The following is a 65,640-nucleotide window of genomic DNA, read 5'->3' on the forward strand; positions in this document are numbered from 1 at the left end:
TCTCTGCTGAATGGGACTTACTTCCAAGGAATCATACTAGCAGAATCCTGTCTGTGGGACAGACATTGCCAGATTTTATAGGTGATATAGCACTATTGTGCTGTACGCAACCCCTCTTTTAATTCCTGCTTGCACCTGATCAGTAAAGGAGTCCTTCTCTGCAAGGGTCATGGTTTGGAACCAATCTATTTCACAGAAACACCGTAACTCTTCAACATTTTCTTCACACAAAAAACAGACCCAGAAGAAGCTGCCCCTGGAATGTCCTAGTGCGAGGAAGGAATTAAGGAGCCACGTAGGATGTGCATGAAACAATCTTTCATCTGACCATCCACTTCCCCCCGTCAAATACTTGCACCCAGTTCAGTGAATGTAGTAGATTGGCCCTGCCTCCCGATAGATCATCCCCGGGGATGAAATCAGGAATCCCTGAAACCTCCACCCCACCCCCATCTCTCACTGGTTGCTAGGTGTTCAAATACTCTAGAACTCCCAGGTTCTATGACACTTCTCGGCAATTCTGACACCTCTCATGTGCCAGGCCCAGCCCTACCACCCCAGCGGAAGAAGGTCAATCTCTGCAGTTCCTGTGGGGAGCCTGATGTGGGCACTAGCCCCACATGGAATGGGCATCCCCAAAGGGAGAGAGAGATGAGCCAGCCTGCGCTGGCTTTACTATTTTGCCTAGGAGCGCTGGCTCTGGAAGGTATGTGGAGGAGGCCCTGAACTGGGAAAGGGATGGGAGTGGGAGGGCAGTGCATCTTGGAGATGTTTTATGTGGGGTAAGAGTTACGACTCCCCCATGCTTCTCTTCTGGGTCTAATTTTTGTTCTTTCCTTCCAGCTAGCGCTAGTGAACAATCAACTTTCTTCAAACCTCTCAGTGAGTAAAAAGCTCCCCTTCTTCTTTCCCTGCCTAATTCCCTTTCGAAAACAAAAGTCCAGTGGAACCAGATACTTATTTCAATATGAGCTTTCATGAATCACCGTTCTGACTTGTCTCAGGCACCCCAAGTCCTGGTCCTGAAAAGGCTTTGGCTCCCTCTGGAGGCAAGAACAGGAACCACTTTTTCTAGCACTCCCCCTTCTAGAATTTGCATGCAAAAGCTATGCTCATAACCTTGAAAACTGGAAACATGTTTTGTGGTGTAGGGACGGTAAAAAAAAACCCCAGACATTCTCAGGGGTATTCAGGGTACTTTTTTATCTAGTGTGTATGGGTGGGGGGCAAAGCTGTGGATATGCTGCCATATTTTATTTTCAAGAGACAAACTCAGCTATCCCTCTAGAATGTATAGCCAGATTCTTGCACGGTGGCAGTCACCTATATTTCATGAATTTCTCTGAACCTATTAGCCTTCAGAACATCCTACAGCAAGGAGTTCCACAGGGCGATTGGTATCTCTATGTCTCCTACAACTCTGTCCCAGGCCAGTATATGCATTCCTCTAGCATCCTTACTTTGGTCTGCATATGTGTAGGGTTACCAAGATCTTCCAGAATTACAACTGATCCCCAGACTACAAAGACTGGTTCCTCTGAAGAAAATGACAGCTTTGGAGGGCGGACTGTATGGCATCACACTCTGCTGAGGCTCTTCCCCCCCCCCCCCGCCCGCCACAAATACCTCCCTCCCCAGGCTTCGCCCCCAAATTTCCAGGAATTTGCCAAGCCTGATCTGGCAACCATAAATCAGAGTGTGCACTTCCATGGTAGTTTGAAGAATTAGGCAGAGGGTCTGAGGAAATTCCACCTTGCTAAGTCATAAGAGCTGAGTAGCTTATTTAAACACACTCATCCCTTGTGTTTTGTTTTTCTGCTTCCCACCCCTATGATCCACACAGTCCTTCTGATGGCCCACAACATGTCTCCTCGTGCAGAAAAGCCCAATCTCTGCCATCATCAGTTAAGGGATCTCAGACCATAGGGATGGGAAAATATAAAAACCAGTCTGAGACCCTGATGAGCTAAATGGACCTCTGTTCTAAGGCAACTTCCTCCGTTCTTTCATTTGTCTTTGGTGTGATTTTTTTGTCCAGTTTGGCAGGCTGGCTTCCCGCAATGAACTTGGGATATCTTCTAATACCTGCCTTGTTCCCCATTTTTCCTCATAGTCTTAACCAGAAAGTTTATTTTTCTGTTAGAATTATCCTACACTCTTGCTGAGATTCCTCTGAGCCAGATAGCCCAGGTGAGCCTGATCTCATCAGATCTCAGAAGCTAAGCAGGGTTGGCCTTGATTAGTAATTGGATGGGAGACTTCCAATAAAGACCAGGGTTGCAGAGACAGGCAATGGCAAACCACCTCTGTTAGTCTCTTGCTCTGAAAACCCCATCAGTGGTTGCTGTAAATTGGCTGTGTGACTTGAGGGCACTCTCTATCACCTAGCTGAAATGCCCAGAAGAGTCTTCAGGGCTATTTCCAGGTATGTTGTCTGCTGAAAACTGTATGCCACCCCCATACCTTGTCTGTCCTGAACATTTCACTCTTGTCTCTCATGGAATATGAACTCTTTGCCCACTTACCATCCCTCTTTCAGTTCTGAGTGGCAAATTGCACCAAACTGAGAGCCAGTTCAGTGTAGTGGTTAAGAGCGCGGGACTCTAATCTGGAGAGCTGGGTTTGATTCCCCACTCCTCCCCTTGAAGCCAGCTGGGTGACCTTGGGCTAGTCACAGTTCTCTGGAGCTCTCTCCGCCCCACCCACCTCACAGGGTGTTTTGTTGTGGGGATAATAATGACATACTTTGTAAACCGCTCTGAGTGGGTGTTAAGTCATCCTGAAGGGCAGTATATACATCAAATGTTATTACTATTATTATATTGTTTCATTTCTTTTCTTGTGAAAGAGAAAGGGAGGGCAGGACAGAAGGGGCACAGCCAGCAGTGTACAGGCTTTTCTAAATCTCAGAGGTTAAAAGGGGCCTGGGACATTGCCAGCTTTTAAGCCTCCAAGTCAAAATGAAAATTAAAAATGAGGCTACACAATGCACGTATAAACGTCAGAAAACCTATAAAATGCCAAAAAAATGACAAATGTCTAAACCTGAGGTTCCCTTCGCACTTGAGACCCAGACCAAATGGCCCTCCCCACAGCTGGCTCTGTGCGTATGTTATTGGAGGAGGGTAAATGTTCTCTCACTATCTCTTCTAGCATGCAGCCAGGATCCCTCACAACGGCACAAATGTGGTGGTGAAGCAGAAAGATTCTACCCTAACCAGTGCCTGCAGAAAAGATGCTGTTATCTTAATCACACTTGCTACCACCACATCATTGATGGTGAGATGAGAGCCTCTCTAGGCAAATTGGTTTACAGTACAACTAATGCACACTAGTTACTTGTGAAATATCTGGTCATCTTCCTTCAACAGAAGCGCTTGTGTTTCAGGGACATCCTGGTCTGTCAGGACTTGTATCTATGGGATATAGTATAGAAAACAGCCAAAAGACAGGCTGTCACCTGGGAAGTCAGTGGTTGTCATTGTCATGTCAGCCACCAACTAATTACATAGCCTTAGGCGAGCCACAGTTCTTTGTACAATATGGGTTTAGTACTGTGAACCTACCCTGTAGGGCTGTTGTGAGGATTACTGTGATAACTCTGACCTAGAAAACTGCAAAGGGCTTTGAATGCTGAAAGCACTGCACAAATTATTATCTGTAACAGTCCTACACTAAAGGTTACATTGGATTTACAACCATTCGGCTGTCCTGGCTCCCCCAAAGGATCCTGAGAATTGGGGGGTATTGTTAATTCCCTGTCACTGTCTTCTGTCAGTGGGCAAGGACTTTTTTGTTCTGTTTGGTGTTTCCTCACTGATTCTTCTTCCCGTTCATGCATTTGTTGAATTTTTAAAAAAATATATATGAACTTTAACATTTATTTTAATGTTTTGACGATTCACTTTCTTGAGGGCCTTGAACTAGAATCCACACTCAGTGGCACAGTGCTAAGCCGGTGGAGTGAGAGCATCTTTCTGGTGCGATTTATGACATCATCGCACCATGATGCTGCTCTCGTGGCGCGATGACGTCATAAAATGTGCCAGAAAGACGCTCTCACTCCGCCTGCTTAGCGCTGTGCCGGGTAAGTGTGGATTCAGCCGAAAAGGTTGGCATAAAATGTTTTAAATAAATAATAAAGTGACCCCCCCCCTCCAGCTCCACTCACAAAACAGATGTTTCTTAAGAAGAGGGAGTTACTGTTCAACCAGTTTAAATGTGTGTTGTAGATACAAACAATAGGCAGTTGCAGAGAAAACATAACTTTTTCTCCTGTTTAGTAGGGTTGTTGCAGTTTGGGATGGGATCTGGAATGAGGCTACTCAAGTGTCATGGGCACCTATTGGATACTGCCTGTGCCATCCATCATCCATGATAAGGAACACAGATGTTCCCTGAGCGCTGCCTGATCCAGATTGTGTCCCTGATACCTAGTGCTAAGGGGAGATACTCGCTCAATGGAAATGCAACTCAAGTACCAATGGGGAAGACTTCTCTCAGTTTCACTTCCTCCCCCTCCCCCAAGTTAGCTTCTTCAGCAAACGGCATTATTTAATGCTGCAAGTAGGGTTGCCAGCCTCCAGGTAGTGGCTGGAGATCTCCCGGAATTACAACTGGTCTCCAGGCCGCAGAGATCAGTTCACCTGGAGAAAATGGCTACTTTGGGGGAGGTGGACTCTATGGAATTATGCCATGCTAAGGTCCTTTCCTTCCCCAAACCCCACCTTTTCCACGTTTCTCCCCCCAGATCTCCAGGAATTTACCAACTTGGAGCTGGCAACCCTAGTTGCAAGGGATAAATAAGTGGTTTGAAAGCCTAGCTACAAGCCCTTCCATAGCTGCTGGCCTGTATCATTTCAATTATAGATGGGGGATTATCTTCTTGAACTTTCCCCCCATTCAAGGTCTTTCTGTACAATGAAAACCAGAACCTGTCACTCTAACATACTAACAGTGAAATCCTACACAGAGTCACTCCAGTCTAAGCCCACTGATTTCAATAGGCTTAGACTGGAGTCTAAGAGCTGAGCTCTCTACTATTTGGAAGAGCTTTGATGTCTATGGCTTTTGCTGGACTGTACCATGTTATACTTCAAGTGGGGGAGATTGGCTGGTTGACTCTACTTAGGATTTCACTGTAATTTCTTTTGTAAAAGGAACAGTGCTATGGTCGGGGCCAGTCAATCAGGCAATTTCCCCCACTTGAAGTCATAATGTGGTACAGTCCAGCAAGAGCTATATACACATCAAAACTCTCCCAAACAGCAGAGCTCAGCTCTTTCAGTGAGGAGAGTTGTGGTGGATTCTCTACTGAGGCAATTCTGACAGGCTTGCTTGGAGATTAGCTTGGTTTCAGATTCCATCCTGTCCTTTGTTGTGGACATGGTAGAGCTCATACAACCTCCTTGCAAAGGGTGTGGGGGCGGGGAAGAGGAAACAACACTGAAAACACCCTGTTAATTCCCCTTTTCCCCATCATCCATGACGCATGCTGGCTACTGCAGGGCAAATCTCCTGTGCACTGGACCTCTTTGAGGCCAGTTTATACAAGTAAGAGAATCTAGATCTGAGAATCAAATTGCCCCTTATATGGATGGTGGAGACGGCACATCTGAATGTTCCTCAATGTGTGCCTGGAAAAGCTAGCATTGAGGGAGAAGAATGTGTTACCACCTACACTGTATTCTTACACAGCAGGAGTATTTCTTAGTGGAAAGGACAGACATTCAAATATGCAACCACATAACCGTTATCTGCAGCCTAAGTGCTACAGTTAGGGGAAAACATTGACCACTTTATGCCAGTCCAGCAGAAGCCCACATTGTTCCAGATAGGGTTGCCAACCTCCAGGTGGGGCCTAGAATTCTCTCAGAATTACAACTGATTTCTAGATGGCAGAGACCAGTTCCCCTGGAGGAAAATGGCAACTTCTGGAGTGGGCTCTATGGCATCCCATCCCTGCAGAGCTCTGCCCCCTCTACCTTCCCCGGGTACCATCACTCACATCTCCAGGAATTTCCCAAGCCAGAGTTGGTATCCCCAGTTCTAAGTCATCATTGCTGTGAATTAATGGGACAGGCCCCTTTTAAGCAGGGCATGGAGTTCCTGAATGTCACCTGCTCTGTTCTCAGCCCACCTGTGGCTTCCATCCAGTGCTGAATGAGAGACTCTCTATCTAATATAGTTCCACCCTGCTATTACATCTTAGCATCCAGGTGAGGCATCTACTTCATCAAGACAGGTGCTTTTCTTTGACAGGTGTTACTCAACGGCGCAATGCAGGGATCCTCAGCGGCACCTGCGTGGCAGTGGTCATCTTGGGCATGTGTCTCTTTTTCGGCTGGTAGGTCACGGGGACTTTGGTGCTGGCAGGCAGAGCTCACCTGTTACACAGGGCTGCAGGGTGTGGGCGGGAAACAGGAGGAAGCTGGTGTTCATTCTCATGCCACATGAACAAAATTCATCTTTTATTTCCCCTCCTATTAAATGAGGGGCATCAAGAGGCAGGTAACTGACCAGCCTTCCAGCCCCCCCCCCCAAGCCACTATTGCCAAGAACTGAAAAATAGCACCAGGAGACTGTTAGGCCAGAAGGGAGGGCTGCCTGTTGATCCCAAGCTGCCCAGGCAAGGCTGTCCTGGTTGGCTGACCAAGGAATACTGGGAGTTGTAGTTCTGTGAGAACTAGAGCGAGCTTGATAACGCCCCTCTGAAAATGACAGGTAAAGGAGGTCATGCCAGGCAAACCTCACTTCAAGAGGGTTTAAATATATAGTGTTGGTGGAAGAGAGAGTTCCCGGCTAATATAAAACCTATCCCAGTTCTGGCACCCCCTACATAGCAACTAGAACTTGAACTCATGACAGAAAGAAAACCTGTGGCCCAGCCCGTCGCTGTGACAGAACCAGGGAAGGCTGGATCCTTCTCGCTCACTAGTCTACTAGCTACCCCACCTCTCAGGGTATGATGCAGGAAGCTTTTTGGTCTAGCTGCTCAGAGTTCACTTCCCTAGAAATGCAGGCACCTCCCAGCTGGATCCAGACCGCCCCCCCCCCCATGCACAGCCTTTCTTTCACCCACCGCTTCTTGATTCCCATGCTATGCAGCAAACGAACCCTGGAGATAGAAGCATAACCATCTTGGATGGTTGCAGCTGCCCCCCCCCCGCCCCGCCAGCAAAGCTGGAAACTCAAGAAAATATGCAAACACACAAACAAAGAGAGCTATACTGATATCCGTGCTAGCAAGCATAAGAAAAGCCCAACCGGATCAAACCAGTGATCCATCTAGTTGAACATCCTGTTTCACACAAGGGCCAAACAAGCAAGGTGTAGAGGCCAAGGCCTTTCCACAGAGTTACCTCCTAGCACTAGTGTCCCAAGGTTAACTCTCCCTTTACTCACCATATCAAGACCTTTCCTCCCTGAATCTGTCTAATCCCCCTTTAAAGTCATTTGTGCATAGGGACATCCCCTTACCACATCCCCTGGCAGTGAGTTCTCCAATCTAATTAGTCATTGAATAAAGGAGAACTTTTAGCCATCCTGAATCTATTGTCCATGAACAGTACAGTAACAGAATGTAATTTGTAAGGAAACAAAACAGTAATAGCCAGTCAGCAAGTGTAAACACAAAATGCCACGGGCATGACTAGAAATATCAACAACTACAGTCCAACTTGGGTATCAATTAGTTACATACCCATCCATGTAAAATGTCAATATTCTGAATAAATTCCTTCCAATAACCCGCATTACAGGGAAGTTCTATTAATGGGTACCAAATCATTATACTGGATTAATAGAATGTTAGTATGGTCTTTTTTCCCTGTCTTTTGCTATCACAGCAATCGATATGGTTCATTTCTAGCCTAAACTGGGGGCTGGGGTGGATTAATTGCATTTCCAGTTTTGGTCTTGTAGGTAACCTGTTGTTCTTTTTCTATCCTCCTTTGGGTTTTTAAAAAAATGTTTTTGGAGAACCCCCTTCACTATATCCAGGGCTTTTTTTTCTGGGAAAAGAGGTGATGGAACTCAGTGGGTTGCCCTCGGAGAAAATGGTCACATGGCTGGTGGCCCCGCCCCCTGATCTCCAGACTGAGGGGAGTTGAGATTGCCCTCCGTGCCGCTCCAGCGGTGCGGAGGGCAATCTAAACTCTCCTCTGTCTGGAGATCAGGGGGCGGGGCCACCAGCCATGTGACCATTTTCAAGAGGTTCCGGAACTCCATTCCACTGCGTTCCAGCTGAAAAAAAAGCCCTGACTATATCCATGACAAAAAGTTCGGCAGCTTGGCTGAGGAAGCAGTAGACATACTTGCCAGTGGCTCCTGGCTATCATGACTCAGTCCCCTGATGTGTAATTTCACAGAAAATGAAATGAAACAAAATGAAATACAATAAACCTGCTGGGGGTATGGAAAGGGTTGGTGCAGTTTATGGTGTTGGGGAAGGAGGAAAGAAGACTTAGCCATATTGTGTGTCTTCCCACCCCCTTTCTGATTCTTAAAGCGGTACAGGGATGAGCAGGCTGGCATTTTTGATTAGGAACACAGATGCCCCCTCCCCTTTCTCCCAGCATTGTTGCCCTGATCTGTATCAGGGCCCTTTGCAACTGGAGGATCTGATCAGAGATCCCCCCCTTCCCCAAACATGTGCAGATTGGCCCTCATACATGAACCAGGGCTCTTGGGTGGCTCATTGTATGAGAGAGGGAACGGGATTTTTACCCTGACTCACAAAAACCTGCATTCCAGAGAAATGTGCACACACACAATGAGTCCTGATTTGGTTCTTCCCCTTATAGTAAATTTAGAGAGTTCCAAAGGAAAGAGAGGTTATATGAGGGGTCAGCGAGTGAAGGAAATCCCAGTGAAAGCCTGGCCAGACTCTTGGATGAAGAGAGTATGGGAGAATCAGAGACCCAAGAAGGAGCTGCGTCGCTACAGGGAGAAGACTCTTGGACGCAAAGAAGAGGCTCTAAACAGGTAGGATGGAGCCCAGAGCCAGCGGAGGTAGAGGAAATAAGGTGGCAGCGACAGTGGAGTCCAGAACCGAGTCTAGAAATGTCCCGAGAACCAAGCCCTGAACTTCCACCTTCAAGTTCAGAAATACCACCACCAGCTCCGGAAGCACAGCCACCTGCCGCAGATGAACCGCCGCCACCTGCCGCAGATGAGCCGCCACCACCCACCACAGATGAGCCGCTACCACCCACCCCAGATTAACCGTCCCCACCCACCCCAGATTAACCGCCACCACCGGCTCCGTAAGAAGAAACGGTGGTAACTGAGCAGACACTAGCATGAATCGTACAATAGATAGTGGAATAACAATCAGTTATTGTACATTGAAGTCCCTGTGGAATTTTACATCTTTCAATAAAAGAGTTTAATTTTATGTTTATAGAGGTAGTCTAAGATCCCTAAATGTGTGTATCCCCTTCCAATGATTCCAGGAACTTTGGTTCCTTACCACCCAAGACTGCAGCCCTTCTCCATCCCACCCACCTAGAGTTCCTCTTCTTCAGCAACTATATGACAAGATGCAGATTTCTGGATCATTGTATCTGTGTGGGTAAGAAAGCCTGGATTTCTGGGTCACATGCGAGTGTTAAAGGCATAGGAGCCAAGTGGGCAAAGATAAAATACCTGTTTCCCCAGCACTGCAACCATCTAGCTGTGGAAATAAATGGATGGAGACCATGGTACTGAAAAGAAGGTGTTTTGAAATGCAAAATAGAATTCACACAAAAACTCGATGTGGCAGGGACGTGCTTTAGGTCAGATTGGGGAGAGAGGAGTCCAGCATCCTTGTTTCATATTCAGTGGGCCAAAGGTCAGCTCTGGTCCCAGGACAAGAACATCATCCATGCTGGTGAGTTCATTCATTCATCCTACAGGGTCCTTAATCACAAAGTCAGTGTGATTGGCTACCTGTGAAAAAGAAAGATGGAAATAGAATCAAAAATGGGATGACACCAAGCTCCTCCCATTTAGAACTATATCACAGGAAGGGGAACTGGATAGCGTGGCACTAGGAGGTAGGAAATGAAGTTCAGTAGACAATATACTTGTATTCTCTAGAGGGATTTTCATGGTTCATACTTTTTTGATATGGTAGCCATTTTTCAGCTAGCTTCTGTTGCTTTAATGTGAGGTTTTGCAGATCAAACATTAAAGGACACCAGGCCAGGATCCCCCACCCCCCACCCCCGGCTACTTTATTTCTTTGGAGGGGATGGAAAAGGGATTAGACAAATTTCTGAAGGGCATTTGCATCACTGGCAACTAGCCATGGTGATTAAAGGAGAACTCTCCATCATCAGGCAATGGCAAACCACCTCTGTTAGTCTCATGCCATGAATACCCCACCAGTGGTCACCATAAGTCAGCTATGACTTGATGGCACTTTCCACCACCCCATCATCAGAGGTGATATACCATTGCATGCAATTTCTAGGAGTAACAGCAGAGGGAGCCTTGAGCCTCTCTGCCTTCACTTGTAGGCCTTTGGGGCCCCCTGGCTGGTCACTGAGGTAAACAGTATGCTGGATGAGACCCTGGGAATTGGACGGATCCCTCAGTGTTAGAGATGGGCATGAACCGAAATACAAACCAAAGTTCGGAACAAACTGGGCAGGTTTATGGTTCATGAACCAGCGGTTTGTCAGAGCCTATTTCTGACAAACCACCACGAACTTTAGGCCAGTTTGTTTGGTTTGTTTTTTTTGGTTTGTCCCTGCAGACAGCCTGGTGCCGACAATTAGTTTCCTAGGCAATGGGGTTGGGCTTTCTGCAGACCTTCTGCTGACCCTGAAGTGACCTTCTGCTAAACTGGAAGTGACAATTTGCTGACCTGGAAGTGATGTTTTCATGAACCAAATGAACCGGTTCATGAATCATGAACCAGGGCAGGTTCGTAAAAGTTCGTGGTTCGTGAAACACAACGAACCACAAACCTCATGGTTCGTTTTTTTCCCGGTTCGTGCCCATCTCTACTCAGGATTCTTCTCGAAGAGGAATTCGTTACTGAAGAGTTAGCAGCCCTGCCTTGCAGGAAGGAATTGGCCAAGTTGATGGTTATAGGGGTGCAATATTATATGTCATGTTCAATAAGAGGCATATGCTCCCACCCAGAGGACGTGGGTCAGAATCAGTTGGCTGCATGACCTATTTGTAAATATAGATCAGTCTTGAGACAAAGCTCAAGGTAGGCCAAAATGCCTCAAGTGGCTGAAAGAGAGAAGCTGGAGTCTCAAATAGCTATGGGCCTAGTAGGGTTGCTTGCTCTGGCTTTGGAAATTCCTGAAGATTTAGGGGCTCTGCCTGAGGAAGATGGAGGAGGGGAAGGAATTCAGTAAGAATGTAATACTGTAGAGTCCACCTTCCAAAGCTGCCGTTTTCTCCAGGGGAATTGATCTCTGTAGTCTGGAGATTAGCTGGGAGAACTCCAGACCCCACTTGGAGATTGGGAGGTGGCATGGAGAGAAACATGCTAATATACATTGTCTCAGTTGCACAACATCACTCCTGGTGCAACCTTGAAAGTGACATCATCATGTTGGCACAATGTTCTAGGATTTGTCCAAAATTCTATGGTATGTGCAGTTTTATAAAGTCTTTAAAAGCATTTGTATTTGATAAAGGGAGCTTCTCTCTCGAAAGCTCATACCTTGGAAATCTAGATGGTCTTTAAGGTGCTAGTGAACTCACATCTTGCTCTTCTACTGAAGACCAACACACCTACCCACCAGAAACTCTCTTTAAAAATATTGCCTCCAGTCACACCTGACAACTTATGACATCCCCTGCCCCAAAAGGAAGGCACCCCACCGACCATGTATGATGCTCACTTCTAGAGCTTAACAACACCTGTTTTCACAGTCCTAATAACCAGGAGGATATGCATCAAGATGGACAGCCGCGTTAGACTGTCTGTAGCAGTAGAAAACAGCAAGAGTCCAGTAGCACCTATAAGACTAACAAAATTGTGGTAGGGTATGAACTTTTGTGAGTCACAGCTCACTTCTTCAGGAGGATATGCATACATCACTGAACTGCCCCACATGGGCAGGTTGCAAGTCAAGTAGACTTGCCTTAGGCAGGATCCAAGAATAGACAGGCAATGAGATGGGGGTGGGGTGGGAAGTATATCTTATTTCATCAGGACAAAACAAACATCTGCTGTCTCTGGTTTCAGGTCATGAAACATTAAAAGCTGATGAACGTGCTGAAAGAGGAACTAAAGGGAGAAGGGAAGTAACCAACCCCAAGAGAAAGAGCAGAGCTGTGGTTGTCCATCCAAGCATCTAGAATAATATCAGATAGATCAAAAGAAAGATTAATCTAGTCCAGTACCCTCTTTTAAACAGTGGATAGCCACTGGATAGTCCACAGGTTGGGTTGCCAACCTCCAGGTGGGGTCACACCCAAATCTCTAGCAACTTCCCAATCTGGACTTGGCAAGCCAACCCACAAATGGGGTCTAAGCGCAGCAGTCTGACCTTAGCAGCTGGTGTTCAGAAGTATACAGTTTCTGAATGTGGAGACTCCATTTAGCTCATGACTAACAGACTCATCCTTAATGAATTTGTCTCACCTCCCCCCTTTAAAAAAAAAACCTTGAGGCACTGAGTTCCATAGGAGTTCCATGTGTATGGGAGGAGGGTCAGCTTTTAAAAAAAAAAAAATTTACAGGCACTGTTCCTGGCTCATCAAAATGTAGCAGGAGAAACTATTTTTTATAGGTTTGCCAAGAGCACAGGTGTGTGGGGGGGGGCACCACACACGTGATTTGCAAAGTGTCTTGGAATTCATCTTTGGCTCTTTCTTAACACTTGACTTGGTGGGAACAGTAATTTGAGACCCAATATAGTGTGATTAGAGTACCAGATTAGGACCTGGGAAACCCTCGTTCAAATCTCTACTGTGCCACGGAAGCTCACTGGGTTCTTTTTTGTCCAATCGCACTCTCAGCCTAGCTTACCTCACAGGGTTGTTATGAGGATAAAATGAATAATGAAGAATGACGTTCTAACAGAGCAATCCTAAACAGAGTTACACCAGTCTAAGCCCATTGAAATCAATGGGCTTAGACTGGAGTAATTTTGCTTAGGATTGCACTGTAAATCACTGATTCTCCACTGAAGAGAAAAGGAGGGAATAAATATCTAAATAATAATAACATCTCCTAGTATTGTTTGGATCCTCCCCATCCAATAATTATTTTTTTTTAAAGGAAGATTCCCAATGGCTGTAGAGCAAGAAGAAATTGGAACAACCCTATACACCACTCCAGTCTCCTTGGAGAAAGAGTGGTCGGACAGATATTGAACAACTTTGCTTGGCATGAGATTGCAACAGCGAGAAAAAATGTTAGCTGAATTTCTGCCGTAGTGCAGCTGTTAAAAGCACAGGAACTCAGCCAGAAAACAAACACGGCAACCCTAATTAATACTGTTGAACATCTGTACAAAGCCACTGTTTTGGCTCTCAACAACATTCTGACAACTGACTCAGTTTTTAAATTATGAATGTAGGAAGCTCTCCAAGGAGCCCAGCATTGCCTCCTGTGGCTGGCAGTAGTTCTTTAATGACCTTTCTGGGTCCTGGGATCTTTTAACTAGACCTTCCAGGATCTGAACTTGGGACTTTCTGTATGCAAAGCAGGCGCTCTGCCACTATACTGCTGCTATAATACTGAGAAGGGTCAGGGATTTCCATAGGCCAGGGATGTGGAAGTCATGTTGGCAGGAGAGATGTAATAGGGCAGACATCAAAATGCTCTAGGTGGTGGAAATGCAAATATGTGGAAAAATTTTGGCAAACTATTTTACATCAAATTCTTTTAATAACAACATATACTGTACCTTTAAAACCTGAAATAATTTTTCTTGATATTTGGAAAGAGCAAAATATTCCTCGCTATCCTAAAGATTTAATAGTGTCATTGCTAGCAGCTGCCAAAAACGCTATAGCCTCAAAATGGAAATCGCATCTCCCCCCAAATCTAGATGTATGGTATTCCAAGGTGTGGGAACAACTTATCATGAAAAAGATTTCAGAAAGGATGCAACTAGCATTAGACCCATGCAGCTCAACTTACTTTTATGAAAAATGGCACTCTTTTCTGGATTTTCTCACAAAAAACGATCTCTTAATTACAAAGCTACCTTACTACACGATCATTAATCCAGAGATTTGAATACGTATTCTTATTTAAATATATAGTAATTGAAAAGCTGTTAATGAATATATCTGCTGTGAAATTGGAAATTTATAACGATCTATGTTTGTATTATTCAGTTAGTTGTGGAAATTTATTGGCAATATTGTACTTTACGAACTGTTAAAACTTGAGGATTATTTTAGTTAGTTGTATTTTGTGATATTGTTGTTATTATTTTTGAAAAGGCTGCTAACCACATTGCCCTCCTGTCAATTAATCTAGAAGAGTTCCTGATCCCAGGCTCACAAACATAGGAGCAGGGAGAACCCCATAAGTGATCAATTAAAAGATTGGGGGTGGGGGAGAGCCACCTTTTACTGCTTTTCCATAGGGTTGCCGATTTCAGGATGGGAAATGTCTAGAGGTGGAGCCTGGGGAGGGCAGAGTTTGTTGCAGGGAGGGACTTGAGTGGGGTTTAATGCCATAGAATCTGCCGTCTAAAACAGGTGTTTTCTCCAGGGCCCACCTGGAGGTTGGCAGCCCTAATCACAGGTAATGACCAAGTGATGAAAAAAGATTCAAAGGAGTAACTAACCCGGAGTAGCTAATCCAGACATTATCAATTTTCTGACAAAAGAAAGGGAGGGAAGATAGATGTTGCTTTGCCCATAAGAGGTTCAGATGGCTTGGTAATGTTGCCAACTGACCACAAAAAAAACGGCCTGTCCTGCGTGAGGAACAGACAGGCCAGGTTTTTCACAGCATGAAGGGAAACGCTGCCTGCTAACATCTGCACATCAAGTGGCTGTTAAAGGCATAGGCACAGTGACTGGTTGAAAAGTTGCCCTCCTAATAGCTGTAGGGAACAGGCCCAAGGAAATCAGCCCGGTGGCATCCGCCTTACCTTTACGCTGCTTCCCGGCTACTTGAAACTGTCCTCATGGCCAGTCCGCTGGTCTGGCGTCGAGACCAAGTCCGCGATATCTTCCTGGCGAGCCGGGCCAACGTGCCTCCCTTGGCGCCATAGTCCCTTGCCAGCTCTTCCGGGGCTATCTCAATATTGCCCGTGTACCACATGATCCAGCCCAGAAGACTCAGAAACACCAGCACCGCTCCGGAATATATCAAAAGGTCCCCAAAATCTCGGCCTCGGAGACGCAGCCGGGCAAAGATGCCGGTCAGGAGTGCTGCCGTGCCCGCAGCATCCATCAGCACTGCAAAGACCAATGCCAGCCGGCAACGGCCCAATCCCGAAGACCCCATGGGCTGGGGGCCAGTTGGTGGGAGCGCTCTTAATTCAGTGCTTGCCTTGAGGGGTCAGATAAGGGCTAAAAGGATGAGGTTAGCCTGGCTGGAGGGGTGAGAGAGAACAGTGGGGAGGGCTAGCTATCTGGGTAAGGGACAGAAGATCAGGTCTCAAAGGTAACCGAAGAGGCAGCTTCAGAGGAAAGGCCAGTGTGCAACCCACAGACAGGGCCTTGTTAGTTGGTGTCAGAAAAAAAAGAAAAGAGAGAAAAGGTGAACGGCCTACACAGGTTGGTCAGTCGAGGGAAGGAAGAGGAGTAGTAGTCCAGGTGGAAGAGACCTGGGAAAGCCGTCCAACCAGTTCCAGAGGGGAGGGACCAAAACAGGTATCGGCGGAATTAACTCTACCTTCCCCTGAGAAGCCTGGAAACCTGCTCTCCAGTTCCACTCTCACCCATGAACTAACTGGTACTAAAACCTCCCCAGGGGACTAAAGTTTCCCCGCACAAGAGCCCTGCCCCTCCCACAATTTGAACACGAGTCTTTTGGCACCTACAAGATGAACAAATTTGTACTCCACCTTAAGATTCCATGGACTGGAGCCTACTTCGTCAGGTGCCTGTGGTCTGACATGTATCTACCAAGGTGGTCTCTGTTAGAATTTAAAAAGTGTTCATTTTTCAGGTGCCACAAGATTCCTGCATCATTAGCAAGTCGTTTCTTGCACTCTTCCCGCTGAGCACAACTTGCTCCTGCTTTCAAAGAGGGCAGAGGAGTTCTGGGGCTGGCCACCTTCTAAAGCCCGGAGTCCTATGCTCTCCTTTCCCCTCCCCCTTCATAACCTGCTCAGCAAAGTTATAAAAAGAACCTCACCCTTTTAAGAACTTCTGTCTCACACACATACTTTATGAGTGCGTTTGCCCAATCAATACAGCACAGTAAAAAAATACTTCCTGCTTACCTTTGTGTGGTCAGCCTATCAGAGGCCAGGAAAAAGTTAGGGGTGTGGTGGTGAGTGACACTGGCCAGGACGGGCATTTACTGCAGTCAATGTGCAGAAATGCATTGTGTGTGATTTTTTTCAAAGTGGTTTGCGCAAACACCGAGCATCTGCCCACACAGGAATACTTCCAGCAAAGCTTCTGCCAGAAAACACCAAAGACTAAATTCCATTGAACTTAGTGGGGCTTTCTGCTTAGGATCGCACTGAGTAACTTTCCACTGCCAAGTTCCCATTTCAGAGTTGCTGGTCTCAGAAGAATCTTTCATTTCCCTAAGGGCCATGGTTTACATTGGTGGTGAGGAAGTGATCTTCTTGTGGTCCATTGGTGGTGGGGAAGTGATCCTCCCACCCTTTAGGAAATGATACAGAATACTTTCCCCATGGATATAGGGTGACCAACCTCCCTGTGGGACTTGGAGACATCCCAGAATTAAAACTGATTTCCAGACTACACAGATAGTTCCCCTGGAGGAAATGGCTGCCTTGGAGGGTAGACTCTAGGGCATTATCTCCTGGTGAGGTCCCTCTCCTCCCCAAAGCCCACCCTCCCCGGGATCTACCCCCAAATCTCCAGGAATTACCCAACCTAGAGTTGGTAACCCTAGAGGGAGCCAATGTACGTGTATTGTGTGCAGATCGACCCTTTGTGTGTTTTTGTGATGCCCCCTCCTTAAACCCCTGTGCTGGCTTCATTTCCCCCTCCTGAACCCAGCGCAACAGCCTGATCTTCAAAGCCCTGCTTGAGCAGCAAGCGGCCTGTCTCCATTCTCATTCTCCTGTCCTGAGATAATCTTGCCTGTGGCCTTCACTGCAACACCCTCTATGTTCCAAAGGTCTCCTGCTGCTTCTAAAGACTCCTCCCTTTCTCCTATGCTGCTCCAGGCCTGGAAGTGCCTCTCAGAACAACTGCATAACTTGATGCTGCCTCACGCACTTTATTCAGACTCGTGCTTCAATTCTCCCACCCCCTCCTGCAAAGCCTTTAGCCCCCCCCCCACCGAAACGAAGCCTATATTTTACATGCAATACCTTTTACTGTGTGTGTATGTGCCATCAAGTCACAATCAATTTATGGCGACCCCAGCAAGGGGCTTTCAAGGCAAGTGAGAAGCAGAGGTGGTTTGCCAGTGCCTTCCTCTGCAGAGGCTTCTTTGGTGGTTGCCCATCCGAGTACTGGCCCTGCTTAGCTTCTGAGATCTGATGAAATTGAGCTATGCCACCGCCTTCCCTCCCAATACCTTTTATTAGGACCATCCAAAATGACACAAAACAGTATGCAAGCTTTTGAGCTCTCCAGAACTCTTCATCAGGCTGACTGCTAGGAAAGGGGTGTGTGTGTGTCTCAGTCTGTGATCTGAGACATCATCCCTGCACCCTATTATTTTAAGCATCCAGCTTCATGAAGAGTTCTGGAGAACACAGAAAGTTACACATTGCTTTGTGTTATTCTGGTTGGTTACTGGAAGCATTACATGGTTTTGTTTTTGGATGTTGCTTTGGACCAACGGAGCTACCTGCAACTTAAGCCTTAACATTTGTAACTGGAATAAATGCACATTCTCTTCATCTATGCCTCAATTTTTTCCTTGTAGCGCAATTGTAAGCTTAAAGGGGGCAGGGACCTTGCGCTCTAAAACATGCAAATTTATGCTGCTTTACAAATAGGTACTACTAATAATGTTTATTTAGAAGTAAGCTCACATTCAACAAGACTGACTCATAAGGAAATTGTATAAGATTGCCTGAATGTGCATAAAATACCTCTTAGTAATATTCAAGATCAGGGAGACTAAAGCCACCATACAAAACAGAGAACCCACAGCTTTGCTGTCTGGTCAGTGTGGAGATGTTGCGTCATGGCCTAGGCACTGTGTGAAGCCACTATACCACCCAGAGCTTCCTGGACTAAAGGATAAAAACGTAATACAATAAAATAAAGTTGCAAATCTCAATTCACATCAAGTGGCGTCGCTGCTGGTTGGATCCCACCCCACTCTGATATCATTTGAACAACAAAAATATCTGAAATGATACATAAAGCTCTAATGGGGAATTGCAAGTCTCCAGGGATGGGAGGGAGCTCCCCATGCAAGCTGCCCATCTCATGTAATTCTGTTCTTACTGGAGTGGGGTGGGATCCAATCAAGGGAAAAGGTAATGCTGCTACCATGGTGACATATGAGACATTGATCAATATATATGTATATCCAGGGGTCAATTCGTAGAAAAAGAGCTGGAGGAACTCATTAGCATAACTCATTAGCATATGCCACACCTCTCGCCATCACTGGAAGTGTGTCATTAGTATAACTGATTTCCATATGCCACACCCCCTGACATCACCTATTCTGGCTGTTTTGGACCCAATCCTGGCCATTCAGGGCCGAAATTGGGCCCAAAATGGTAAAAAAGGGGCTGAAAGGGGCCCAAAATGGTCAGGATCGGGCCACTGATGAGCTGGAGAGTGATCCATCACCTGTCAAAGGCCAGATCCAGGCTGTTATGGCCCCAATCCAGGCCGAAACAGGCCCAAAATGGCCGAGAGTCAGGTGAGCGGGGCCACCTGTCATGTGACCTCTTTGCGGAACTGCCAGAACTGTGTTCCTGTGCATTCCCACTCGAAATGAGCCCTGTGTATATTGATCAATGTCTCATATATGAGACATTCACATTGACCAAAAGAGAAAGACAGCCCCCTCCATCAAGGGTCTGATGAGATGTTCTGGTCTCCAACCACATGGTTAAACCTTACCACTCACATTTCCAAATGGGTGAGAGTTCTATATTTTCCAGAAAACCCAGTGGATTTCCACTATTTCAGACACTTTCATTCCAAATATCTCTTATCTTCAAGATAAGAAGCAAGGAGTCTTATTCTGAACCCATAAATGGCTTGATCTTTACAGATCTCTGAAGTAGGAAAAGTTTTGTGGCTTGGTCTCTAGCTTTCTGAAGGGAGCAACGTTATTCAGGTATTTAATGCATTTTGTTCTCCTTTTTTCTCCCTCCAATGGAAATCACCTTTTCTGCCAGATGAAAACATCTGGGTGACTCAAAGACTGACATGCTTCGCTCCCAAACGGAAGTCAAGTTGCAGGCAGTTTTGGAGATATTAGGCTTGGACGGTGGGGAACGGGGTCAGAGCAGCACTTCCTGAGCAGCACTTCCTGCATGGTTTTGGACAGGCCTCAGTCTTTTGTGGCTTCACCATAAGAATCTCCAGCTTTAAAATGAAGATAGCAGTAAATGGAGGACACTGCTACATGCAAAAATAATGTAGCAATTGGAAAAGTGGCAGAATCAAGCCACCCACAGTCAAGCCAGAGTTTCTCCATATGTGGGAAATTCCCCAACCTTCCACACATGCATGCACACACGTACACACATGCACACAGTGGTTAAGTGGCTGGGCTGCGAATCAGCACTCTTCTGGTTCAGATCTCACTAGTGCCATGAGCTCTGCAGGTGGCTTTGGATAAGCCACTTCTTTGAGCCCCAGCTTTACTTTTACACTGACTCTGTTCCCCATTCTGCATGGAGCACTGATCTGCCTAGAAGAGTGACAGAGAAGTGCAGTTATTATTTAAAAAGGGACTGTCGGTTGACCAACAGAAAAAGAGAATTATCCCCCCCGCCCCCCATCTGCTGAGGTCTGAGCATGCTCTAGGGACAGAATTCTGAAAGCAATTAAAGGCGGGGGGCAGAGGGAGAAATGAGCCTACTCAAGTCCTGAGAGTATATAGAATCCTGGAGAGGACAACTAATGGAGGGTGTATGTGCATGCACACATGTGCATGGTCATGCTAATTTCCTAGCTTGTTGTGTCTATTTAGAATTTATCTCCACTTTTTCTTCACAAGGGAGAAACACCGATTAGTGGTCCCTGGCCCCAAGGAGGCCCGCCTGGCCTCAACCAGAGCCAGGGCCTTCTCGGTCCTGGCTCCAGCCTGGTGGAACTCTCTGTCTACTGAGACTAGGGCTCAGCAGGATGTGTTATTATTTTGCTGGGCCTGTAAGACAGAGATGTTCCGCCAGGCATGTGGTTGAGGTCAGCCTTGGCCTCCACTGGCTGAAAAATGGAGGAAATGATGAAAATATAATCTGAATCTCTCCCTACTAAGGTTGTCCACCACCTTATCGTGTCGAGTTGTATCTGCTGCTATTGATTGCCGCCATCTAAATATGTATCTAAATATATATATTTATATTTTTACATGTGAAATATGTTATAATATACTGCTTTTTTATTAATCTATTCGTGGTTTTTAATTGTATAAATTGATGTGTTTTAATATGTTGTAATCCGCCCTGAGCCCTTTGTGGAGAGGGTGGAATAGAAAATCAAAGAAAATAAATAAATAAAATAAATCTCAACAATATTCTGGGAACTATCAGAAAATCAGAGAACTGGAGTAAAGAGACTGAGATATGCACCTGAAAATCTCTGGTTTTGAACGATGTCTGTCGCAAACTTGCACAAGGAGTTACACCAATGCCTCTTTTCTCAGCCCCAGCCCCTTCCACCACATCTTTTCTTACCTTAAAAACCTACCTTACCGAGTTGCTGTAAGGATTACAGCGAAATGTACCTGAAGCACTCTGAAAACACTGCACAAAAAGCTACCTCTTAAGTATTATCATTAGAGAACACCAGAATAAAACTCAAGGGGTACAATGCAGCAAAAAAGACACTCACATCTGAGATGCTGGCTCTTGTTATCCAGAAATTATAAAGCAACAATCCTATGAGCGCAGAGGATCTTACTTCCGAGCAGGCACATTCACATCGTCTTTGTGCACTTTGGGAGGCGGGGGGAAGTATATTCCACTGTGCTGAGTAAAGATGGACAGAATCTGGCTGCAGACCCCATCCTTTGGTTGACAACCCGGTCAGCCACCGCAAGTAATGTCGGCTCTGCCATGCTGGTTCTACCAACATACATGCTCATATGGTTACCAGCTCCAGCTTGGGAAATTCCTGGAGATTTGGAAGCTGAGTTTGGGGATGGGAGAGAGCTCATTACAGGGATGTAATGCAAACACCCTCCAAAGCTGCCATTTTCTTCCAGGGAACTGATTCCTATAGTCTGAGAGCCAAGCTACAAGTGATGCCTGACACAGGTTGGACACTTGTCAGCTTCCCTCAAGTTTTGATGGGAAATGTAGGCATCCTGGTCTTGCAGCTGTAATGGAGAGCCAAGCTGTAAAACCAGGACACCTACATTTCCCATCAACACTTGAGGGAAGCTGACAAGTGTCCAATCTGTGTCAGGCGTCACTTGTAGCTTGGCTCTGAGATCACTGGTAATTCCTGGATCAGCTGTCATTCGTGGAGAGCTACAGGCTCCACCTGGAGGTTGGCAACCCTATTTAACACACACTGGGGGGAAACCGATAGGGAGGAAAACTGAATGGCATTTTAAATGTTCCATTATTCTAAGAAACATTAGAAACAACTTCGATCTAAGGTGCCAGCGGACAAAAATCCCGCTGAACTTCGCTTGGAACTCCCATTCTGCGGAAACGACGCAGCAACAAGTGACCCTGAAGACAAAAGTCTGCTCCAGCAACGAGAAAACTCCAGAACTGAACTGTCCAAACGAGATCAGAGACGTGCCCCAAAATCCCCAACTAGTTTTTACAAGTCACATGACCCACGATCATGTGATTACAGAAAGTTAATACTGCCACTATCCCCCCACCCGCCCCCGGTGCCGGCCCTTTGCAGGAAGCTTTCTTCCTCCGTGCGCCATTGGCCACCAAGGCGCACCGCGACGCGCAATTGGTTACTCTAGGCGCTTTCCTCGTGCGCCATTGGCTGTCCTCAGAGTCTTCGCCTCCGCCTTCCTTTCCACTTGCAAAGTGACATGAAGTTCGGGTCGGTGGTACAGTGCTTGGGAAGAGACGCGTAGTGGGTAGAGCTCGAATCCGATAATTTTTTCCTAGGTGAGGGGGAGATCCAGGATTGCTGGGTTCTTAGAAAGAGCAGGGAAAGTGGTTAGAGCCTGGAAGCGCAAGTTCCTGAGAAGGAGAGCTTGTAATTACGAAGGCGTTAGAGGAGAGTGGAACCTAGGGGTTATAGCAAGAGAGGTTGTTCGTCGGCGCCAGAAAAGCGGAGGAAGCAGGGAGAAGGTGACAAAAGAAGGCCAAAACTTGGGTGCGTTTGGAGGCAAGGGGAGTCGAGATCCCCAGCTTCTTAGCAGGAAGTAGTTAGCGGAGAGCTCCCCGGACTCCCGGGTTCTCGGTCCAAGGACAGGAGGTGAGGCTTGCCAGGCTAGCTCGCGGTGATTGGAGCAGGCAGACTAAGAGGCGCTCAGAAGAGATCTGGGGAGGCTGGACTGTGCAGTGGTTAGAGCAGCAGGCGATGGATGACCCCGAGGAGACCTTTGGGGGCGAGGGCGATGCCAGCCCCGCGCCCTACGAGGAGCTGGTGTCTGCTATGGCTGGGGGCCTGTACGGGGAACTGGAGCGGCTCGTCGGGGCCCACGGGCCCGGAGCGGTGTCGGGGCTCCTGCCGCAGCTAGTCTCCGTCCTGGAGTCGCTCCAGGGGGCTTGCGGGCAGGTGCGGGAACGCGACCAGTCGCTGGAGAGGCTGCGGGACGACCGGCTGCGTCTGCTGGAACAGTACGAGCGAGAGCGCGCCGGCCGCAAGCGGGCCGAGGAGGTGAGTAGCGCCCGCATTCCAACTCTGGCCTGCCGGGGTCTCTCTGGAGCTCTAGGCTTGCTTTCAAATCTTTGCAGATTTGCATTTATCTACCTGATCACATTGTTTAGTGAAACGTCTTTGCAATTGATTGTACTGGTTCACGCTCTGTAATCCGCCTTGAATCTCAGTGAGAAAGGCAGACTATAAATAATGTAAATTAAATAGAAAGATAGATAATGGCTTGGACCCCCCCCAGGTGGCTGGACAAAGGAAGGGTGGCAGTCCCTGGCCAGAGGGTTTGTGGCACTGGCTGGCAACCAGGATTCCCTGGAAGATCAAGTGCTGGCAAGACTACCACATGTGTGTGTCAAACGAGGTGGCTGCCTAGGTCGACAGTTTGTAGCAGGTGGCACTCGGGGTGGGGGTGGGGGGTCAGAAAGGCAACTGCTGTGTAGTGGTTAGAGTGTCAGGCTAGGACCTGGGAAAACCAGGCTTGAATCTCTGCTGTGCCATGGAAGCTCACTGAGTGGCCTTCAGCCACTCGCACCTTTTCAACCTAACCTACCTCACAGGGTTGTTGTGGGGATAAAGCTGGAGAGCATTATGCAAGCCACCTTGGGTCCCTATTGGGGAGAAAGGTGAGGTATAAATAAAGTAAAATATAAACTCAAAGGAGGCGAGACCATCATGATAGTAGTCAAATTAATGTTTCAAGCTAATAGCACAAGATACTGGCCTTTTATCATCAATCTGCAGCATGAGGTAACAGAAGGTGTACTGTAAAAAATATCATTGTACTTTGAGGTATTTTGGCCAGAATGACTGCTGGGTTTACCCTTCATATTTTCACCAACATCTTTTTTTTACAGGCGTTTGTGTTGGTTGCCTTGGCAACATCCTGCAGCAGGAGATTCCATAAGTTGTTTTTGTATTGCGCGAAGTGCTTCCTTTTTCTCCAACTTGAGGCCCCATGAATGAATCTGGGTTTTGATGTTAAGAGGGCAGAATGAATAGGGAGAAATTATTCTTTCCAGGACCACTCACGATTTTTAGAAACTGCTGCCATATTTCCCTCATCCACCTACCCCTTTTTTTGCCTTTACTTTGCTAAACTGAAAAAGGGTAGCATTTTCCATATTTCCCCTTATAGGAGAGTTGAGCCTCGTGCTCCCAGAGCATTTCATTTTGGGGTTTGTTTTTGCTGTCAAATTGCAGCTGACTTTTGGCAACCCTGTAGAGTTTTCAAGGCAAAAGATGTTCAGAGGGGGCTTGCCATTTGCCTGCCTCTGCATAGAGACCCTGGACTTCCTTGGTGGTCTCCCATCCAAATACTGACCAGGGCCGACTCTGCTTAGCTTCCAAGATCTGAGCAGATTAGCCTAGCCTGGCTAGAAGTGATTTAAAAGCCACAATTGGGATCTGTGATGGGCCACAGGTTGACCACATAGTTTGTGTGGAAGGTGGAGAGGGCAAGCTGTGGTATCTGGAAGATCAGTGAGGGTCTGAGCTTCATAGGTAGGAAGCTGCCATTCCCAGTGGTGCTAGGAATCAGGGGGAGCGTGTGATTGTGCCAAGGTTAATAATGATACTGCTGTGAACATGGGGATACATGATGCAGCCCTGGGGATACATGATGCAGCCCTCCTTGTTCAAGCTGTGTAGTTCCGAATGGGAAACTGCTTGGGAACCTAAGAACTCTGCCCTGAGTTCCAAAGGTTAACATTTGGAGGCTGGAGCAGCTGTCTGGACTTTTGGGGTTCTTTTCCTACAGCGGTTCATGGAGCTGGAGGATGCGATGGAGCAGGAGCGCAAGGCCCACACCACGACTGTGACTCGATTGGAGGGGCAGAGTCGTGCCCTGGAAGGGAAAGCGCGGAGCTACGCTGATCAGGGTGTGTGAATGGGCAAGCCTGTCCAACAGGATAACATAGATACTGTACCAGCAATGGAGACAGACTCCAAATGCAGAGTTGGATGGAGGCAAACAGTGATCTTCTTGTTTGTGCCTCTTTTGCCTGCAGGATGGCTCAGTGCCTGCCCATGCCTTTCCCACTGACACACGTGCCCAGCCCTGCCCCTTTTCTTGCATGCTCTGCTGGGCCAGTATATCTGGTTTTCCAAGACCGTAGGGTGTGAGGAAAGAGACAGCAACATTATCTCTTTCACATACGCTTTTTTGGGTCTTTGCAAACTTGGGAAGCTGTTAGCCATTTTTATGTTTTCATATGCATTTTTAAAGTAGAGATCTATATATATATAAGCACACACACACACCCTGCATTCACAGCCACACCAGTTTCTTCCTTCTCTCATTTTTGGTCTTGGCGTAGCCATTCCATCTTCCATTGAAAGTACTATAAAAAACCTGCTTTTGGTAAAGGTGTTTGAACCATTTCCCAAGTTACTTCGCCATTTCAGGGATCCCAGTGCAGCCCAGTATTAAGATATTTGCCCCTTTTCTAGTGTAATTAAACAGTAACATTATTAGGCTGCCACTGAGTGTCTGTGACCTTGACAATGGCAAGGGAATTTCAGTTTGCTGGCATGGACACATTGTGTTTACCCATGCCAGTCAGTTTCTCTGAAATCCTATGTGCATGTACCTGGAAATAAGTCCTTCTGAATTCAGTGGACTGACTTCCATCAGATGGGAGTGCATAGAGACAATCTAGCAAAAAGTTAATCATGCTAAATTCTGTTGAAACCGTGATTCGGATTGCAATAGGATGGATGGAGTAGCCCCACTGAACTCAGCAGGACGTACTTTCCAGTCAAACATGCTTAGGATCACATTGCAAGTCAACAGGACTCAGTTGTGATTGAGGAAAGCCCATTAACTCTAGTTTTAAAATTGGTTTTTGTGTAGATGATACCTGCCTAAATCCACCCACTTCCATTTCCCTGGTGTTCTCTTCACAGTGGCCAGTCTGGAAGAACAAAAATCTTCACTCTTGAAGGAGCTCTCAGCTCTCAATCAGACTCACACAAAGGTATCTGCAGTCCATTGCGGCCTAGACTGGCCTGCTCTTCCTTTCTCTACCCTCCCTACATTTTTACCTCACCCTCCATATTCTTACAGATAATGCAAAACTACAGGGAACTGAAAGCACAGCGGATGGCATTGGCTGGCGTAGGCCAAATTGGATCTCCATCTGCAGAGACAAAAAGGTTTGGAGAAGCGCGAGGGGAGAGTCGGGAAGCCAGTTGGGGGGTGGGGTACTATGTTGTCCTGCCTTTGAATAAAATGGCTGTTTCATGGCTGACTGCCAAGCATCCAGCTTCCTCTTTCCCCACTGCAGCTGTTGTTCAGCCGGGTCTGTTTCACCCATTCCAGGAGAATGGGGAGAAGCCTGTTACGGTTGCTTAGTGACTGTGGGGCCTAGTCCTTCGCCACATCTCTGTCAGTGCTAAGCCTCTGCTGTGTGGTTGCTTAAGGTACCCATGCAGGGCTTCCTTCTTTACAAGTAGCAGAAAGAGTAGATTAAGAGGAGGTGTAAAGAGATGGGAAGGAAGCCAAGCTGCTCCAGAGGGGATGGAATGTGATGTGGGCAAGTGAGATGAAAGTAGCAGAGAAGAAAAGGTGTGTGCGAACCTGGGAAGGAGTTTGGGACACTCGTTATTTCTGCAACGGCTCAGCAGTTGGAATCAGGGATAGGGCTATCAAAATAATCTTTTCCCCCACATGGTTAGGTTGAAGTCCCCACCCATCCAGAAGCTCCCACGATTTCTGCCCAGCACCTCGGACCCTGGACCGCCCGAATCACCACAGCCCCTAGAAGTAAGCGGCTCTTGGGGGGTGTGCTCCTTGCTGGTGAATGACAGCAGAGTCTGACATGAAAGAGGGGTTGGTTGGGAAGGCAGCCAGCAGTTCATCCCCCTTTAAGGGTTTCTGGAACATTTCAGGAGCCTGGAGAGCTTCGAGAGGTGCCCTGCTCAGAGAAGACGCCCCAGAGAGATGCAGGAAGGAACGACTACCCTTTGGCTCAAGAGATGGTGCAGCCGGAGAAAGATGGTATGGAGATGATCCAGTGCGGTTTTCTTCTCTAGGATGACCATTGGTCCAACTAGTCTAGTACTCCTTCCTCTGATTTATCATGGCTCATCAAGGTGGTCTTTCCCCAGCCTTGCTACCTGAGACTCTTTTAAGCAGGAGATGTCTATATGTCAAGAGTATGCTCTATCACTAAGCTTAACTATATGGTTGGAGGTGATAAAGAGGGGTAACTTCCCAGCCATGGCAGCTGCATCTGTATACTCAACAGCATGTAAACGTAATATCTTGAAGTGGTCTTTGGATGGTTGGAAGAGATTGCATTTTTGAAATATTTCCCTCAGGTAAAAGAGATTTCTGCGAGGAGAAAATTAGAACCACAGGGAAAATGCTAGACTAGAATCTTTTTCCTTGGTCAGTTAACTTTCCACTTGTGGGAATTTTTCCCTCCTAGGGGAACATTTAAAAATGGCATTTCCCATCCTACCTCATGTGTGAATCTGGACAGTTCAACAGGTACTGCATAGCTGCAGGCTGTACTTTCAGCATTTGACAAGTTGAAATGAAGTCTCTGGCTACCTGTGGTCTGAATCTGCCCTGAACCTGCTGGCCACACAACCTCTGAAAAGTTCCCATTGGTGGCTCTGGCCCTGCACAGGCCTGGTTCCCTGTAGTCTCCCGCCACATGGCGAGTCACACATGGCTGTGATCAGACAACATTATGCTATTTGGTGCTGATGTAAAATCATTTGTGACATGCAGCTTGATCCTAAGATAAGCTTCCACTCATTCAGTAAAGTATACTCACAAGTAAAGGTGGATTGTGGCCCTCGAGTCTTGAGTCTAGAGTCTTGTTCTGGATGGTGTTTATCTACTTTAATAATTCCATCCCTTGTGCCCCCCTAAGCCATTCTCCTTTGTTATCTGTCAATATGCAGACCCAAAACTCCTTTGGGGTAGGAGCCTGACTTCCCCCTCACCCCCTATTTGGTTTGGCTTTCTAAGCCTGTAAACTGGACTTGTCTATTGATGGCACCGTATAAAAATATAGATGGTAGGAATATGAAAATAGCACAGGGATTGCCTTATAAAAGTAACAGGCATTGCCTTTCTTTTCCCTCAGCTTCTCCTGTCCGAGAGGAATGCTTTGACCTGGATGATCTTCTCAGTTCCACTCCAGAATTGGTGCCTGGCTCACAGCAAGCAAGCAGGTAAAAGGGATATGTGTCCACTTGTTAAACTTCCCCGGTCTGAGCAGAAAGCACACAGACTAATCCCGACGACAGACTGTGCTGTCCTCCATTGATGGGAGGAAACTTCCTTCCTGCCCACTCATGTTCATTGTGGTTGTACCGCTGCCTAACCCTCTTTGCCCTTTACCTTGGTAGTGTTTGCTCCTGAGCCACATTTGCCCTTCTAGCTGTGACATTTGCTGCTTTGGAGGACCACAAACCACTGAATCCAATGGCCAGATGTGCAATTTTTCCTCCCCCCTTTTCTGCAGTTGCTGTTTTGAAAGCACTGCAGCAACAGGAAAGTAGTGCCACAAAGGCAACATTTTATGGACATTTCTGTGTCCTTCTCAGATGACTCCCTTCCCCCCTTCCCTACAAACCCAGTATATGTTCCCTGGTTTCTGTCTACTGTGGTGTCAGGTATGGGGTGTGTGTTCCAAGGATGCAGGTGGGTGGGTACTCTGTCTATTTGTCTGTCTGTCTGTCTCTCAGCCCTCTGAGTACCGTCCTCGAGCGCAACACGGTCTCACTTTTCGCCGAGGTCTCGGGCCTCAGCCCAGAAATTCTCAGTGATATAGATGATGGTGCCGACTTGCAGGGTAAGCGTGACTCTGCTTTTTCCTTCCTGCCATAACGACCTAATTCCTGTTCTCCTCACAGAGAACACAGCTGATGTTATAATCCAACGGGTGCTACTACCAGAACACCTGGTTCCTAGAGTTCTTATGGGGAATTAGAATTTGAACCTGCAGCACGCTTCAGAAACTTCTGTTTTACAATCTTTGCAGGGGATGGCTTGGAAACCCTAATGGCAGAAAATGCGCAACTGCAAGAGGCACGGTGAGGATGGACCCTCTTTTCCCCACCCTAAAGTGAGGGGAATTTGGGCTTTTGGGAAGGAAAGTCCTGTTTGAGTCCCCCTCCAGGGCCTGGTCTGTAGATTCAGCCATTTTGGTGGGAATGAAGGGGTAGAGCTCTGAGGCGGTAGTACCACTTTAGGCTGCATGCGATTGCATGTTTAATACTATTCAATAAAAGGCATGATGCAAGAAGAAAACTGATGCAGCAGGGAGTGGGCTTTTCTGGATCCTTTTTCATAGGTGAGCTAGTTGTTATTTTGTCACTCTCAAGGACTTTTTAATATGGGGTAAACATAAAAAATGGTATCCCCCACCTGCTGCCCTCAATGGTGCAATCTACTGGAGAGCCAGTTTGGTGTAGTGGTTAAGAGTGTGATGCCTCACTCCTCCATTTGAAGCCAGCTGGGTGACCTGGGGTCAGTCACAGCTCTTTCAGAGCTCTCTCACCTCACCCACCTCACAGGGTGTTTGTTGTGGGGATAATAATAACATACTTTGTAAACAGCTCTGAGTGAGAGTTGACCTGAAGGTTGGTATATAAATCAAATGTTGTTATTGTTGTTGTTATTACTCTACCACCTCATGATTCTTGCTCTGCATTCTGCTGCATATGTGCAAATCAGATCGAAAGATGCTTTTCTTGGCAGGCAGTTAAACAGATCTTGACTCAGACCTGCCTCATTTGTACACCTTCTGACATGCCTACAGGCAGATCAGACCAGGCCCGCCATCTTAGGCCATCCAGCTGGCCCTAGATTAAAGCTGTACCCCTTGCCATCCTGTCTCCAGGATCACTCTGGATACTGCCCGCCGCCATCTTATTGCCCGTGTGGAGGAGCTTGGTGAGGAGCGCGAGTCACTGAAGATGGAGCGAGATGTGGCAGCTGGGACTTTGAGCCGCTGCCAAGCACAGCTGAAAGAGGCAGAGTTGGAACTGAATCGGTATGACCTGGGAACGTCTCCTCCTTCCACAGAACACCAATCAAATCCCGCTACCTCTGGGGTCTAACTTTACCCCAGAGCCAGTGTCGTTTGGAAGGCAAAGAGTTGGCTGTGGGTTCAGATCAGTTCTCCATTGTGGTCTGACTATATGGCCCTGGTCAAGTTCTAATTTTTCAGTCATCTCACCAATGAAACAGGAAGAATAGTTCTGATTTTAGAAGGTGCAAAGTACTTTGCAAATTGGATCACTGAATTATCTCTTTGATGTTCAAGAGGGATCCAGGCACCTTCTCCTGCAGATGAGGATGGTACTGGCAGGTAATGTTATACAGTGACCAAAAAATGGAAGGCACATAAGGGTTTATTGGATGATATGGGTCACTTTTGAGTTAGGCCTGGTCTGCATCTGCAAGGTGGTAGAATCATGATATGACTGAGTGGGCTGTACTACTTCAGACTACATGTAGGTGATGCCACCTTGGAATACTTCTTAATGAAAAAGGTTCACATGAGTAAAAAAACCCCTCACATATCAAGGAGAAAGGTTGCAGCCCAGGTTGCTTCTTGTCGTGTTTGTTTTCTAGGAAGTTTTTTTTCATAGAATAGGATTCAAAATTTTGATTTCCATCCCCTCTCTGGCAGCCTGCAGTGGTACAGGCCATTCTATGACCTTTGAACTCTCCTACCTCATTCTGCTGCATACATAGACCAGCCAGCATTTCCTAGTTGCTCTTCTTTGGAGGAATAAACTGAAGTAGAGAAAGGGAGAGAAATGATGGGCTTTTGTTCACCTGCCATTATCATTCTTGCTAATAAATCATGCATTTTGATATACTTTTATGTTTCTGGGTTTTAATGGCCATTTTTTAATGGATGTTATTTTGAGGTATATTATTTTATGATTTTAACCTCTGCCTTGGAGAGTGAGCTCTTTCAAGCGTATCTTTGAAGAGGCAGCATATAAATGTCTTAAATTACTAAGCCTTGGCCTTTCTATAATAGTCTTCTTCTGAAGAATGATCAGGGGGATATTTGACAAACCGTTGTGTGCCTTTGGGGTTTTGGTGTGTTGTGACTGCCACCAATATATTGTTTAGACTGCGAGTTAACAATTTCCAGTGTATGCTGAAAAGTGATCACGTGTCTTGGAGGTTCTCTACTTAATATGAGAAGAGAACATCCTCTCTTTCTGGGTCATCAGCTTACAGTGATTTTTAACAACTTTTTAAATAATCACACAAGTTCACATTTATTTACATTACCTTTCCCATTCCAGGATCCGACAGGAGTTGGAGGAAATGAGGCGTCCCAGTGATGACGGAGAGGTAACTGGAGCACCCTCTGCTTGAACTTGGAGAGCCTGGTGGAATGTTTTCTTTATGGTTATGGCAAGACAGAGCGCTCCAGGCTCATTGTGAGGCAATTGCGCGTTGAGACAGGATCCTTCTCTTCCTCTGCAGGCTGAAGTGGGCCCATCTAGGCCTCAGCGGTTTACCCGGGCTGAGATGGCGCGTGTGGTGATGGAGCGCAATCTCTACAAAGAAAGGCTGATGGAGTTGCAAGAAGCTGTTCGCCGCACTGAGCTCCTAAGGTCAGAGACGTTGAGGTTGAAGGGCCCAGGGCTAGGTTTGCAGGGAGGGAATGTAAGGAAAAAGGGAGCCCCTGTGGGTTCTGTCTTTCCCCTTGCCGCAAGGCTTGTGATGTCATGACACCCTCTGCTATCTACCAGGCCTGCCATTGCCACCAGGCCTGGCAGAGCTTTTCCCCTATTGACCTCACAGAAGGAACAAGCCACTGACAGCACTGTGTTCATCGGCTTGTGTAGGAATGATGCTGAGGAGCTAGTCCGTGGTTGGCTATTCTTTATTATTTTCTTCATTTCACAAAACAGTGAGGTGGGAGGGGGAGAGAAAAGGGCTCATTTAAACTTTGTTGGTGAGTTCGGGGCTGAGGTGGGAGTTAATCCTGGCACCGAGCCCATATTTGAAACCAGTTTCAGTGGGTAGCCATGTTGGTCTGCAGTAGAATAGTAAGATTCAAGACCAGTAGCACCTTAGAGACTGACAAGATTTCCAGATTATAAGATCTGGAGAATCAACGCTGCCTTTACTAGATGTATGGAAATGTCAAACTTTACCAGCTCTGTCTCCCAAGTATCTGAATAACCGTTAAGAGACGGTGGCAACAAACCTGCTGTGCACACTGTTGGGGGTTCCTGTCTATCCTACATTTCTCAATTTGAGGACAAGTTTCCTTGAAAACTTGACATAGAGTCTCTGGGTTGTGCCAGAACAGTTGCTGAATGATGATTTCTTTCTTCTCAGGGCTTCACGGGAAGAACAGGCAGTTCAGATGAAAAAATCATCTTTCTGGAAAATGTAGGTGCCGTCTTTAGTTTATTTTACTGTGCTAGTCTATAAGACCCACATATTCCTCTTATGACTCCTCTTTGCTTAGGAATAGCCAAAATGCTCCTGCACTGTGAGCATTCTTGCTGTGGGAATGATCTTTTCCTTGACATGGCATCTGGCATTATTTTTCTAATAGAACTCTGAAGGTACTCCTTTCCCCATCTTATTTTAAAGTAATCTTTCTGGCTTCCTTCTTGCAGATTTGATCGGTTATTTAGCCCCTCAGATTCTCCAGAGAAAACTCCGGCATCACCCCTGCTATCAGGGCGGGCCCGATCCAGTCCCAGTATCCGGAGTGAATTGGGACGGAATGGGGGCCAGGCATCTCCGGCTTTGAGATACATCCCACGAGCGTCCTCGCCCACTGAGTAAGTTCTGTGGCTCCATCTTGGGTGGGAGGCATTATACACACAGACTTCATGATTCTGATAATTAATACTGTCTTTTGGGGGGAACTGTACGTGTGCAAACTGCAGTTCCACTGGAGCACAGACAAAGTGTAGAATAAAGTCATGGCTGCAGAATTATGTTCCTAAGAATCTTTGCTCTTGTTTATGTTTAAAGTTATAAAAATGTCTCTGAAGATATGTTTGAAAATCTATGGGCAGTGAAATCCCTGAAGGCAGAGGTGTGGCTGATTCAGATTTTTGTGGAAGCAGATGGTAGAGTTCCAGCTTCTTACTTTTCTCTTCACGACTAGTAAGGCTAGAATAAATTATGGGGAAAAGACTGAAAAATAAACTAATGCAGAATAAGAGAAATATGGTGTTGGCTCACGACATATGCATTTTCCTCTTAATCTACATAGTATATACTATTTGCAGAATTTCTATTTGCCCAGGCTCAGAAGTTGGATTCTTAGTATAGCCCCCTGGCAAAAGCAGTTGGTGCCAGGTGCTTTAGAGCCAGGGTTAAAGACCTGGAGCCCTTCAGGCTTTATCCACCTTATCTTGTCCCTTGAATGACCCTGCATGGTTGAGATGCTGCACTTAGGTAAACACCACTGATGTCAGTGGAGCCATATTTAGGATGGTGGCCAGGGTCTGTCTTCTGCCCCCTACTGTCTGTCCTATGTATCTGCAGGGCTGACTCCTCCCCCCAGCAGAAGCGCCATGAGCTGTACCGTGATATCCGCTCGCACATCTGGCAGGAGCATGGTCGGGCTCAGGTCCATGGGTGGAGCCAGCCACCTACACTTCAGGTGAATGTTCTTCTGCACCCACCAGGATCTTTGGCGTCTGGGGTCCCTCTGCTGCATGTCCCATGCCGAAGGGCTGCATCTCATGGACTGATTGCTTTCAGCACAGATAATGGATCTGTGTAACCAAACTGCCAGTGTTCTGTGTGCACACGTTGGTCTTGTCTCTGTACAGGCAGCTTTCCCTCACGAACAGATTCCCAGACATGTGCATTTACCCTGTGAGGCATCCAGTAATACGGTGTTTGGAAATACTTGGTCTCTTCTTTCACCCAAGTAATTGGATCCATTCCTGGTTAGGAATGTATAACTCTACTATGCTTTGGGAGGGGCCATGGCTCTGTAGAGCAACTGCTTGACATGCAAAAGGTCCCGGGTTCAATCTCCGGTATTTCCAGTTGAAGGAATTGGGTAGGAGGTGACATGAAAGACTTCCACCTGAGAGACAGCCGCTGCCAGTCTAAGTAGACAATATGGACCTTGATGGACCAGTGGTCTGGCTCTGTATCAAGCAGCGTCAGTGTGACTCTCAAAATGTTGAAAACGGAGCCTGTTTATTCCATTGCAGGGCCACGATTCACCTTCTGGGAGTGCAGAAGTGCCAGTGCTTGTGCAGTTACGGATGTTGGACCAGAAGGACCCTAGTACCAAGGTAATAAAGCAGCGTTTCTTTGACAGCTGTGCTTTCTAGGCCCAGTGAAGTCTCACTGCAAGGAGAGACTTGAACAGTGACTCATGCAGAGACAAACTGGGCAGCCTCTATGTGGATATGTATGGGTAAGGCTCCCAGGAGCCCTTCGTTTTATTGCTTGTGACATGCTCGCTGTTTCTTCACTGCACAATTGTGTGTTCCCGTACACAATTCAGGAATTATTGGTGCAGCATCTTCAGACTACAGGCGGGCTTAGGAGGCTGCAATGCCTGTGGGAGCAACAACAGGTAAGCCGATCCCCAAGTAATGCTTGTCTCTCCCATTGCAGCTGTGGTGTGCCGCAGCATCTGTTGGGCTGGGAGCTCAAGAGACATCAGAGGCCGTAAGTACCTTGGGAAACCAGCAGTAGCAGCTGCTTGAGTTTAATCATAACATTATAATAATAACATTCGATTTATATACCTCCCTTCAGGACAACTTAATGCCCACTCAGAGTGGTTTACAAAGTATGTCATTATTATCCCCACAACAAAACACCCTGTGAGGTGGGTGGGGCTGAGAGAGCTCCAGAGAACTCACCCAGCTGGCTTCAAGTGGAGGAGTGGGGAATCAAACCCGGCTCTCCAGATTAGAGTCCCTTGCTCTTAACCACTACACCAAACTGGCTGTCTTGGGCAACAGGCTTAGCAGAACCCCTCTCCTCCAAAAGACCCAACTCTATTCCAGTTTGCCAAAGTTTCATTGCCAAGCCACTTAGAAAAAGGAGAACCCTGATTCTGAAAACAAGTGCCGAGTGTGCATGTTGGAGAAGGCAGCTTGTGAACCTCAGTCTCTTGCTGACGCCTCTCTTTCTTTTCCCTGCTTCCTGTAGGGTGAAGTGGATCAGTGCCTTGCAGGCAGCTCTAGGCTGTGGGTGGCCTCGGGGACCCACTCAGCAAGCGAAGTGATGCTTTTCGATGCTCAGAACCCAAACCAGCTCCTGGAACATTTTGTGCTACCTGGAATTCACATCCTCTCCCTTGCATGCGTGCCTGGTCAGTGTGAGGAATGGACACATGATATTTGGGGGAGAGAAGGGCTTGTATAAAGCAGGAGTTGGGGGAGGTGGGTGGGAATAGACTGCTAAGTGTTTATGCGGATCAACAGATACAACCTTCTTTTTAAAAAATGTGCACACATTTGTTGAAATAAAATGCTGCAGATATGCACAAATTGGACAATAAAAAATGGCATGTGTTTCCTGCATAACAAATGTCACTTTGTTGTTAAGGAAAACCCCTGCTGGGTTGGACCAAAGGTTCATCTGTTCCAGCATCCTGTTTCTACAATGGCCAACCAGATCCCTTTGGGGATACAAACATGCAGAGCATGAAGGCAATAGCCCATTGCTGCTATTGCCCCCCAGACACTGGTGCTAGAGGTACGGTGCCTTTAAACATGGAGGTTCCATGAAGCTGTCTTATACTGAGTCAGACTGTTGGTCTTCAAGGCCAGTATTGTCTATGCTGGCAGTGGTTCTCCAGGGCATCAGGCAGAGGCCCTTCACATCACCTACCACCTGATCCTTTTAACTGGAGATACTTGGGACTGAATTTGGGTCCTTTTGCATGCAAAGCAGATACTCTACTGCTTAGTTCTGGCCTTAAACAGCTAATTGGCATTGATAAACTGGTAACTGGCGCTGATGAACTGGCATTGATAATAGGCATTGATAAACTGATCCCCTTCATCCAAACCACACTGTATAACAACAACAACATTCACTTTATATACCACCCTTCAGGACAACTTAATGCCCACTCAGAGCAGTTTATAAAGTGTGTAGTTATTATCCTCACCTTGTGAGGTGGGTGGGGCTGAGAGAGCTCTGAGAGAGCTGTGACTGACCCAAGGCCACCCAGCTGGCTTCAGGCAGAGGAGTGAGGAAGCAAACCTGGCTCTCCAGATTAGAGTCCTGCTGCTCTTAACCACTACACCAAACTGGCTCAAGCAACTGGTTCAAGTATGGCACTGAATTGTATACATTAATAACATGTGGTTGCTTGTTTGTGTTTTTGGGTCGCACAGTTTTGTGGTTTAAAACTGGGAACAGCAAGGAGGTCCCTCCCTGGTTCAAGTCTTTCCTCTGTCTTAGGCCAGCCGCCCCTTCTCTTGGTCTCTGCCTCCTCTCTGAAATCCCATCCTGTCTGTGGGTATTCTGGTTTAACTCCCACTCTTCTTGTATTGACTTGCATCCATTATGCTTAATATTTATTGCTAATTGTTTTCATCTATAAATGTCTATAGCCAACTATTAAGTATTTGAATATGTTGTACATTGACATGTTTAAATACATAGCACTGCCCCATTTTACAGGAGTCATTGGAGATGACATGTGCAAACTGCTTTGAGCACAAGCAAAATGCTCAAACAGCACTTGCTGTTTAAATACTAAGTACTGAATTTTAGCATTGAAATAATACAACAACGACACACCCTGTCTCTGTTTTCAAGCTTTTTTTTGAAACTACTGTGCATGGGAAGGGTTTTTTGTCTTTTTTAAAAATTTGAGAATCTCTTGCTGTTGATACTGTTTGAATGGGAGGCATTTGGGACCTTCTGAGACTCCTAGATGGAGTCAGACCGGAATCTGTTGCTGTTTCTTCCTGTTCATAGGCCTTACAGTGCCTGGCAGGGAGAGTCCTGAGCTAGAGCCGGAGATTCTTGAAGACCCCCTGGCACCTGGGTCTGACAGTGAGGATGGAACGCTGGAGATGGAAGCAGTTGGCACGGAACCCACTGTATGGTTGGGGACCCAGGAGGGATGGTAATTGACAAGGACTGCATGGGGAAGAGGTGGGGTGGGAGAAGACTTTCCTTTGGAAGCCCGTTCCTCATTAGAGGCCATCAGATTCACTCCGGTTCTTTGACCAGTTGCTCCATCTTCCCTTCTTCGTCCACCAACACCTCATTTTACCTTCCTCTGTTTCTCCTGATGGCCTGCAGTCAGTACCCCAACCCCATCATACTGAGGTATCTAGGGATGCCACCATGTTTATTTAGACTGAGGATGCTCACTGGTGCTGGGAAACAGGGTGGACGCAACTGAAATTAAGGTCGCCACCAGGAGCAGCGAGTATGAGGGGCAGTGGAGCAGAGGGCTCTGTTGGCTGCCCTGTTGAAAGTTTCTGTCTTCTTTTGTAGCATCTATGTTCACTGTGCAGAGACAGACTGGCGACACTGCCGGGGGAAAGCCCAACTGAAAGATGCGGTCCACTGCATCATGTGAGTCCGTGAGGCTTTCTTGGAAGGCCTGGGAGCCCTACTGGGTATCCCTGGTGCAGTTTGGTGCCATTGGAACCTTCTGTTATCATTTCCATTTCAGCCACTCCCAGGGCCGTGTAGCAGCGACACTAGGGGATGGATCTGTGGCTATTTTCCACCGGAACGCAGGTAAGCCCTCTTCCTTGGATTCTTTCCTGCCTTCCATGGTACAGGCCCTCCATCTAAACCCTGTTCTCTCACAGCCCGAAAGTGGGACCTGCGCTGTCCACGCCTGGTGGACTTGGGAAGGCCCCGACGCTCCATTCGTTGTGCCATCCCTGTACTGGACCGGCTGTGGTGCGGGTATGGAAATAGAATCTACGTGTTGGATCCTCGCACTGCTCGCGTCCAGGTGATCTCTGGGGCTTGTGGGAGATGGGGAGTCAAGGGTTTAAATTCTATATATGACAGCCTGAGATGGCTGGATCTCTTATGATTCAGTCAACAGTGTGATGTTAGAACAAGGTAGTTAAATGTTGGGGTGGGAGCAGTCACTAAATGAGTAATTTATCCCAATGAGAAATTTATCGAAGTGCAGAAAGATCAGTTCTTCAGCAATGTGATCCAAGGTCCAATAAACAGTTCAAGTACATGATGTGTATATAGGAGGGGGGGGGGAGAGTTAATTGAATCAACTGCCTGTCGTAACCTGCACTCCCTGTCTCCTAGAGGTACTTTGAGGTGACTTCGCACCCAGAAAGCCAAGTGCGGCATATGGTGGCTGCTGGCCGTGGCATATGGGTCTCAGTTCGACTAGACTCCACTCTGCGCTTGCTCCATGTGGAGACCGGGCAGCCCTTGCAGGAAGTGGAGTTGGGGTCCTACATCAGCCGCATGCTTGGTGAGCGATTGCCACAGAGCTTGGCTCATTCAAACTTTGGGATAAGATTGAGGAGTGGAATAGCAGGCAACATCTGATGGAACTCCAGAAGCCAAGGGGTTGCAGAAGAAAGATTTAATTGTGGGCAGGGGGATCTGGCATCACTCCCTTGTCTCTCCCCTATGCTTACAGTAGGGAAGAGTATAAGGGTGGTGTATTGGCTAGAAAGGCCCTGACCTGGATAGCCCAGATGAGCCTGATCGCATCAGATCTCAGAAGCTAAGCAGGGTCGACCTTGGTTAGTACTTGGATGGGAGACCTCCAATGAAGACCAGTATTGCAGAGGCAGGCAATAGCAAACCACTTCTGATAGTCTCTTGCCATGAAAACCCCACCAGGGGTCACCATAAGTCAGCTCTGACTCTCCACCACCACTGGCTAGAGAGAGCAGGTCTTGGAATGGGAAGACCTGGGTTCAGAGTCTCTGCTCAGCCATGAATCACATTCTCATCCTAACTGGAGAGCTGATACGGTCTAATGCTTAGAGAGACTAGGATCTGGGAGACCCAGGTTCGAATCCTCACACTGCCATGGAAGCTTGCTGGGTGACCTTGGGCCAGCCATAATCTCTCAGTCCAGCCTACCTCAATAGGTTGTTGTGAGGATAAGATGGAGAAGAGGAGAATGAGAACAATGTAAGCCACTGGGGTCCCCATAGGGTATAAATGAAGTAAATAAAATAAGTAAACCAGAGGACGGTCAAAAATTGTGTGTGTGTGTTTGTGTGTGTGTATATGTGAGGTGTCCATTGCATTCAGCATTACCTCCTCTGACTGGCAACAGCTTTCCAGGGTCTCCAGCACAAAATCTTTCCCGATGGCTGTGATCTGAGAGCCTTTAACTGAAAATGACAGGGGTTAAACCCGGACCCATGAACACTCAGCAGTGGTCCCACCCCTGGTAGCTATGCGGGACCGGCAGCCCTTCTCTAAGGGTAAGGCATTGAGCCACTCAGAGCCCAAGATACTCTTAAGGGAGACTATGCTGCTACCAGCCATGCTACTGAGTGCTGTGTTTTGGACAGAAATAACTCGAGCGTCAGCACTTTGAACGCCCCTGCTTGAAGCGCAGTCTCAGCTTTTTCTTTCCCCTCTCATTCTAGGGCCCAACAGTCTTAGTTTAGCCCTAAACATCTCAGCACTTGGTGCTTTCGGGAAGCGGTTGTGGGTTGGCACATCTGGAGGCACCATCATCTCTCTACCTTTCATCTCTGGTAAGGATGAGCTTCTAGCTGCCCGGCCGCCCCTTGGGGCTCTGAGAGGGCACTGCCTTCGGGTGGCCTTATCTGTGAATTCCTTTCTCTATAGAAGTTGCAGGAGGCTCGGAGGCTCCTGTGTCCAATGACATCCCATACTGTGCCATGGAGCAAGCCCAGATCAGCTATCACGGGCACCGTGACGCTGTTCGCTTCTTTGTCTCTGTCCCAGGTAACCAGCAGGGAAAGTGCGGATGTATTACTCTTTGGGAGAGGGAGTTGTATGGATTAAAATATGTGAGGAAGAACTAGGAGCCCCGGATTTTTGATGAACGAAGACTATTTTATTGTTTATTTGGATGAACCGATGGCAGGCTCTGATGGTATTTTGGTGTTCAGCTGTGTTATTTGGTCTTTGGGATTAGATGCAGGGGGTTGGACTAGATGACCCTAGAGGTCCCATCCAACCCTATGATTCTGTGAAATAAAATGGTTTGAAGGTGGTTGTAGAAAGGAGTGATGCAAGACACTTGGGGGTGCTAACAAGTTGTACAAGCAGTGAGAAACCTAAGAGCCAGTTTGGGAAAGGGAGAGTGATCCAGTGGTCTGGGAGGACTGTGGATGGGACCTTGGTGAAAATTACTTTGTTGTATGAAGCAGCGAGAACTGAGAACCAGGGCTTTGTGGAGAAAGTCCTAGATTATCATCATAGCAGTCTGAAGCAGGTCTGCTCAGAATCCTCCTCAGGTCTGTTCAATGGAGCTTATTCCTGGGAACGTGTTCTTAGGATTGCACTGTAAATCAGGGGTGAAGTCGAGACTTCCTGGCTCTCTGACCAAATTTTATTTTCTCCCTTTCTTATAAGTCCAATAACTTATAATTATCACCTCCCCGACTCCATTTAAGGGAATTTATAGGCAGGGCTGTTGATAGTCTGTATCAAGAAAGATGGGATTATCTGACCCATGCTCACTTGCTTTATGATTATGCATATGTTTCTCTTCTAGTCATGGGTGGAGCGCAAAGAGGCCTAGCCCTCTTGACTGAATACTGAATATAATTCAATATTCATTTTGTCTACCGAGAGTTCGATAGGCATTGTCCATGATCGAAGTCTGTCTCCGGAGCCCTTGAAGACTAGAAACTTGTTAAAGAGAGGGAAACTAAGGGGATAAGCCCTCCATTCCCAACACTGGGATAGCAAGAGAAATGAATGCTGAGACTATCAGGGTTTAGGATTCTGGGCCCAACTTCCAGTTCAACATTTGTGCAACATGACTGTAGAATTTTGGAATGACTTCAGCCCTGATCGAGGAATATGTTTCTTTTCAAGCTCTGTCTGTCCTTTTCTTATTTTAGGATGTATGGATCTATCCTCTTTGGAGAATTCCAAGGAGTCCCACCGAGAGAAGCCAAGAAAGACTTGCACTTTGGTGCTGAGTGGAGGGGAAGGCTACATTAACCTCCGGATAGGTGAGCATGTTCCTTAGAGGTGTGGGAACAGAATAGGAGATTCCTGCATGAACAGGAGCTCCTATCTGGTTATTTCGGTGCCAGGGCTAAGACCTTGTCTTCCTTCCGCTTTCTCCATAATCCCAGGAGACGACACCGACGAACGCTACGGTGACCTGCTGCTCCCAAACCCCCGTTTACGTCGTGCTGAGCGAAGTCACCTGATTGTCTGGCAGGTGCAGGCCTGAGGCGGCGATGATGGGCGTAGTGCTGCATCCAGGTGGCATGTCTTGGACTCCCGGTTCGGAGGGAACGGCACGGTTGCTGGATGCTGGTGGTGGCGCCCTTCCATCGCTCTCCCACCTTCTGGTTAGGAATTCAGCCTCTGGGGTCTATAGGGCTGGTTTAATGAATTTCACCGAGTTCTCAAGCTGGTGATGGGAAAATGTCTGAATGCCAGGATCGGTTTCCTGAAAATGCTCAGTGAAGGTAACTGCAGCTTATGGTTCTTTATACCACCTTCTGGATCATCTGTGGTCTAGTACAAGCTGTGAAAGAAGCCAATGTGCCTCAGAAGTTACAGCACAGAAGGCTGAGAACTGGGATTCCTGGGGATAGCTGGACAAGGAGTGATGACCCACAACATTGGAGCAAAAACTCTGGCATTTCCTTCTGGCTCCTGCTTTTGAGCATGACTCTGGTGCACTTTTGATTGTGGGTTGGGATACAGGAGCAAGACTGGTGAATCTGGAACTACACAGGAATCGAGAGCTGATACGTGGCATCGACATGAACTGCAGCAGGACCTCAAGGGGGAGCTTTCTTGCCCCACCTTGCTGCTTTTGCTCTGTAAGCAGAGCAGGGATTGGTTAGTTCCTAGTGCTACTGAGTTAACCAAATCCTCCCTGGAGCTCTGGCATGAGGCTTGACCAGGTTCCCCCCTCGCTATTAGTTTCTCAGGGTTGCTGTTTGACTGTCTCAATAACGGTAGGGCCTCTGGCACCCTCTCAGGATCTATTACTGTGGGATAGCTTCTCAATAAAGCTATGAATTTCTTTTGTCTGCTTTTTGTTTTCATACAAACTGGCTCTGGATGAAGGTAGCAAATAAACTGCCTCAAAAAGGGAGCTTTCAAAAGCAATCTGTAGAGGCAAAGAAAGGTCAGGAAGGGGTAATGCGTTGATAGTTTTGCTTTATGCTGTGGAGAAGAAATAACCAGCTTTTCCAAACAGAGTATGGTCTAGGGAGGATGCATCACATTCCAGTGCCATGGTTTTCTCAGAAGAGTTTTGGTGTCTCCAGTGAGAAAATGGCGGTGTTTAAAAGTATTCTTACCTTTGGGTTGGATCTTGCAAAAGCTGAATGTTGAGGAATGCCTTTAGTGCTAAGCAACTACAGAAAGCAGCATTTTTATACTTTGTTTTAGTATGAAAGTTTACTGGAGGTCCATTGGTCAGATGTCGCCTGGAGAAAACTGCCTGTTGACCCACATGTGTTCTCCTACCTACGGAATCTTGTAGTCTCAGGGCCAAACTACACATTTGGGTTTTTAACAAGTTGTGTCCGTGTTCCCTGCAGCCACATAGCAGCAGCTGGAAACTCTTTTGCTTTAATTTTAACCTGCTGGGGCAACAGAAAACAACTCTGCTTCATCCTCTGTGTGACAGTCCTTCAAATACTTGAAGAGGGCTATCATATCTCTCTCAGTTGCCTCCTTTCCAGGCTAAACATACTGAGCTCCTTCAACCTTTCCTCACAGGACTTGGTCTTCAGACCCTTCACCGTCTTTGTTGCCCTCCTTTGTTGCCCAAAACTGAACACAGTACTCCAAGTGAAGTCTAACCAGATCAGAATAAAGTGATACCATCACCTTACGTGATCTGGACACTAGTCTTGCTTGCTTGCGTATTCTGCTCCACCTTGCTGCTATACCTGTGGAGGTGCACAGGGCTGCTCAAGGAAGATGATAAGGGTTGGTTTGGACCCACCATAGCTTTGCCTCAGAAACATTTCTGAAGGCCAGCTCTGAGCAGTCATTCTGAGAAGTACGTGCCCAGGTACGCATGGAGTGCATTCACCCTATAGCTGGGATTGTGTTACAGCTTCCAGGCCATGAGGTATAGCTTCTAGGCAGACATGGGTCCTGCCATATCTCCTCTTTAGAAATCAACTGTTGGACACGTGGGGCCAAAAACCACCCTAATTTCAGCTTCAGACCTGAAGCAGGATCTCTACATGTTAATGCAAATTAGTTCCAGCACCAGTCAGTCAGTCACATGTGTTATTGTGGTCTGCCTTTCTCGTTGGGACTCAATGTGGATTACAAGAGTAAGTACAATCAACAGGATGGGGTATCTAACAAACAATGAAATAGGATTTGGATTGTAGAAATCTGGTACCAACCAGAAATATGAAACAGAGCTGCATAAGTATGAATGACACATTAAATGATGCAAAAATTTTACTTCGTAGTAACCTACCTACAGCAACAGATAGTGTGAGCTATGCACAGTTGCCTAGTCCATAGTTCCTTCACTCTACCCAAGCTGTGTTCAGAACCATTTTATTACAGTACAGCCCTATTTCCGGGGAGAAAAAGCCCTCTTGACTACTACAGTTCTGCATAGTTTGCAGAAAGCCAGTAGACTGGAAGGCTTCCCGACCTCATCAGACAAACCATTGCACATCAGGTGGGGGCCACAACAGAGAATGCACATGTAGCAATTCAGTTCCTGGGGCTCTGCTGATGTCACAATGTGCAGGCTTGCAGGCAAAGATTCTGCTAGGGCAGGAATACCTCTCAGTTGGTGGAGGCCTCCTGCAAAGAACAGGCACCTCCATGGGTGGAGTCAAGGAGCCCATGGGGACATGGGGGGCCTAGCCCCATCCAGAATAACAAAACCAGTACTTTGCGGCCCATGGAACACCCCTGTTGTGGTGCCACAATAATCCACAAGGCCCTGTAATTTTGCCTTTGAGCTCCATGTAATTGCAGCCATGATCACATACCCTCCAGGTAGGAGCTAAGATTCCATGGTTCTTGTGTGGGCAAGGAAGGGGATCTGATGCACTGAGAGCAAGAGAATCTGAGGTGCTTTTGGATGTTGTCCTGAAATTGTGTCTCAGTGAAAGAATGCCTGGCCAGATGGGTTTTCTTTGTCCTCAGGAGCCAAAGATGACCGTATTTGGGGGCAGAAAGGATTTTCCCCTGGGATCAGGTTGGCTGGTATGCCTGAGAGGAGGAGATGGGTGGTCGTGTTCCATCACAGTCTGCCCTGGCTTGTTTGCTTGAGTTATCCAGAGCCAGGGTTTGGCAGACACTTTCTGTGATGTGGACTCATAGATGGGCTGATCTGTTGGGAAGAGGTGATGAGGGGCTCTCTAGATTGCAGTCTGCAGCCTAATGGTGCTTCCCAGCTCTGGAATTTTACAAGTCAGACTCTAGTGGCATTAAGCATGTGAGTTCTGATCTTGAATACTGTGCGAAAAATGTGCTTTACTTTAATGATATTGTTCATACAGCCAATTTATCTCTAAACAGTGTCACACTAGAATTAAAATAAGAGAGAATTTATTAATGCACAGATCTGTATAATACAGAAATTTAATAGGCTTTAATCTGAATCGACTGAGAGGAACATGGCCACTACCAACGTAATATTAAAATCCACCCCTGCTAAAAGTAACCTCAGGTTGTCTGCTACGCAGGTATAGTCCTGAATATAAGGTTTTATCTAACTACCTCTTGCCACATTGAGCATACTGGGTTTTAGTCAAGGCACGTTATCTAAACAAACTGCATGCAGAAAGCTCTAATCCAAGTTAGAGAACCAATAACTTTATCTAAAGAAATACATTCACTTAAGGTTAATGGAGAGAGAGAACTAGTAACTGATCTAACTAGCTAGGATGGCTTTAGATTGAAAGTAGGCCATCTCTCTCAGGAGGAGACGCAATGCCTCCTCTCTTGGTGCATTCAGGGAAGAAGAGAGAAGGGGGGAGAGAAGGGAAGGAAGTTCCCTTGGCAGGAAGGAGACTGATAGCAGCCTATCTATCTATCTGACTCTGTGATTGTTGCCTTCCTTCTTCTCTGCCGGTGGTCTTAAAAGGTCCAACCGAGCAAGAGACATCGCCAGTCCCTTCTTCTAACAGAGCATGTCACAGTCAAGTAGACAATGTTGAAAGGTGTCTATTTGGCCAGAGCCGCATAGGCACAGTCACTCAGAATAAGGCACTTTATTTAGACATCCCAGCAGTTCTCCTGACGGAATGGCATTCAACCTAGCCAGCATAAATTTTGTGCGAGAAATGTACGGCCCTGTAGATGCAACAAAAGGCCTTGGCAGCTTATCCCCGCTTCCCCATAAGTATTCTCTTCATTTTGTTTTCTGTTTCTTAGGGACCGTGCGGAGGGGCCACCACATCTTTCCCGAGTGTGTCAGTGAACATGCTTTCGGTGGCTGGCTCCCAACAAAAGGCGAACTGCATAAGTTGCTGCGGGCAGGCGAGTTCGATCTGATAGGAGATGCGCCCATCTTTGAAGGCACTTTTGTGCAGGTGACTAAGCACTGCCCTCTGCTAAGGGTTGCCAGCCCCCAAGTGGGACTTGGCCATCTCCCAAAATAACAACTGAGATCAGCTCCGCTGGAGGAAATGGCAGCTCTGGAGGATAGACTCTATTGGCTTCATAGCTCATTGCGGTCCCTGCCCTCCACAAACTCTGACTTCCCCAGGCTCCACCCCTAAATCTCCAGAAATTTCCCAACCCGGAGTTAGGCAACCCTAGGGCAAGGAGAGATTGTGATGCTGTTCCCTGTTGCAGCTTATCCTGCACACAGACCCACACAGACGTGAGGCTGTGCACTGTGTAAGCGAGCATTGAAGCAGGCAAATGGTTTCACCACTATCACCAACAGTTGCCTTGGATGTGCTGTCAGTATCCCAAGCTGGGCTTCCGTGTTTCCTCAGGATACTCCTCTGCACGTGTGTGCACATAAACAAAGTGGCCAAGACTATGGTGCTGGCAGCCCACTGCAGAGAGAGGGATAAAGGCAACTGAGAGGGGATATGCAGTGGTTAGGGCCGTGGTGTAGTGTTACATGCATACAAAAGCATCTCAGATTCAGATATGGATAGACCTCTCTATCCTGGAGCTGCTGTCAGTCAAAGTGGACAATATACTGAGTTAGATGAAGCAGATGTCTTGGTCAGTTGCTTCACGTGTAGCTGTCTAGAGGGGCTGATTGGAAGGCCTCTGGGCAAGACATGGCCTAGCCTTCAAAGGCAGAGAAAGTTTTGATCCCCGTACCCTGCACAGCTCAGTTAATTGTGTCCTCTATGGTTGGAGGCTCTCGTCACCACCCTCTTTCTTTGATTCTTGACAGCCTCTCTTCTTTCCTTCCCCCACAGGTAACCAAGAGGGGTGAATTTGTTGGCATCCTCAACCACCCCAACATAGTCATCTTGGGTGTTTTGGCCAGCACACCCACCATGTTGCTTCCTGACTTAATTATCATTGCCCGGGATAAAAAAGAAGGAAAATCCAAGACCAGAAAACTGGAAATTGCTCGGTGCGTCTGGTGCAGCCCCCCTACCCCTGCCATTCCAGCGCCCCAGTTCTCAAAGAACCTGAAACTTACACGCTAAGATCTTCCTCCTTCCCCACAGGTTGATCCCTCTGGAGCTGGTTGAGATTTATGTTCACAACATAAAAGAGCGACGCTTGAAAATACACATGGCGACAGGGCGAAACTATTACCTGCAGCTCTGTGCCCCCGATGGGGAGGAGGGTTTCCAGTTTGAACGGTGGATGCACCTGATATATCTGTTGCACTTGGCCACTGATGAGGCCAAAGCTCCTTCTCACGCCGCCTCCAAAGACATTGGGTTGCACACGATATGGAAGACTGCCAGTCTGCCTTCTGAAACCCAGGTAAGTGTCAGGAAAACAGGTGTCTACAGGAAAGCCAATCCAATCAGCACTGCCTGAATCTTCGAAGAAACAGGATAACACAGAATCAAAGACACATTTTTTCTTCATCCAATGCCATAGCAGCCTACCCACCCATTTTTGCAAACTAAGCCAGCTGCTTTGGCAATGACTTTAGGTGGCCATTTTAAAACTGAGTAAGCAGAACACAAAAATGGTCTGATGAAGATCTACTCAAAATGGAGTTTGGCTGGCAATCTGTAGTTTGTCATGTGTGTTATCTCCTTTTTGATGTTTTGTATATTTGTACTGTTGTTTTTCTGTATATTTCCACACAGGTAATATTGATGATTGTTTACAGTTGTGTGCTTGTCATACTTTTTCATATTGTAGGTTCAGGTGGTGTTTTTAATTTCAACACACCCTGATTCTTTATGTGCCTTCTTGTAGTGTGTGTTTTTTTAGGGTCACTATTAGACAAATACCCAGACCTGGGCCGATTCCAGACAGGCACAAATAGAGCGAGTGCTTTCGCTTTTTCAGCGACCTCACTCATAAAAACCCGCAATTTCCCGTCCCGACTTACCTGCGGTCCATGGCACTCAGTTGCGCTCTATAAGCGGATGGTGTGAACGCGTTATTGCGGGTTTGCACACTTCTGGACGCTTCGTCACCGTGGAGAGGCCCTCCCCTTTCCCTCCTTCCTTTGCCGGCCGGCCGGCAACAATATTCCCTTAATTATTCCCTTAATTTTTTTTTTAAAACCGGGCGCCATTTGCGCACATCGAACTGCACAAATGTGCACAAATGCACAAACGCACAAAAGCGCACAAAAGTCAATGCTGCATATTCGCATACCTGCACGTTTGCGCATTTGCGCAAAACACGTAAAAATTTTTTTTAAAAAAACTGAAATGCGAACCAATGAAGTTCCCCGACATCAACTGTGATGGGGAAGAAACAACCAATCCCGGGTACCTCAGTTGGCCATGCGAACATCCGGAAGCGGGACGGCACGACACACTGCGAGACAAAGCGGATGGAGACGAAAGTGAACGCGTGGCCAGTAAGCGATTATTTCCGCAGAAAAACCGCAATTTCTGGCCATCTGGAATCGGCCCTGGTTAGGCCAGGAGAGCCTGATCTCATCAGATCTCAGAAGCGAAGCCTTGGTTAGTAATTGGATGGAAGACCTCCAATGAATACCAGGGTTGCAGAGGCAACTCTGTTAGTCTCTTGCCATGAAAACTGCACTAGGGGTCGCCATAAGTCAGCTCTGACTTGAGGACACTCTCCAACACCAGGAGCCAAATAATATTTTCCTGGGAAAGATTCTAGCCCCACAACATACTAGTTGGCTATCTCTGCTCCACATACCTCTGTCCATCCCTGCCCTGTCCTTCCATCTGCTTGTGACTTTGACCTGTGTTCCTCCACAGTATTGGCTCCCAGTCATCATGGATAAAGGGTCCTCTGAAGAGCTGAAGAAGTGGTCATCCCATGCCAGATCTACCAGGACGGAGCAAAAATCCAAGTATGAACTTGTACGAGACTTGCACCTTTCCGAGGCCATTTGCACTCTCCTTTTTTGATAGAAGCCAATCTCCTGAGCTGATGTGGGTCTGTGAGGAACATGGGTTGGCTCTGTGGAGAACTTGTAAAAGAAGTAATGTATAGAGCGACTCTACTAGGATGAACTTAGTCCAGTGCTGCTTATGGCTGGTCACATCTGTTTCCCAATGTGTGTGTTTAGATGGGTGGAGAAAGACTCTGTTGTAGATATTCATGATGTGACAAAATAAAACATCCGCATAACCTGTGGGTATAACCTCAGTGCGGCTAAATTAGGAACCAAATCTGCAAGACAAATGTATGTTAAGAAATTTATTTGAACATGAAGAAACAGCATCCTTCTTGTATATATTATATTATTGTGTGTGTGTGTGTGTGGCCAGGGTGGTGGTGGGGAATCATGCAATGGGATGCAGAGCTGGGGGCCAATGCCCTGAGGTAATGTTTTTCCCACCCTGACTTAGCACCCGGCCAATTATCTGGGCAGTTATTGGAATAAACGCTTGAACATCACCTAGCAACCACCCATGTAGCCTCTTTTTCTGGCCTCGTTGATGGGAAAACTCCAATCGCATTCTCTCTCCAAATTGGGAAAAACATTCTGCTCCAGCTAATGTGTGGCAAATACAAGGAATAAAAAAAATGTGGTTCATTAAAATATCACATCTGCACTCCCCACAAGTTAACTGATTTGGCCAGAGTATGGGGAGCAGGGGGAGTTGCTTTGTCATGTTTTCTGAAGGACCATCTTCTCCCATATGTTCCTGTCCAGGAATTAGGAATTAGGATGTCCGTCCCATCAGCAAAAGAGGATCACTTGGTGGGCACACAAGAGAGGGTCTTTTTGGTGGTAGTCCCACAGTTATGGAATCACATCTCTGGGTAGGCAGGAACACCTAGCCCCCTCACTGCTGATCTTCAAGAGGCAGCTGAAGACCTTTTTATTTAGGACTGCTTTTAATTAGCTTTGTGTTTATGTTCATTGGCACTCCTTCACTGTGTTTTTAATCTTTGTTTTTATTCATGTTATTATTGTTATTTGACTTATATTGTCAGCAGCCTTGAGTTCCTGGAAGGTAGAAAGGTGGCTAATAAATGTTTAAATACCTAAATAAATGTTTTCATCAAAATCCCATCGGGAATGCTGATATTCGTGTTTGCACTAAGATGTTATTTTATTGGTTTTATCTATTGTACCTTATTTATGATTGTAACCCACCCTGAGCCTGCTTGCGGGGAGGGCAGGCTAAAAATCTAATCAATCAATCTTTCCATTGCAGGCAGAGTGCTGTTTCTTCAAAGCAGAGCCCCTCAAAATCAGGTACGGATGAGAGCGCTGAAAGCAGGACTTCAGTCAGGTGAAACCTTAGCCCCATTCCCACATGCAACTGAGGTAGGCAGAATAGAACACCTCTACAGCTAGTATGCCGCTCCATAGTGTCCACTGCTGGGATGAAGCAGCTGTGAGACCATTATACATCTGGGTACCTGGAGATGTGTACCCTTCAGAATCAACATCTCTTCACTATTCCCTACAGCCCTCTTCCTGCTAACGCACCCTTTTGGGGGCCCTTGTTGCCTTCATTGCCCTCCTCTGTCCTTCCTTTTTATCTCCAAAGGTGCTGCTGTGAGTCCTTCTCCTCAACAACCGTCTGGAATCATACCAACTGAGGCAAGGACAGAAAAAAGTTTTAGTTCTCGCAGGCCATCTGCTCGTTCTCCCCCACCACCCCATGCCTCAGTGGCTGTAGGGACCTCGGAACTTGCCACTGTGTCAGTGGGCATTGGGCCTTCTAAGCCGTTTACTCTCTCTGAGGCTATAGGTCCCTCTCAACCAGGCAGTCAACTCGGTGCCTGGACATCCAGTCAGAGGAAGAGCACTGAACAGCCTGGTACCTTAGCAGCATATGAAAGTATCCTGTCCAAAGACAGTATACCAACGGAAAGAGAATCTTGGGCATCAGGAGAGGCCCCTATTAAACTGGAAAGGAGCAAAAAATCCAGGTCTTTGGTGCAGAGTGCAACCTCTCAGCTTGCTCAACAGAAGAGCTCTAAGAGCCGAAGCAATGCCCTAGATTTGGAGAAGTCTGCCACAGAAACCCGGGCCACAAGCCAGAGCTCGAGGTCAGCCAGACCTCTGACCCAAGGAGAAGCAGGTGGCTTAACCTCCCAGAGCTCATCAAGAAAGCAGAGTCAGCCTGCATCCAGGGATGCTTCAATGAGAGCACCATCAGCCACTGTCGCGAGATCCCATATGTCAGCAGCGGTGGGCTCATCGGATGCGTATAATAAGTCAGTGGCCGTTGGGCCTTCTGAGGTTGGTGCTGTGTCAGTGGCAGCTGGCCCATCCAAACCAGCTAGTCAAGCATTTCAGGTGGCATCTGCGAAGTCTAAAGCCTCACAGGCATCAGCGTTCACTGCTCCTCAGCCAACCAGTCATGAATCTAGAGCAACACCAGCAAGGAACAAGGCCTCAGGTGATGCTGGAGCCAGGATTTTGGAAGATGTGAAAGAGGAGGGTGAGGAAGCTGCAGGGCCTGGAGACAGACCCATTTCTAGAGAGATGCCAGTGAAATCAAAGCCCTCTGAGAAAGAGGGCAGCTCTGCTGCTCCTTCTGGGCTCCCAAGTCAGGGCAGGACCAATGCCCCATATTCACAAAGAGCAGGCATGAATAAGGAGCCTGAGGGAGCTGTAGGGACTCGACCCGTTTCTAGAGAGATGTCAGTGAAATCAAAGCCCTCTGAGAAACAGGGTGCCTCTGCTGTTGCTTCTGAACTACCAAGGCAAGGCAGGACCAGTTCTCCATCTTCACAAATGGCAGGCAAGCCACTGACTTCTGCAAGGCCTTCCTGTTCCCCAAAGCCAGGCTACACCTCTCCCAGCCCAGCTGGGAGGACAAGTAAAGGTGGGTCACACCTCTACAGAACATTAGTATCAGTAGCAGCGGGACGTTCTGAACCAGCTGTGAAGTCTGTAGCTGTGGGGCATTCCCAGCCATTTCTGGGGGGTCGAAGTAGGCCCCAAAGCCGAACGCTGGAAGCAGATAAATCTGTCAAAGTGAGAACAATTTTCAGCCGAAAGAAGAGCAAGAGTGGGGACAAGACACAGCCAAGCAGTACTACGGAGAAACAAGAGCCACCCAGGTAGGTTGCGAGGACCAGAGGTCCAAATGAGAACAATCTCAGCAATTTGGAGCGGGCAAGGCAAGAGAGCCAGCTGGTGAGCTATCTTGGAAGCCCAGCTGAACAAACAGGTAAAAATCAGATCAGGTGGGACAATAATGCTCAAAGAAAGTGGACAAAAAAGGTTAAAAATTGGGAGGGCTGAAGTGATCAGCTGCAACCCTGAGCTCCAGGCAGACAACACAGGCCTGCTTGAATCCAAAAACCACTTCCCAGTGGCTTCCCCACACCTCGAATTGTCAACTTCTTGTTGGGAAATTCCTGGTAATGTGGGGGTGGAGTAGGGTCTAATGCCATAGAGTCCACCTTCCAAAGCAGCCATTTTCTCCAAGGGAACAGATCTATGGGGGATCTCCTAGCCCTGCCTAGAGGCTATTGGCCCTACTCACACCACTTAGTTTGAGTGGAAGAACCATGCAGACATGACAAATGATGTAATTCCTTCCCATGCCAGTATCACCCTTCCTGGATGGCGGGGGCTTGCATGAAAAGGAGTTTCTCTCTATCCTTGTTAATTCTCAATCCAAACCCAATCGGAGGGGTGTGGAACTGGACTATCAGAAAATGGCTCATGTGTGGCTGCAGAGTATAGGCTATCACTGGGGTGGAGTGACTGCTGTGCCCTGGCCAAGGTTTACATCTTTAGTTTGAACCTCCTTGAAGAAATCAGATTAATTTAAGCTCTGTCTTGTCAGGAATCAAACATCCAAGTCCAAGAGTCGGCTGAAAAATACTCTGAGTTCTGGTAAGGGAAAATTCAGACTAAATTTTTAAAATATTTGCTCACTGCCTATGTTCCCTGTCTGCAGATGCCTGGTGCCTGCTGTAGTTGGCACTGACTGTATGTACCTCATGTTGGGTGCCGGGGATAAGCTAGGGCATATGTTGGCTTGCCGCCTGCTTAACTTACTGGCTAAGCTGGCAGCGGCGGTCTCTAGATTGGTATTGAACATTGCATAGATGACTGTCCTACAAGAATTAATCACTCGTATGGAGGCCCCCTTGTCTGGCAAAGTGCAAAACCTCATTTAATTTAATTTAATTTATTACATTTATATTCCGCCCTCCCCGCATACCTGGCATGGCAACTAGGGAACCATCCCAGGTGATAAAGGACAACTCTGAAAGATCAACTAGTTCAGAATACAGTGGTTTACCTTTTTGCTCACATTATTATTTTTCTCATTTTACCCCATCTGAACAATTACATTGGCTGCCTGTATCTGGGCTAATTTAAGGTGTTGGTGTTAACCATTAAAGACCTTTACAGCATGGTACTCACACATCTGAAGTACCGCCATTTCTCTTATCAGCCAGTGTGGCAGCCCTGCTGACTGGGCCAAGTTTTCTTCTTGATCCCCTCCCATGTTTTGGCTCATTTAGAATGGTGGCCCATTACAGACGTTGCTCTGGAATGGACTACCAATGGCTGTAATAACAACAACAGTTCATTTGTATACCACTCTTCTGGACAGATTAGTGCCAGATTAGAGTGGTGAAAAAAGTCAGTATTATTACCCCCACTATACAGCTGGGGCTGAGAGGAATGGCTGAAACTAAGGCCACTTGGTAAGTTCCTGGCAGTAGTGGGATCAGAACCAGCAAAGTGCTGCCTTGCAACCCACTGCATTGACCACTATGCTACCCAGTGAGAACTGCCTCGTCCCTGCCTGTCTTCTGAAGGGTCTGCAAGAAAGTTCTGCTCAGAAAAGCCTTGGAAGGAATTTCTTTGTTAAAGCTCTGAGTTAAAGTTTTGCACTGGTTGTTTTAGGCTGAGGAGCTTATTTCAACTGTCAAATTTTTGCTAATTAGTATACAGCTCTGTTCTTTGTTTTTAGGATCTAATTTGATGGTGTGTGTTGTGAGCATATGGTTACATGGTCTAGAAGCATTTTAATAATCAATGTTCCCCAAATGTCTCCTGCTGGTGCTAGCTTGGTTGGGAGATATGTGCCTTACGACTGTCCCGTTTATTTTACAGCCAAACAAAGGAGCAGCCTTACTTTCGTAACCATCTATAGTGTCCTGTCCTCATCCATGGAGAGACTGAGACACTCAAAAAGCAACGAAGAAGTAGAGCGAAAGCCGGTATGAGATAGAAATCAAGCAAGGCTAACTTAATTACTATCATTAGTAATTAATATCACCTTGAGGCTTGATGAACAATGGCCGAACGTGTATCTTTGAGGGGATACTGAGTGACATGGAAGTTCTATCCTTGCTGTGAGATCTGCAGCCTAATTTACATGTGCAAATCAATGATGCAGTCATATATGAGCTAACCTTTAGAGCAGATCTATCTATCTATCTATCTATCTATCTATCTATCTATCTATCTATCTATCTATCTATCTATCTATCTATCTATCTATCTATCTATCTATCTATCTATCTATCTATCTATCTATCTATCTATCTATCTATCTATCATCTTCCCGCTCGCCTGCCCGCCGGCCCGCCTTATATCCCAACTTTTCACCCAGTCAGGTAGCAACCAGTAAAAAAACCTCACCTGTATCAAAACAGATCATAAAACAAGTTAAAACCATAGCTCCGCACACAGAGACATCAATTTAAACAAAGGACAGGAAGGAGGGATCACTGAGGCAACACCAGACAAAACAAAAAGTTCTTCGCCAGCTGGTACTAGACAGAGATAGAAGAGGACAGACAAATAAGTTCCACAGTCTTGCTGCCAAGAACGCCCTGTCTCAGGCTGCCAATGTCATCTGTCTAATCTCAGAAGGCAGAGAGCACCTGAAGTAGGGTGCTCTCTGTAGAGGTCAGGTAAGATTGCATGGGAGTAAGTGGTCCTTAGGATATGCTGGTCCAGTCCATAACAGGCTTTAAATGTCAATGGCAGCACCTTGAATTGTGCCTGGAAAGAAATTGAGAGCAAATGTAGATGGGCCAAGACCAGTGTGATATATTCCCTACAACCCATCAGGCTCATACCAATGTAGACTTACCCTAAATTAATATTTTCTTGACAAAGCCCATTTAATTTCCTCATCCAACATCTCACTTAGCCTGTGGTCAAATATCTGTTTGTGCAATGCACGCTCTTTCTTGTACCTACAGATATGTGAAGGACGAATTCTCTGTTTTGTCTTAATGCACACTAGTAAAACTTAAGGCAGCCCTGAAACTTGGGAATGGCCATGGCCCAGCTGCATCACGTTTGCATGCAGAAGGTACCAGATTCAGTCCCTGGGATCTCCATTAACAACAGGGCTCATTTTGAGGGGGAACGCGCCGGAACACCGTTCCGGAACCTGTGAAAAGCGATCACATGAGTGGTGGCCCCACCCATGTGATTCCTCCCGCCCCCCACTGCCCGTGTCTTTAGCAGAAGGCAGTGGCAGAGGCAGCAGTAACAGCACCACCACCTCATCACCACCTGGATTCCCTGGAAGGAAGCCGCGGGGGTGGCCGCGGGGGAGGCGGCCGCACAGGGGGGTGGCCTGCGCAGCCTGTCCTCCCAGCCAGCAGGCCGGTCGAGGTGGCATGTGGTCCGCAGCGGCCTCCGGAGCCAGCCCCGTGGCCAGCCGGGCCGCTGGGGCCTGCACGGCCCGTCCTCCCAGCCCGCAGGCTGGTCGAGGCGGCCTGACGCGGCTTCTGTAGCCAGCCCCGTGGCCAGCTGGGCCACTTCGGCCTGTGCGGCCCGTCCTCCTGGCTTGGAAGCTGGTGCAGGCTTGCACAGGCCGCAGCGGCCTCAGAGCTGTGCCTGCACCTCTTTCCTCCGGGCCTGCAAGCGGTGGTGAGTGTTGCTATTATTTATCTCCCCACCCCCACCCCTGGTATCTGTGTTTTGCTGGCTTTCTTCTCTGTGGTGAGCTCTGATCTGTCTAGAAAAGTACTATGGAAACACACTGTTCTTGTTACTGTTATGTCCCCCCTCCCCAGATGTAACTCACTTCCAGCGATGTCAGGGGGTGTGGCACATGCAAATCAGTTATGCCAATGACACACTTCCGGTGATGTCAATGGGTGTGGCATATGCTAATGAGTTATGCTAATGAGTTCCTGCTGCTCTTCTTCTACAAAATGACCCCTGAACAACAACAACAACAACAACAACAACAAACCTTCAGGCAGTAGGTGTTGGAAAAGATCCTTCCCTGTCTCCGACTCTGAAAAGTGGCTTTAGAACTCCCGCCCTAGTGAGATTCCTCTTTCCCCCTCAATTACTGTCTTCTGTCAGGGGGGGTGAAAACTTTTTGGGTTTGTTTGGAATACTACCGATAACTGTTACTGGCCCTCCTCCCTGTTCTTTGTGATGCGTGTTTGTGTGTGTTTTTATTGAATTGTTTTTTTACTTTTAAAAAATGTTTTAAATTTGTTTTATGCTTTACTGTTCGCCACCTTGGGTGCCCTGTTTGAGTAGAACGGTAGCACAAGTGTTTTAAAATAAATAAATAAATGGATTACACAGAGCTAAACGGACCACTGGTTTGACTCAGCTTCATATATCAAACGCTTAGCCCAAACTAAGGCCTATGGGAAGAAGATTAGAGGTCCTCTGAGTGTATGTAGAATGCCTTTCAGCACTAACTACATTAACATATCTGGGATTAAACCATGTGGCCAGTAAATCATAAGGTGTTACTTTCAGGCAGTTTGAAACATCAGAATTTTTGTGTTTTTTTTTTTTACAAATATAAGCCCTCCTCGCTGATGAGGACAATTGTGACTGCATGACACAAACAAAAACCTTGTGTTCCCAGCCAGTTTGGTATAGTGTGGCTGGACTCTAATCTGCAGTCACAATTGTGTGACTGTACGATGCAAACAAAAGCCTGTGTTCCAAGCCAGTTTGGTGCAGTGGCAGGACTCTAATATGGAGAGCCAGGTTTGATTTTCCACTCCTCCATCTGAAGCCCGCTAGGTGATCTTGAGTCAATCACAGCTCTTTCAGAGCTCTCTCAGCCCCACCTACCTCACCGGGAGTCTGTTTGTGGGGATAATAATGACATTCACTTTGTAAACCGCTCTGAATGTGGCATTAAGTTGTCCTGAAGGTACTATATAAGCAAAGTTCTTGTTGTTGCGTATTATTAATAAGTTTTGGTCAGACATTCCTATTTGAGTCCTCTCTCTCTCTCAGCTCTTAGAAGATCAGCTGGAAACTGCAACTGCAAGGCCTTCCAAACATGTAACTATCTCTGGAGTGATAGGCCCATCAGGAAAAAGTGTCCAGACAGAAGAAGAACCGTTGGTGTCTTCTGAGATGAATACTCTGAGTGCAAATGAAATCTGCAGCACAACAGCTACACTGGGGTCAGAACCGGGAAACCTGACAGCTCCACAGTCCCACACAGTAACCTCTGAGGCAAGCGTTGTTACAAGCAATATGGAATCCTCTGCTTCTCCTCAGTTAGGTGGCACTGCATCCAATCCGATACTGCCTAGTTCTAGACCATCTGAAAAATCTGCTCTCGATGAAGAAGCTCCTACAAGAACGGAAGTGGCTAGCCTTCCTCCCCAATCCAAGATATCTGTGGATAGGGATATCTCAACAGCAGGCACAAAACCAGCAGGTGCTGTATCTGCCACCTCAGCCAACAGGGAAGAGCAAGGGCAACCCAGTGTGCAATCCCAGCAACAGAGCAAAATGGAGGATGGCTTGAAGCCAAGTTCCCAGCCATCTGCAGTAACCAGACCTCCTGACCGATCTCGCATTTCGGTAGGGGTGGGTCGTTCTGTGGTAGAAAATAAATCTGCAGCAGTTGGTCCTTCTGTTAGAAGCAGCTTGAGGGATGAAGCAGTTGGTCCCTCCATCACAGGCAGCTGGAAACAGCAAGGGAAATCCAGTGTCCAATCCCGGCAACAGAGCAAAACGGAAGATGGTCGGAGGCCAATTTCCCAGCTCTTCGCAGAAACTGGACCTCCTGAACGGTCCCGCATTTCGGTAGGGGTGGGTCGTTCTGTATTAGAAACTAAATCTGCAGCAGTTGGTCCCTTCATCGTAGGTAGCTGGAAGGAACAAAGGGAAAGCAGCATGCAGTCCCATCAACAGAGCCAAATGGTTGAAGACTGGAAGCCAAGTTCCCACCCCTCTACAGGGCCTAGACCTCCTGACAGATCCCATATGTCGGTGGGTGTGGGTCGCTCCATAATAGATACCAAATCTGTGGGTGTGGGACGCTCACAGAGAGAGAGAGTCTCCGAAGGAGCTGGACCTTCAAAACCAGGCAGCATGTTCATAGCAAGAAATCTCAGAGAGCCAAGCACAAGATTACAGGGGAACAGTGTGTTACAACCCCAGGGATGGCTTGGTACTGTGGAGACAGAAGACAAGCCTGTATTCAAGGCAAAATCATCTCAGATACCTAGAACTACTGCTGCCTCTCCTGGTCCCAGTGGTGGCGCATCCAGAGTTGTGACACCTTCTGGTGGAGTTGGCAGTCGTGTAACCAAAGATGCATTGGCCAGGTCTGGATTACGTGAGACAATGGGATGAGGGAATAGTACTGGGGTTGGAAATGAAATTTTGCACAGTATTGAGCATGATATTGACAATATTTCTGAATTGGACACCTTTTCAAATTTCACTTTTGAGGGATATGTTAAAAACAGAAACACCCAACCAATGCTACATTGTAAATCTTGCTGGTGAATTTTCCAGCAATAATGTTAACTATGGATTTGCCAAAATGCAGTATTTTTATGTCAGGAGCTTTTTTTAAAAAAACCCTAACTCTAATGGCAAAGTATTTTAATAAAGAAAATATAAATTTGCATTTTTACAAGCAAATTTGAGTTGGGAAAAGCAGTTCAAGATTATTCACTCTCTTTAAAAAATTAGTTGGAACTAAAAAAAAAATTGTTAGAACTCAATACAGCACCCATCTTTGTCAGGTATGTGAATGTAGAGATGAAAGGAGGCAGACAGCAGTGGTCAAATGGTCAGCTGTGGGATGGTTAAACTCCAAGTGGGACTTCTTTGGATGCTGAATTCTGTACTCAACTCTGAATCTCATGCTCGCTTGGAATTTCAGAATAAGCAATCCCTAGCTGTAATTTGTTCGTACATAAAGGTTGGAAGGAGAGCAAGAACTTGGGGATGGGAAGCAGAAGGGAAAATTTTGCCTAGAAACATTGGACTGAAATGGGAGAGAAAAAGAGGCCAACCCTGAACTGTAGAAGGAAACAGGATCCAGTGGGTCCAAATCTTGTTATTCCACAAACGTCACTATTCCGCTATTTGTAAGCACCCGTCTCTTCCATAATGGCTGTGCTACAGCACCTCTTGGAAGGCAAAAAAAGGTAGTGGTGTGCCACAGCTAACTGAAAGTTGGTCTCCATCTCTCATGCTCCTAAAATGCAAAGAACTGTGACCTCACGTCAGACAGATTTCATGTCTCATTTAACCTCTATTGGGTTAAAACTAGGTATGTATGTGCCATCAAGTCACAACTGACTTATGGCAACCAACCCTAGCGAGGGGCTTTTAAGACAAAAAAGAAGCAGAAGTGGTTTGCCAGTGCCTTAAAGCTGGGGATGTAAGCTGGGTTCTTTGGAGAAGGCTATGTTTCAGCCAGTACTCTTGAGTGAGGTTAAGAACCAGAACTTCTGGATTGATTGAAGTGAAAAGGAGTGAAATCTATTGGACTAGAGCTGGGGATGTTTGTGTAAATTATTTCTGTACTACCTTTCCACCCAAGGCAGCAAACCTTAAAACATTTGAGACATTAAAACTGCACTTAAAATTAAGTATATACAAAATATTTGAATAATTTAATGCCCTGACCTGAATAGCCAAGGCAAGCCCGATCTAGTCGGATCTCAGAAACTAAGCAGGGTCAGATTTGGTTAGTAACTTGATGGGCGACCTCCAAAGATGATCAGGTTGCAGAGGCAGGCAATGGCAAACCACCTGTTAGTCTCTTGCCTTGAAAATGCCAGCAGGGGTCACCATAAATCACCTATGACTTGATGGCACTCTCCACCAACTAATAATTCAATAAAACATATAAACGTGTAACAACAGAGAGGAGAGCAATAAAGGTTAGATGGTCTTTTAGATATATAGGTTTTAATGTGTGTACTCTACTATGGGTTTTTATGTTGTATTTTACTATATTATTGGTTTTTAATATCTGTATTTGATTTTAGTATTGTATTGTTGATTTTAATGTTTGTATTTTAGATGCAAGTTGTAAACCACCTTGAGCATCAGACATGGTGGAGAGGTGATATATAAGTTGAATGAATGAATGAATGAATGAATGAATGAATGAATGAATGAATGAATGAATGAATGAATGAATGAATGAATGAATGAATGAATGAATGAATGAATGAATGAAAGTCTCCACCTGTTGGTGGAAGATAATGATACAGGGAAATAGAGAAATTTCCTTGGGGTGGGAGTTCCAAAATTTCAGCACCATGACTGAGAAGGTCCTTTCTCAGGTTGCCCCCTCTCTAGCCTCAGGTGGCAGGGGCAACTGAAGCAGTCTCCAAAGATGAGTGGAATGGATGGGTAAGTTCACATGGGATTAGGCCGTCCTTCAGGTATGCTGGCCCCAAGCCATGGGGGGGCTTTAAAGGTCAAAACCAGCCTCTTGAATGAGACTTAGAAGCAAATTGGGATCCAGCAGAAATGGAACAAGACTGGAGTGATACGGTCCCTACAATAAACCCCAATCAACATTCTGACTGCAGCATTCTGTACCAATTGTAGCTTCTGGACAGTTTTCAAGGGTAGATTGGCAAGTATCTGAGAGGTGATAGAATCAAGGACTTGTGTGTTTGATACTGTTACCCATCCTTTAAGAAATAAACTGGATAAGAAAGTCTTAAGTAAGGGAACAGCGAAATGTAAGACGACAGTTTGTTTATCTTTCAAGGAATTTACACGAGATCTTCCTGCTGGATCCTATCCTGACAGAGCTAAGGGGATGCATAAGTCCCAGGGCAAGAAGGGTGGTAGGACAGAGCTGCAAAACACTTCCCAATATGCATCGAAAGGGATTTCAGGGTGTCCAGTAATCCAGAAGCCTCACTGTGCTGATTTTACTGCATCTGTATTAAATTTGAGGGATTTCCTCTATACTGTACCACATTGTTTTTCCTTGCTCTTGTTTTTAGGAGTTACAACTGAGCCAGTTTGAAAGCACCTGTCTCAATGTCTACGGCACCTCTGCTTGTAGTTCCCAGCCTGTGTTGTGAAGCAAGCCCAATTTCAAAATAACCAGGAGCCGCGTGTTCAGAGGAATAGGAGCAAGTGGCTGCTTTGGATATGTGGAGAATCAAAGGGCATTTTAATTAAAAATTTTAACTGAAAAGTATGTCTTTTTTTCTTCTTCTTCTCTGGCTGGAGCAAACCCAGTCATCAGAAAACACAGATTGTTGGCAGTTGGCACAAGGCTTTTATGTTGTGACTGCGGGCTGCCGGATGCTTTTCCTCCCAGACTTGATCCTTACTGGCTAGCTCAAGTGTTGCCTGCGATGCCTGCAAATGGCATCATCCATAACCTTGAAAACAAGGATCCCTCCAGTAGGTGAATGTATAGATCTCCCCAAAGTATTCATGTTTGTTGGGGAACAACACAAGGATTTTGGATCATATGTTTGATGGGAGTTTTGTGCCTCCAAGACACGCAATGGCTCTTTTCTGCTTGTAACCATAGGACACAGGGAGAAACAGCTATAGCCTTACTTCCTTGCTATTCCCACCTCCTCGAACCACTCTATGGAGCTGCTGTTGGCTCCGTTGTGAAACTTACACGTAGCCACATAACATGATTTTTACAGTTGAGTCAACAGCCACTTGACAGGGCAGTTGGAGAACACAAAAACAGCAGGGGAGGAGACTACAGCCACTTCTCCCTCATGTTGTGAATGCAACAGAAAAGAGCTAACATGCATCTGGGAGGCACAACACTTTCACAAGCCCTTCTCTGAACAGAGCCAGAGAAGTAAATGGCATGCCATGGGTCAGTAAGGAAAAATAACTGAAAATTGATGGAGCAAGTTACCCACAAGAATATTTTGATATCTGTGAGCGGATAGCTGTGAATGCTCTGGAGTTGGGTGATTATCTCTGATCACAAGGTCTCAGCCTCTTGACTCAAGCAAGAATATTTTTACATTTGTGGTACATTCTGCCTTTCTTTTGTGACACTCCTGGATCAAGAGTACTGTGTAGGTTAAAGAAAGTTAAATGAACACACTTTGGAGCTGGCCATTAGATGGTTTTTAACTGAGCTGTAGAAGTTGTGGAACAGTCTTCCTAAATAATAGTGGGAGGTGGGTCTCTAGAAACAGTTATGAAGGAGATTGGATGATATTTCAGTGTGGCTCATTAGGATGATGAAGAGTCCTCTAGCCATGCTGCTTTATTCCACATATCATGGTGTCCTTGAGTGCCTTTTCATGCTGGGATTGGGAGGCACTGGTCTGTTGTGGTTCCAGTCCTACTTGGAAGGTAGGTTTCAGAAGGTGGTGCTGGAGGACTGCTGCTCAGCCCCTTGGCCTGTTGGGTCCTGCAAGGTTCCATCGTATCCCCTATGCTTTTTAACATCTACATGAAACGGCTGGATGAGGTCATCCAGGTATTTGGGCTGGGTTGCCACCAATATGTAGATGACTCTCAGCTCTATCTTGCGCTTCCAGTTGATAGAAACCCTGAACCAGTGCCTGGAGGTAGTTTTGGAGTGGATGTGGTCTAATTAACTGAAGCTTAAGCCTGACACGATGGAAGTGCTACTGGTAAGCAGAAGATCTGACCAGAGATTTAAAGTGTCACCCTTTCTGGATGGGGTTGCACTCCCCTTGAAATAGTTCTGTAGTCTGTGGGTGCTCTTGGACCCAGTCCTACCCCCTGGATAAGCAGGTGGTAGCAGTGGCCAGGGGAGCCTTTTACCATCTTTGGTTAGCCAGCTGCAGCCTTTCATGGGTAGAAAAGATCTGGCCACTTTGATGCATGCCCTAGCTACATTTAGTATTCAGAAACTTCAATTGGTGCAGAATGCTGCAGTCAGAATGGAGCCCATTTCGCTTCAGCCTTGGATAATTTACACTGGCTCCCAGCTTTTTTCCCCAGGCACAATTCAAGGTGGTGGTTTTGACCTTTAAAGCCCTGTATTGTTTGGGACCAACATACCTGAAGGACTACCTATTTCCTTATGAACCTACCCGACTACTGCAGTCATCTTTGGAGGCGCTGCAGCTGCTTCGAGTGCACCCGCCTTCTGAGATTAGGCAGGTGACAACCTGGGACAGGACACCAAAACTGGAACTCTTCCCCAGGGAGATTCTGTTGCCATTTCTGCCAGCAAGTAAAGGCTTTTTTGTTTCATTTGGTGTTTTCTCCGTGATCCCTCATTCCTGCCCAATATTTTAATTATTGTTTTTATGTCTTTGTATGTATTTTAGTTGTGGTTTTAATTGTTTTAATTATGTATAATTGTTCTTTTTGGTTGGTTTTAATTGTTTTGACCATGTATATTATCATGTGTTAGCCACCTTGGTGGCCCTTTGTGAGGGCAGAAAGGCAGGATATAAAGTTTGTTTAATAAAAATCAAGTAAATGTTTAATTTAGAAGTAGCTGTGGGCTATTTGCCTTGTTGGATCTCTCCCCACCTACCTACCCCCACTCCCTGTAGAAGAATCAGCAGCTTGGGCAGTGGGGAAAATTAAGTGGCAGGAGAAGAATTATACTCTCTCCCTCTCAGTGCAGCTTGTTCTAGTCTATGAGGAGCAGCTTTAGTTTATACTGGTTTATATGAAAAGATGCCCAGCTTAATTTCTGCATCTCCATTTATAAAGCAGTGGAGGTAACAGCTTTGGGAAAGACCTTTCTCTGACAATGTAGATGGATCAATAGACTGATCCAGTACAAGCAAGGTAGACCTATTGGTTCACCATATATGATTCAATTTGAGATTCCCTCACAGATGCTGTTAACTGGAAAGAAATACATTGAGAGATCCAGTCACAGACCTTTCACCTAGTGTGCAGTTTAGCTCTCATACCTTACATGATTTATACAACAATACTATTAACTATACGACAATAACAATATGATTTATATGTCAATAATGTTAACAGTGGGCCAGATTTTCTGTTTTATACCTTGGTTTTCTACACACCCTAAATGTGGCAGTATCCATTGCTGGGAATATTGAAAAAAATCCAGCATGATTACAATTGAAAGAAAATGTGCACACGCATGTGCACAGATACACACACACACACACACACACACTTGTCAGTTGTAGGCTTATTTTTGCTGATACATACATACATATGTACGTATATATATACACACACACACATACATACATAAATAAATTATCATATGGAAGTGAGCACTGGCCTATTTTCTCCTTTCCTATAGAAGAGGCGGACAAATGGCATTAATTTACTCTAGTGTGGTTGTACAAATAGTGTGCATTTTCAATATATATGTTATGAGATCTTTTTACATCTTTTTAAAAAAAACATTTTATTTAACATTTCAGACATCCCTGACTGGCCCATATTTTCACACTGAATCTTCCCTCCCACCAGTTCCAGAAGATTCCAAGGCAGTTATTCCCAACTGTTAGGCCCCAAAACAGTTATCTGCAAGTTGATTGGGTAAAGGGCAGTTATTCCAATTGGGTGGGGAAAGCCGGGACTAAACCTTAGCTCATTTGTTAGAAAACCCAACCCCTGTGGCTGCCACAGTGCTAATTCCAAAAGATTTGTTGACAATACCTCAAAAATCTCAAAGGATCAGCCAGCATTCAGCATTCATTATACGCCCTTGGACTACGTGGTTTCTCTCATCAGAAAAGTCCCTGGTTTTTTATCTCCGGATTCATTGGCTGGCTTTTTATTCAGGTGACCACAAACCAGAGGCTGCTGAAGTGCCATGATTCTCTGCCTCCCTCTTCCTCTTCTGGCATCCAGAATCACACCAACTATTTGACTATTACTGAGTAATGAGGGTTGGGGGGGGGAGAATGGGCAGGGGGTGCGCAGCGGGAGGGGAAGAGATTTTAGCTTGTGACAAGAAGTGGGGCCGCCAGGTTTCCAACTTCCAGGTGGGCCTTGAAGATCTCCCAGAATTACAACTGATCTCGATTACTGAAATCAATTTCCCTGGAGAAAATGGCTGCTTTGGAGGGTAAGCTCTATGGCATTATACCCAGTTTAGGCCCCTTCTCTCCCCAAGCCATGCCTACCCCAGATTCTGCATCTGACAAAGAAAGCTGTGGCTCTCGTAAGCATATGCTACAATAAAGTTGGTTAGTCTTAAAGGTGCTACTGGACTCTTTACTATTTTGCCCCAGATTCTACACCCAAATCTACAGAAATTTTAAAACTCAAAGTTGGCAGTTCTAGGCTGCTAATATTTGAACTTTAGTGATGTCTTTAACAGGCATTTTACCCACAGGAATTAGCAGGGTGGCATGTATGTCCATACTGCATCAAAAATTAACCTGATGATTTATGCATATCAAGGGCTAAAGATTAGGGTTGCCAGCCCCAGGTTGGGAAATTCCTGGAGATTTTTGGGGTGTCGCCCGGATTTTGGGGAAGGGGAGGGACCTCAGTTGGGCATGAAGCAATAGAGTCCACCTTTCAAGTAGCTATTTTCTCCAGGGGAACTGATTCCTGTTACCTGGAGATCAGTTATTATTCTGGGAGATCCCCAGTCACCACCTGGAGGTTGGCAACACTACTAAAGACACCAGCCTATGCTGGGTTTTCCTGGTAAGTTGTTAGCCCAAGTTAGGCCATAATGATTGCCAGCTTTGAGTTGGGAAATTCCTGG

The 65,640-nt window shown here is 46.6% G+C and overlaps 2 protein-coding genes across 2 annotated transcripts; one reads left to right on the forward strand and one right to left on the reverse strand.

The window, feature by feature from the left end:
• Positions 1-9,705: 9,705 nt before the first annotated feature.
• Positions 9,706-16,272, reverse strand: TMEM238 (transmembrane protein 238). The gene is made up of 2 exons (XM_054994667.1): positions 15,072-16,272; positions 9,706-9,933 (listed from the first exon to the last, which is right to left on the reverse strand). Exon 1 carries the CDS (start codon positions 15,428-15,430, stop codon positions 15,074-15,076), a length of 357 nt encoding a protein of 118 aa, XP_054850642.1. The 5' UTR covers positions 15,431-16,272; the 3' UTR covers positions 9,706-9,933; positions 15,072-15,073.
• Positions 16,273-22,289: 6,017 nt separating this feature from the next.
• Positions 22,290-42,236, forward strand: LOC129340265 (C-Jun-amino-terminal kinase-interacting protein 4-like). Its single transcript, XM_054994956.1, has 27 exons — positions 22,290-23,079; positions 24,833-24,953; positions 25,981-26,051; positions 26,141-26,229; positions 26,752-26,839; positions 26,965-27,073; positions 28,176-28,263; positions 28,780-28,886; positions 29,076-29,127; positions 29,937-30,089; positions 31,366-31,414; positions 31,550-31,680; positions 32,414-32,467; positions 32,701-32,868; positions 33,584-33,701; positions 34,267-34,350; positions 34,679-34,732; positions 35,222-35,384; positions 37,007-37,157; positions 37,535-37,615; positions 37,716-37,783; positions 37,858-38,006; positions 38,324-38,495; positions 39,637-39,747; positions 39,842-39,961; positions 41,089-41,202; positions 41,329-42,236. Exons 1-27 carry the CDS (start codon positions 22,780-22,782, stop codon positions 41,427-41,429), a joined length of 3,066 nt encoding a protein of 1,021 aa, XP_054850931.1. The 5' UTR covers positions 22,290-22,779; the 3' UTR covers positions 41,430-42,236.
• Positions 42,237-65,640: the final 23,404 nt, after the last annotated feature.

This window comes from Eublepharis macularius, chromosome 12 (assembly GCF_028583425.1).
Source record: "Eublepharis macularius isolate TG4126 chromosome 12, MPM_Emac_v1.0, whole genome shotgun sequence".
Classification (NCBI taxonomy): domain Eukaryota; kingdom Metazoa; phylum Chordata; class Lepidosauria; order Squamata; family Eublepharidae; genus Eublepharis; species Eublepharis macularius.

Bases quoted from the DNA above. Each gene is read 5' to 3' on its own strand.
- TMEM238 (XM_054994667.1), bottom strand. From the start codon at position 15,430: ATGGGGTCTTCGGGATTGGGCCGTTGCCGGCTGGCATTGGTCTTTGCA.
- LOC129340265 (XM_054994956.1), top strand. From the start codon at position 22,780: ATGGATGACCCCGAGGAGACCTTTGGGGGCGAGGGCGATGCCAGCCCC. The intron at 23,080-24,832 runs GTGAGTAGCGCC...CTTTTCCTACAG, and splicing joins GCCGCAAGCGGGCCGAGGAG to CGGTTCATGGAGCTGGAGGA. The intron at 39,962-41,088 runs GTAACCAGCAGG...TTCTTATTTTAG, and splicing joins CTTCTTTGTCTCTGTCCCAG to GATGTATGGATCTATCCTCT.